This window comes from Euprymna scolopes, chromosome 29 (assembly GCF_053919585.1).
Source record: "Euprymna scolopes isolate OS-2025 chromosome 29, ASM5391958v1, whole genome shotgun sequence".
In the NCBI taxonomy this organism is placed as follows: Eukaryota; Metazoa; Mollusca; class Cephalopoda; order Sepiida; family Sepiolidae; genus Euprymna; species Euprymna scolopes.
Genome location: NC_136510.1, coordinates 13,239,757 through 13,311,845, shown reverse-complemented (window position 1 = coordinate 13,311,845; position 72,089 = coordinate 13,239,757). Strand labels below are relative to the sequence as shown.

At 33.0% G+C, this 72,089-nt stretch overlaps 3 protein-coding genes across 6 annotated transcripts in view; 1 reads left to right on the top strand and 2 right to left on the bottom strand.

Annotated features, from left to right (window-relative positions):
* Positions 1-20,537: 20,537 nt before the first annotated feature.
* Positions 20,538-22,782, top strand: LOC145252490 (elongation factor Tu-like). Its single transcript, XM_080111925.1, has one exon. The coding sequence runs from the start codon at positions 21,370-21,372 to the stop codon at positions 22,771-22,773; it is 1,404 nt and encodes a 467-aa protein (XP_079968051.1). The 5' UTR covers positions 20,538-21,369; the 3' UTR covers positions 22,774-22,782.
* An 11,360-nt stretch (positions 22,783-34,142) lies between these two features.
* On the bottom strand, positions 34,143-60,959 carry LOC145252491 (peroxisomal reductase activating PPAR-gamma-like). Of its 2 annotated transcripts, XM_080111927.1 has the most exons (7): positions 60,565-60,956; positions 56,633-56,736; positions 53,851-54,070; positions 51,297-51,389; positions 48,086-48,238; positions 46,235-46,448; positions 34,143-35,485 (listed from the first exon to the last, which is right to left on the bottom strand). In XM_080111927.1, exons 1-6 carry the CDS (start codon positions 60,728-60,730, stop codon positions 46,237-46,239), a joined length of 948 nt encoding a protein of 315 aa, XP_079968053.1. In that variant the 5' UTR covers positions 60,731-60,956; the 3' UTR covers positions 34,143-35,485; positions 46,235-46,236. The 2 variants fall into 2 exon arrangements, with proteins under 2 accessions (XP_079968053.1, XP_079968052.1); XM_080111926.1 differs by lacking the exon at positions 34,143-35,485 and having other exon boundaries at positions 40,918-46,448; positions 60,565-60,959.
* A 9,985-nt stretch (positions 60,960-70,944) lies between these two features.
* Positions 70,945-72,089, bottom strand: part of LOC145252489 (uncharacterized) — a 44,596-nt gene continuing 43,451 nt past the window's right edge. For all 3 annotated transcript variants that reach the window (XM_080111923.1, XM_080111922.1, XM_080111924.1), the window contains one exon: positions 70,945-72,089. This exon is cut by the window's right edge and continues 1,738 nt beyond it. In XM_080111923.1, the coding sequence (XP_079968049.1) occupies positions 71,087-72,089 (1,003 nt within the window). In that variant the 3' untranslated portion in view covers positions 70,945-71,086.

Here is a 72,089-nt window from a genome sequence, read left to right as displayed (position 1 = left end):
ATGCTTTTTATTTTAGATTTAAAATATTAACAACTCCATTTTATTTCAGTATTTAATTTGTGTATTTCTGTTTTATTAAATGCTAGCTTTTTTTCTAGTCCAATACCGGCTTCCATCTTATCTCGAAATTACTTATAACGGCACCAACTTACTTTCGGAAGACCCCCCCCCCATCAGCCTTTTCTTTTATATCGTAAGCTTCTTAAAACGTTACTAGCTTAAGTTCAGAATAAAATCACGATTTTCTATTAACGGCTATTTCAAAAAAAAAAAATGTTTTGAACACTACTAACTGAAGTTCTTTCAACACAGTTTGCAATTTGGAGACGGAATTGTTTTTGTTGAGATAAGTGATTTCAATCATGCTTTTTATTTTAGATTTAAAATATTAACAACTCCATTTTATTTCAGTATTTAATTTGTGTATTTCTGTTTTATTAAATGCTAGCTTTTTTTCTAGTCCAATACCGGCTTCCATCTTATCTCGAAATTACTTATAACGGCACCAACTTACTTTCGGTAAGACCCCCCCCCCATCAGCCTTTTCTTTTATATCGTAAGCTTCTTAAAACGTTACTAGCTTAAGTTCAGAATAAAATCACGATTTTCTATTAACGGCTATTTAAAAAAAAAAAAATGTTTTGAACGCTACTAACTGAAGTTCTTTCAACACAGTTTGCAATTTGGAGACGGAATTGTTTTTGTTGAGATAAGTGATTTCAATCATGCTTTTTATTTTAGATTTAAAATATTAACAACTCCATTTTATTTCAGTATTTAATTTGTGTATTTCTGTTTTATTAAATGCTAGCTTTTTTTCTAGTCCAATACCGGCTTCCATCTTATCTCGAAATTACTTATAACGGCACCAACTTACTTTCTGGAAGACCCCTCCCCCATCAGCCTTTTCTTTTATATCGTAAGCTTCTTAAAACGTTACTAGCTTAAGTTCAGAATAAAATCACGATTTTCTATTAACGGCTATTTAAAAAAAAAAAAATGTTTTGAACGCTACTAACTGAAGTTCTTTCAACACAGTTTGCAATTTGGAGACGGAATTGTTTTTGTTGAGATAAGTGATTTCAATCATGCTTTTTATTTTAGATTTAAAATATTAACAACTCCATTTTATTTCAGTATTTAATTTGTGTATTTCTGTTTTATTAAATGCTAGCTTTTTTTCTAGTCCAATACCGGCTTCCATCTTATCTCGAAATTACTTATAACGGCACCAACTTACTTTCGGAAGACCCCCCCCATCAGCCTTTTCTTTTATATCGTAAGCTTCTTAAAACGTTACTAGCTTAAGTTCAGAATAAAATCACGATTTTCTATTAACGGCTAATTTCAAAAAAAAAAAATGTTTTGAACACTACTAACTGAAGTTCTTTCAACACAGTTTGCAATTTGGAGACGGAATTGTTTTTGTTGAGATAAGTGATTTCAATCATGCTTTTTATTTTTAGATTTAAAATATTAACAACTCCATTTTATTTCAGTATTTAATTTGTGTATTTCTGTTTTATTAAATGCTAGCTTTTTTTCTAGTCCAATACCGGCTTCCATCTTATCTCGAAATTACTTATAACGGCACCAACTTACTTTCATCAGCCTTTTCTTTTATATCGTAAGCTTCTTAAAACGTTACTAGCTTAAGTTCAGAATAAAATCACGATTTTCTATTAACGGCTAATTTCAAAAAAAAAAATGTTTTGAACGCTACTAACTGAAGTTCTTTCAACACAGTTTGCAATTTGGAGACGGAATTGTTTTTGTTGAGATAAGTGATTTCAATCATGCTTTTTATTTTAGATTTAAAATATTAACAACTCCATTTTATTTCAGTATTTAATTTGTGTATTTCTGTTTTATTAAATGCTAGCTTTTTTTCTAGTCCAATACCGGCTTCCATCTTATCTCGAAATTACTTATAACGGCACCAACTTACTTTCGGAAGACCCCCCCCATCAGCCTTTTCTTTTATATCGTAAGCTTCTTAAAACGTTACTAGCTTAAGTTCAGAATAAAATCACGATTTTCTATTAACGGCTATTTAAAAAAAAAAAAATGTTTTGAACGCTACTAACTGAAGTTCTTTCAACACAGTTTGCAATTTGGAGACGGAATTGTTTTTGTTGAGATAAGTGATTTCAATCATGCTTTTTATTTTAGATTTAAAATATTAACAACTCCATTTTATTTCAGTATTTAATTTGTGTATTTCTGTTTTATTAAATGCTAGCTTTTTTTCTAGTCCAATACCGGCTTCCATCTTATCTCGAAATTACTTATAACGGCACCAACTTACTTTCGGAAGACCCCCCCATCAGCCTTTTCTTTTATATCGTAAGCTTCTTAAAACGTTACTAGCTTAAGTTCAGAATAAAATCACGATTTTCTATTAACGGCTAATTTAAAAAAAAAAATGTTTTGAACGCTACTAACTGAAGTTCTTTCAACACAGTTTGCAATTTGGAGACGGAATTGTTTTTGTTGAGATAAGTGATTTCAAATCATGCTTTTTATTTTAGATTTAAAATATTAACAACTCCATTTTATTTCAGTATTTAATTTGTGTATTTCTGTTTTATTAAATGCTAGCTTTTTTTCTAGTCCAATACCGGCTTCCATCTTATCTCGAAATTACTTATAACGGCACCAACTTACTTTCGGAAGACCCCCCCCCATCAGCCTTTTCTTTTATATCGTAAGCTTCTTAAAACGTTACTAGCTTAAGTTCAGAATAAAATCACGATTTTCTATTAACGGCTATTTCAAAAAAAAAATGTTTTGAACGCTACTAACTGAAGTTCTTTCAACACAGTTTGCAATTTGGAGACGGAATTGTTTTTGTTGAGATAAGTGATTTCAATCATGCTTTTTATTTTAGATTTAAAATATTAACAACTCCATTTTATTTCAGTATTTAATTTGTGTATTTCTGTTTTATTAAATGCTAGCTTTTTTTCTAGTCCAATACCGGCTTCCATCTTATCTCGAAATTACTTATAACGGCACCAACTTACTTTCGGAAGACCCCCCCCATCAGCCTTTTCTTTTATATCGTAAGCTTCTTAAAACGTTACTAGCTTAAGTTCAGAATAAAATCACGATTTTCTATTAACGGCTAATTTAAAAAAAAAAAATGTTTTGAACGCTACTAACTGAAGTTCTTTCAACACAGTTTGCAATTTGGAGACGGAATTGTTTTTGTTGAGATAAGTGATTTCAATCATGCTTTTTATTTTAGATTTAAAATATTAACAACTCCATTTTATTTCAGTATTTAATTTGTGTATTTCTGTTTTATTAAATGCTAGCTTTTTTTCTAGTCCAATACCGGCTTCCATCTTATCTCGAAATTACTTATAACGGCACCAACTTACTTTCGGAAGACCCCCCCCCATCAGCCTTTTCTTTTATATCGTAAGCTTCTTAAAACGTTACTAGCTTAAGTTCAGAATAAAATCACGATTTTCTATTAACGGCTATTTCAAAAAAAAAAAATGTTTTGAACGCTACTAACTGAAGTTCTTTCAACACAGTTTGCAATTTGGAGACGGAATTGTTTTTGTTGAGATAAGTGATTTCAATCATGCTTTTTATTTTAGATTTAAAATATTAACAACTCCATTTTATTTCAGTATTTAATTTGTGTATTTCTGTTTTATTAAATGCTAGCTTTTTTTCTAGTCCAATACCGGCTTCCATCTTATCTCGAAATTACTTATAACGGCACCAACTTACTTTCGGAAGACCCCCCCCCCCCATCAGCCTTTTCTTTTATATCGTAAGCTTCTTAAAACGTTACTAGCTTAAGTTCAGAATAAAATCACGATTTTCTATTAACGGCTAATTTCAAAAAAAAAAAATGTTTTGAACGCTACTAACTGAAGTTCTTTCAACACAGTTTGCAATTTGGAGACGGAATTGTTTTTGTTGAGATAAGTGATTTCAATCATGCTTTTTATTTTAGATTTAAAATATTAACAACTCCATTTTATTTCAGTATTTAATTTGTGTATTTCTGTTTTATTAAATGCTAGCTTTTTTTCTAGTCCAATACCGGCTTCCATCTTATCTCGAAATTACTTATAACGGCACCAACTTACTTTCGGAAGACCCCCCCCCCATCAGCCTTTTCTTTTATATCGTAAGCTTCTTAAAACGTTACTAGCTTAAGTTCAGAATAAAATCACGATTTTCTATTAACGGCTATTTAAAAAAAAAAAAATGTTTTGAACGCTACTAACTGAAGTTCTTTCAACACAGTTTGCAATTTGGAGACGGAATTGTTTTTGTTGAGATAAGTGATTTCAATCATGCTTTTTATTTTAGATTTAAAATATTAACAACTCCATTTTATTTCAGTATTTAATTTGTGTATTTCTGTTTTATTAAATGCTAGCTTTTTTTCTAGTCCAATACCGGCTTCCATCTTATCTCGAAATTACTTATAACGGCACCAACTTACTTTCGGAAGACCCCCCCCCATCAGCCTTTTCTTTTATATCGTAAGCTTCTTAAAACGTTACTAGCTTAAGTTCAGAATAAAATCACGATTTTCTATTAACGGCTATTTAAAAAAAAAAAAATGTTTTGAACGCTACTAACTGAAGTTCTTTCAACACAGTTTGCAATTTGGAGACGGAATTGTTTTTGTTGAGATAAGTGATTTCAATCATGCTTTTTATTTTAGATTTAAAATATTAACAACTCCATTTTATTTCAGTATTTAATTTGTGTATTTCTGTTTTATTAAATGCTAGCTTTTTTTCTAGTCCAATACCGGCTTCCATCTTATCTCGAAATTACTTATAACGGCACCAACTTACTTTCGGAAGACCCCCCCCCATCAGCCTTTTGTTTTATATCGTAAGCTTCTTAAAACGTTACTAGCTTAAGTTCAGAATAAAATCACGATTTTCTATTAACGGCTAATTTCAAAAAAAAAAATGTTTTGAACGCTACTAACTGAAGTTCTTTCAACACAGTTTGCAATTTGGAGACGGAATTGTTTTTGTTGAGATAAGTGATTTCAATCATGCTTTTTATTTTAGATTTAAAATATTAACAACTCCATTTTATTTCAGTATTTAATTTGTGTATTTCTGTTTTATTAAATGCTAGCTTTTTTTCTAGTCCAATACCGGCTTCCATCTTATCTCGAAATTACTTATAACGGCACCAACTTACTTTCGGAAGACCCCCCCATCAGCCTTTTCTTTTATATCGTAAGCTTCTTAAAACGTTACTAGCTTAAGTTCAGAATAAAATCACGATTTTCTATTAACGGCTAATTTAAAAAAAAAAAATGTTTTGAACGCTACTAACTGAAGTTCTTTCAACACAGTTTGCAATTTGGAGACGGAATTGTTTTTGTTGAGATAAGTGATTTCAATCATGCTTTTTATTTTAGATTTAAAATATTAACAACTCCATTTTATTTCAGTATTTAATTTGTGTATTTCTGTTTTATTAAATGCTAGCTTTTTTTCTAGTCCAATACCGGCTTCCATCTTATCTCGAAATTACTTATAACGGCACCAACTTACTTTCGGAAGACCCCCCCCCATCAGCCTTTTCTTTTATATCGTAAGCTTCTTAAAACGTTACTAGCTTAAGTTCAGAATAAAATCACGATTTTCTATTAACGGCTATTTAAAAAAAAAAAAATGTTTTGAACGCTACTAACTGAAGTTCTTTCAACACAGTTTGCAATTTGGAGACGGAATTGTTTTTGTTGAGATAAGTGATTTCAATCATGCTTTTTATTTTAGATTTAAAATATTAACAACTCCATTTTATTTCAGTATTTAATTTGTGTATTTCTGTTTTATTAAATGCTAGCTTTTTTTCTAGTCCAATACCGGCTTCCATCTTATCTCGAAATTACTTATAACGGCACCAACTTACTTTCGGAAGACCCCCCCCCATCAGCCTTTTCTTTTATATCGTAAGCTTCTTAAAACGTTACTAGCTTAAGTTCAGAATAAAATCACGATTTTCTATTAACGGCTATTTCAAAAAAAAAAAATGTTTTGAACACTACTAACTGAAGTTCTTTCAACACAGTTTGCAATTTGGAGACGGAATTGTTTTTGTTGAGATAAGTGATTTCAATCATGCTTTTTATTTTAGATTTAAAATATTAACAACTCCATTTTATTTCAGTATTTAATTTGTGTATTTCTGTTTTATTAAATGCTAGCTTTTTTTCTAGTCCAATACCGGCTTCCATCTTATCTCGAAATTACTTATAACGGCACCAACTTACTTTCGGAAGACCCCCCCCCCATCAGCCTTTTCTTTTATATCGTAAGCTTCTTAAAACGTTACTAGCTTAAGTTCAGAATAAAATCACGATTTTCTATTAACGGCTATTTAAAAAAAAAAAAATGTTTTGAACGCTACTAACTGAAGTTCTTTCAACACAGTTTGCAATTTGGAGACGGAATTGTTTTTGTTGAGATAAGTGATTTCAATCATGCTTTTTATTTTAGATTTAAAATATTAACAACTCCATTTTATTTCAGTATTTAATTTGTGTATTTCTGTTTTATTAAATGCTAGCTTTTTTTCTAGTCCAATACCGGCTTCCATCTTATCTCGAAATTACTTATAACGGCACCAACTTACTTTCGGAAGACCCCCCCCCCATCAGCCTTTTCTTTTATATCGTAAGCTTCTTAAAACGTTACTAGCTTAAGTTCAGAATAAAATCACGATTTTCTATTAACGGCTATTTCAAAAAAAAAAAATGTTTTGAACGCTACTAACTGAAGTTCTTTCAACACAGTTTGCAATTTGGAGACGGAATTGTTTTTGTTGAGATAAGTGATTTCAATCATGCTTTTTATTTTAGATTTAAAATATTAACAACTCCATTTTATTTCAGTATTTAATTTGTGTATTTCTGTTTTATTAAATGCTAGCTTTTTTTCTAGTCCAATACCGGCTTCCATCTTATCTCGAAATTACTTATAACGGCACCAACTTACTTTCGGAAGACCCCCCCCCCATCAGCCTTTTCTTTTATATCGTAAGCTTCTTAAAACGTTACTAGCTTAAGTTCAGAATAAAATCACGATTTTCTATTAACGGCTATTTCAAAAAAAAAAAATGTTTTGAACACTACTAACTGAAGTTCTTTCAACACAGTTTGCAATTTGGAGACGGAATTGTTTTTGTTGAGATAAGTGATTTCAATCATGCTTTTTATTTTAGATTTAAAATATTAACAACTCCATTTTATTTCAGTATTTAATTTGTGTATTTCTGTTTTATTAAATGCTAGCTTTTTTTCTAGTCCAATACCGGCTTCCATCTTATCTCGAAATTACTTATAACGGCACCAACTTACTTTCGGAAGACCCCCCCCCATCAGCCTTTTCTTTTATATCGTAAGCTTCTTAAAACGTTACTAGCTTAAGTTCAGAATAAAATCACGATTTTCTATTAACGGCTATTTAAAAAAAAAAAAATGTTTTGAACGCTACTAACTGAAGTTCTTTCAACACAGTTTGCAATTTGGAGACGGAATTGTTTTTGTTGAGATAAGTGATTTCAATCATGCTTTTTATTTTAGATTTAAAATATTAACAACTCCATTTTATTTCAGTATTTAATTTGTGTATTTCTGTTTTATTAAATGCTAGCTTTTTTTCTAGTCCAATACCGGCTTCCATCTTATCTCGAAATTACTTATAACGGCACCAACTTACTTTCGGAAGACCCCCCCCCATCAGCCTTTTGTTTTATATCGTAAGCTTCTTAAAACGTTACTAGCTTAAGTTCAGAATAAAATCACGATTTTCTATTAACGGCTAATTTCAAAAAAAAAAATGTTTTGAACGCTACTAACTGAAGTTCTTTCAACACAGTTTGCAATTTGGAGACGGAATTGTTTTTGTTGAGATAAGTGATTTCAATCATGCTTTTTATTTTAGATTTAAAATATTAACAACTCCATTTTATTTCAGTATTTAATTTGTGTATTTCTGTTTTATTAAATGCTAGCTTTTTTTCTAGTCCAATACCGGCTTCCATCTTATCTCGAAATTACTTATAACGGCACCAACTTACTTTCGGAAGACCCCCCCCCCCATCAGCCTTTTCTTTTATATCGTAAGCTTCTTAAAACGTTACTAGCTTAAGTTCAGAATAAAATCACGATTTTCTATTAACGGCTATTTAAAAAAAAAAAAATGTTTTGAACGCTACTAACTGAAGTTCTTTCAACACAGTTTGCAATTTGGAGACGGAATTGTTTTTGTTGAGATAAGTGATTTCAATCATGCTTTTTATTTTAGATTTAAAATATTAACAACTCCATTTTATTTCAGTATTTAATTTGTGTATTTCTGTTTTATTAAATGCTAGCTTTTTTTCTAGTCCAATACCGGCTTCCATCTTATCTCGAAATTACTTATAACGGCACCAACTTACTTTCGGAAGACCCCCCCCCATCAGCCTTTTCTTTTATATCGTAAGCTTCTTAAAACGTTACTAGCTTAAGTTCAGAATAAAATCACGATTTTCTATTAACGGCTATTTAAAAAAAAAAAAATGTTTTGAACGCTACTAACTGAAGTTCTTTCAACACAGTTTGCAATTTGGAGACGGAATTGTTTTTGTTGAGATAAGTGATTTCAATCATGCTTTTTATTTTAGATTTAAAATATTAACAACTCCATTTTATTTCAGTATTTAATTTGTGTATTTCTGTTTTATTAAATGCTAGCTTTTTTTCTAGTCCAATACCGGCTTCCATCTTATCTCGAAATTACTTATAACGGCACCAACTTACTTTCGGAAGACCCCCCCCCATCAGCCTTTTCTTTTATATCGTAAGCTTCTTAAAACGTTACTAGCTTAAGTTCAGAATAAAATCACGATTTTCTATTAACGGCTATTTCAAAAAAAAAAAATGTTTTGAACACTACTAACTGAAGTTCTTTCAACACAGTTTGCAATTTGGAGACGGAATTGTTTTTGTTGAGATAAGTGATTTCAATCATGCTTTTTATTTTAGATTTAAAATATTAACAACTCCATTTTATTTCAGTATTTAATTTGTGTATTTCTGTTTTATTAAATGCTAGCTTTTTTTCTAGTCCAATACCGGCTTCCATCTTATCTCGAAATTACTTATAACGGCACCAACTTACTTTCGGAAGACCCCCCCCCATCAGCCTTTTCTTTTATATCGTAAGCTTCTTAAAACGTTACTAGCTTAAGTTCAGAATAAAATCACGATTTTCTATTAACGGCTATTTAAAAAAAAAAAAATGTTTTGAACGCTACTAACTGAAGTTCTTTCAACACAGTTTGCAATTTGGAGACGGAATTGTTTTTGTTGAGATAAGTGATTTCAATCATGCTTTTTATTTTAGATTTAAAATATTAACAACTCCATTTTATTTCAGTATTTAATTTGTGTATTTCTGTTTTATTAAATGCTAGCTTTTTTTCTAGTCCAATACCGGCTTCCATCTTATCTCGAAATTACTTATAACGGCACCAACTTACTTTCGGAAGACCCCCCCCCATCAGCCTTTTCTTTTATATCGTAAGCTTCTTAAAACGTTACTAGCTTAAGTTCAGAATAAAATCACGATTTTCTATTAACGGCTATTTAAAAAAAAAAAAATGTTTTGAACGCTACTAACTGAAGTTCTTTCAACACAGTTTGCAATTTGGAGACGGAATTGTTTTTGTTGAGATAAGTGATTTCAATCATGCTTTTTATTTTAGATTTAAAATATTAACAACTCCATTTTATTTCAGTATTTAATTTGTGTATTTCTGTTTTATTAAATGCTAGCTTTTTTTCTAGTCCAATACCGGCTTCCATCTTATCTCGAAATTACTTATAACGGCACCAACTTACTTTCGGAAGACCCCCCCCCATCAGCCTTTTCTTTTATATCGTAAGCTTCTTAAAACGTTACTAGCTTAAGTTCAGAATAAAATCACGATTTTCTATTAACGGCTATTTCAAAAAAAAAAAATGTTTTGAACACTACTAACTGAAGTTCTTTCAACACAGTTTGCAATTTGGAGACGGAATTGTTTTTGTTGAGATAAGTGATTTCAATCATGCTTTTTATTTTAGATTTAAAATATTAACAACTCCATTTTATTTCAGTATTTAATTTGTGTATTTCTGTTTTATTAAATGCTAGCTTTTTTTCTAGTCCAATACCGGCTTCCATCTTATCTCGAAATTACTTATAACGGCACCAACTTACTTTCGGAAGACCCCCCCCCCATCAGCCTTTTCTTTTATATCGTAAGCTTCTTAAAACGTTACTAGCTTAAGTTCAGAATAAAATCACGATTTTCTATTAACGGCTATTTAAAAAAAAAAAAATGTTTTGAACGCTACTAACTGAAGTTCTTTCAACACAGTTTGCAATTTGGAGACGGAATTGTTTTTGTTGAGATAAGTGATTTCAATCATGCTTTTTATTTTAGATTTAAAATATTAACAACTCCATTTTATTTCAGTATTTAATTTGTGTATTTCTGTTTTATTAAATGCTAGCTTTTTTTCTAGTCCAATACCGGCTTCCATCTTATCTCGAAATTACTTATAACGGCACCAACTTACTTTCGGAAGACCCCCCCCCATCAGCCTTTTCTTTTATATCGTAAGCTTCTTAAAACGTTACTAGCTTAAGTTCAGAATAAAATCACGATTTTCTATTAACGGCTATTTCAAAAAAAAAAAATGTTTTGAACGCTACTAACTGAAGTTCTTTCAACACAGTTTGCAATTTGGAGACGGAATTGTTTTTGTTGAGATAAGTGATTTCAATCATGCTTTTTATTTTAGATTTAAAATATTAACAACTCCATTTTATTTCAGTATTTAATTTGTGTATTTCTGTTTTATTAAATGCTAGCTTTTTTTCTAGTCCAATACCGGCTTCCATCTTATCTCGAAATTACTTATAACGGCACCAACTTACTTTCGGAAGACCCCCCCCCCATCAGCCTTTTCTTTTATATCGTAAGCTTCTTAAAACGTTACTAGCTTAAGTTCAGAATAAAATCACGATTTTCTATTAACGGCTATTTCAAAAAAAAAAAATGTTTTGAACACTACTAACTGAAGTTCTTTCAACACAGTTTGCAATTTGGAGACGGAATTGTTTTTGTTGAGATAAGTGATTTCAATCATGCTTTTTATTTTAGATTTAAAATATTAACAACTCCATTTTATTTCAGTATTTAATTTGTGTATTTCTGTTTTATTAAATGCTAGCCTTTTTTTTTTTTTTTTTTTTTTTTTCCTCGTACATATGTTTATTTATCCACCGAGTTGATAGCAAAAATTACGAATTATACTCATTTTTAGTTCGTGTTAGGGGAATCTATCACCATACTTTCCCTTAAACACGTCCGTTGGACTTTTATTAAGTACAATACTTAATAGTTTTTTTTTTTTTTTTTTTTTTTTAATGGAGAGTAGAAAACGCATTGTGGATGCGTTATCGGCAGCTCCTGTTACTCTCGCTTCTTCTTATTTGTCCCTCAGTCCTCATTTTTTTAAATGAGTGATTTTTCGGACAAAGGGAGAAGAAAAAGCTGTTTTCTAGGTTGGCAGTATTTTTGCGAACAGTTGGCTGAGATGGCGGAAATTTTCTGTTTCTATGTCTATCCTTGTAGCCATGTCACTAGTAAGGGTGCTGGAGGTAAACGTTTTGTCTGGGCTGACGTTATCCGCCTGATAGTCAGGGACCCGAACCTTGGATTAACCACTAAGGAGGCTGTCCTATCAGCAGGTGCAAAGTACTGGGGCTGCTGTATTGCCATTTGGTGAATGGATTCTGGACCATGCAGTAGCTTCTGGTGGGGCCTCTCGATGCCATACTAGTGGGTAATTGTTACGGCTTTACCTTATCATTAACTACAAATAAAAAAAAAAAAAAAAAAATTCTTCGTTTCTTTTTCTCTCTTAATTTCCCCTCTCTGTCCTGCTCTAAGTAAATCTGTCGACCTAGTCCACAAATTCCAAAATTTCATCATGACAAGTTTCAAGAAAAAATACACGATTAAACCCGGTTCCCCAACTTCCAACGTAGACCCCTACTACCATGTCTCCTTCTCCAACATCAGGGGTCTTCGTTCTAACCTTCCAGAGGTTGAAACCCAATTACAGGAGACTAAACCAGACCTTTTATTTTTAAGTGAAACTGGCATTGGACAGGCTATTTCCCTAGATGAGTTTGCAATTTCAGGATACTCTAACTTAACTTCTAAATCTGACCCCCAAGATCGCCATGGGCATGGAATATGTGCCTATATTAAAGATAGCTTTCCATGTGGGAGGGACATCTCCAGGGAAGATCCTAACTTACCCTATATGTGCTTCCGGGTTGCTTTAGCTCACACTACTGCATTTATATTTACTCTCTATCGCCCCCACAACAGTGGAGTTACTATCTTTCAAAGCATATCTGAGAAAATTGACCAAGTCCTTTCTACTTATCCTTCAGCTAACATTCACGTATGTGGAGACTTCAATGTTCACAACGTTGAATGGTTGACCCACTCAAACAAGACCGATGATGAGGGGAGGTTCTGTCATGATTTCTCCATTGCCTATGACCTCACTCAGATTGTTCAGGAACCTACCCGTGTGCCCGATAATGATGGCCAGTATGCGAGCCTACTAGACCTTTTTCTCACAACTTGCCCTGAACTATGTTCAGTTTCTGTTCTGTCGCCTCTTGGATCTTCCGACCACTCTGTTGTATCAATTAAGATAAAAATGAAATGTAATAAGTCCCCAGATGTACCTCTTCATCGTACAGTATATCGATACACTAAGGCTGACTGGGATAGCTTCCGTACATTTATATCTGATCTACCTCTGCATTCCATGTTTAAAAAGGATGTGTCCTCTATAGTATTAGACCTAACTGAATGGTTAATTGTAGGTATTGACCATTTCATACCCTCTAAAAAGTTTCAGAAAAAACCTAACAGCCAGCCATGGTTCTCTCCAGAATGTGCTGCTGCTATTGCGCACAGAAATCACTTTTTCCACTGCTTCAAACGTAATAGATGTATGGAAACTAAAGCCGTTTTCAGGACTGCCAGCAACCATTGTAAGAAAGTAATAAGGAACGCAAGAGAGTTGTATGCTCAATCTGTTAAGTCCAAAGTAGCTGAGCAGCGGCTTGGTTCCCACCAGTTTTGGCAAATAGCAAACAGAATCCTGAACAGAAGCGTGTGCTCCATCCCAACTATTATCAATGGACCTGAGGTAATCTCGTCAGCATCAGACAAAGCCAAACTCTTTGTCAAGAACTTTGCAGCAAATTCTACCCTTTGCGACCAAGACCGCCAACCCCCAATATTTCCTCCTGTATCAGAAAACACGCTATGTGATATACGTATATCTGTACGTGATGTTGCGAAGCTAATCAAAAACCTTGATTCGAGTAAAGCAACTGGCCCTGATGGTATTCCAATTATAGTACTCAAAAAACTTCAACCTGAATTAGCGCCCATACTTACAAAACTGTTTAAATGTTGTCTTAAGGAGAATAGTTTCCCATCTCCCTGGAAAACCTCATCAGTATGCCCTGTATTTAAGAATTCAGGTGATCGCTCATCCCCCTCTCAGTACAGGCCAATAAGTCTCCTGTGCGTCATGAGTAAGTTGCTAGAATCTGTGTTAAATACAGAAGTAATCAAACATCTCAACAAAAATAACCTTCTTAGTGACACTCAATATGGTTTCCGTTCTGCTAGATCTACAGCAGATGTCATTACAGTTATATCGCATAGGATTAGCAAATCTCTCGACGGTGGCAATCTTTCTAGAGCAATTGCTCTTGACATATCTAAAGCCTTTGATAGGGTATGGCATAAAGGTTTACTTCATAAGATCGCTAGCTATGGTATAGCTGGAAAAGTCTTCTCAATTATTAAATCATTTCTTTCTGATAGGTTCATAAGAGTAGTAGTTGAGGGGCAAAAATCAGAAGCTCACAGTATTAATGCCGGTGTCCCTCAGGGATCAATCCTGGGCCCAACTCTTTTCCTGATCTACATTAATGATCTTCCAAATCATATCCTTACATCATTTGTAGACATTTATGCTGACGACACTACCATTTATGGTACCACATCTAAGACAGTAAACGAGCAAGTTCTCTCCAATTCTCTCTCCTCTGATCTTGAGCACGTAGTACAATGGGGAAAGGAGTGGCTGGTTACTTTTAATGCATCTAAAACCAAGCTTCTCTCTTTACATCATCAACATTCTAATCCACATTTGTCATCAATTGAAATGAATGGCTCTCGTCTTCAGGAGGCCTCAAGTTTTGACAAGCTTCTGGGCTTGACCATTACTCCTGATCTTAAATGGAACACGTATATCAAATCTGTTGCCAAGGCCGCTGGAAAAATGGTGGGATCTTTCTATCGATCCAGTAGATATCTCACTGCTGATGGTATTCTCTACCTATATAAGAGCCAGGTACGTCCAAGGATGGAATACTGTTGCCACATCTGGGCAGGAGCTGCTAGAAAGGACTTGTCCTGCCTTGATAGAGTTCAAAATAGACTTCGTAGCCTCGTAGGAGATGTCCTTTTCTCCTCCTTGCAACCTCTATCTCACAGAAGAGATGTTGCGAGTTTGTCTCTGATGTATCGTTATTTTCATGGAAAGTGTTCAACTGAGCTTCAATCTTTGGTCCCCCCTCGCCAAACTTTCACAAGAAACACTCGTCTAGCTGTAAACACTATCAATAATTTCCCCCACTCTTTATCTGTGGCTAAACCTAAACGTAGATTCCATGAACAAAGCTTCTTTCTTAGAACTGCACGCCTGTGGAATTGTCTTCCGTTTTCCTGCTTTCCGGCTGACTACAATATGGTTGTGTTCAAGTCTAAAGTAAATAAGTTCTTGATGAGCCGTTCCATATAAGTTATTAAATTTACCAAATTTTCATTACTAATGATTACTATATTGACCAATTTCTACTGTACACTCTTTAACCCTTATCCTTGAGTGGCCTCTGGGCCTTGATAATGTGGTGATGCCTTTGTAAAAAAAAAAAAAAAAAAAAAAAAAAAACCCATCCAATGCGGTCCATGCTTTTGAGATGCAAATTCCGATATCTCTCTCTGTGGAAACTATGTTGCTGTCCAGATACGTAAACTCAGCAACTTCTTTCAGTGTTGATCCAACCAAAGCTCTGATCACTCCCTTCACATTGAAAGTCATAAACTTTGTCTTATCCGCATTTATGTGGAGACCAATGTCATTTGCAGACTTTTCTAGCTTACATAACAGTGTTTGCGCATCAGCAGTGTTGTTCACGAACAAAGCAATATCGTCTGAGTAATCTGCATCATGTTAGAGATGGGAATAACATTCAAGATCACGTAAGAGGCATTGATGACGTTCTCTCATTACTGCTGTGAGGGACGTCAAAACAGTAACGAGAGAATGAGGTAATAAATGTTGTTGTACAATAATAAAAAAACAGGTTGAAGTTCTTTTCTATTTTTGTCTCCTTTTGAACTGAAAACTACAACGTGTTGGTTCCAGGACAACAGTACTTGCATACAAAATGTCTAGTGAAGCATATACACATCGTTCAACAAACGCTCAAGTACACTTTACAGATGCATACATTGAAGACGATCCGACTCATATTCAAACTTGTAAAAAAAATTTAATACCTATCTGTATTTGGACCTACAACATTATCTTCATTACTTAATAACATTGCGGAAATATACCTTATCAGTTGTTTCCAGATAAATTCGACGCTAAAGTAACTAACCTGAAAAAAAATAAAAGCATGGAATAAAAGGGGGGGGGAGAATAAAATATAAAGGTCTTGCTTTAAAACAAAGAAGAGATTTTATTCACAATAAAATTAGTTGCAAATTTTTCCCTTTGCGGGCATTAAATTTAAAAAATGCCAAAGTAACATATAATGAAAAAATAACTGGTTCTTATAATGAACGAATGCAATAATATGATGCATAATAGTAGTTCTCACACTCTCATATTTAGTAAATTTTAGGAGCGTACTCACAAATTGAAAGCCAGTCAGGCAAGTGCCTTTTTCTTTTTTTTTTTCGTTTAAAGTTCTTTTATAAATTTCTCTCTTTCCATATTTGCATGCAAACCGTAGACAAACAGATGGATTTCAGAAGCATGCCGCATCACATGTCCGGGGTATTCTTGCTGGGGTTTCTTCTTTGTAGGATGCTCCAAAATTCCTTGTCACGTAAAATAAGGTCTTTTTTAAAATAATTACACTCCTTCAAAAATATGTGCAAAACCGTAGCCACATAGATATTTTTCAGAAGCATGCCTCATCGCATGCCCGGGGTATTCTTGCCGGGTTTTCTTCTTTGAAGGAGGCTCATCAAAATTCCATTTTCAGCGCCGGCCAATGAAATGAACGTCCAATATTCTCGTCACCGGAATTTTAAAAGAGGGCGTATCTTGCGCTCGGCTCGTGACGTCATCACGGAGCTAGCATTTCCCTTTTCTCCAAATTAAAGGAAGTTTCGTACAAACCTAAAATGTACGAAACTAAGAATCAAAAAAGATACGAAATACAAAAAATCAAATACAAGAACCAGATAAAAAATAATAAATGTAAACGGGGGGGGGGATGCACCATTATTGGTACAAAAAAAAATTCCAACAGAACACTGCCAGACATATAAATTAGCTTTGTATGAAATTTGCAAGCAGAAATCAGGTAGTAATATTTGTTATTTTCATTCTGTTTTAATAAGAAATAATGGTGAGAATTTAAATGTGGTCATGCAGACAGAAATGATGATGCAGCAGTTGCCCTGAAAAGCATAAAAAAATCCAAAAGCTCACTACGAGGATCTTCCAAAAGTGAAATACTGATTGAAACCCATCTGATAAATCTTACCGTGACATTTATCGCATGGGTTTTTACCAGTATTTTTATTTTATTTTTTTTTAAACCATTATCAAGACTTCGAAAAATGTAAGAGTCACATCATGGCCATATTTTCTTGTTCTCACATACCGCTTGACACTACTTGTTTTTCAAAGCGAATAAACGTTTTAAAGTAAGTAAAAACACTAAAAACTCTTTTCAACTAGGTAGACGAGTAATTTATCTTGTCTTTGATAACATTTATTTGTTATATATTTGTTTTTGATGATATTTATTTGTTATATATTTGTTTTTGATAACATTTATTTGTTATATATTTGTTTTTGATAACATTTATTTATTATATATTTGTTTTTGATAACATTTATTTGTTATGTATTTGTCTTTGATAACATTTATTTATTATATATTTGTTTTTGATGATATTTATTTGTTATATATTTGTTTTGATGACATTTTTGTACGTCTATCTATTGTAAAACAGATCTGTTTTTATTTTAAAAGAGACAAGTGAAGACATTCACTGAATTTGTTGAAGTTTGTGAAACTTTTTGGTAAATCAAACATGAAGAAAAATGAATAAATTAAAGCAATAAAAAAATGAAACATTGATTACTAAAACATTTGTTGGATTAAAGGTGCTTCTTCAGAATAAGAATAAAAACGGAAATATTGAATTTCAATCCAACCCAATCGTATGTACTTAATTTTCATGTCGAAATTAGTAAAATATCCAAAAATCATGAAAGATGATAAAGTAGAAAATTAATTGTTAATGAAAATAGTTTTCAAAAAAAATTACAAGTTATACTTGAATAATAAACAAATTAAGTAGGTGATGCCACTATAATAAAGATCCTTAACCCATGGATTTTCAAAGATGGGTTAAGAATTTTTCTTTATAATTCCTTGTTACATTTCTTTAAAAAAATGATGGCAGATGAATGACTTGTGGAATCGTGAAAGTACATTTTTTTTTTATGTAATATAATGCAGTAATATGTGATCAATTTCGACATTACAAATGTTGTAAGTATTAGGGGTCTCATAGTTAACTGATTCACTGAAACTAAAAATGTTGTATAGTCAGGGATAAAACGTGTCATATGTTATATAGAGTGGATGAGATATTAAAACAGTCTTATTACATATTGAGAGTGGTGGGAGATATTTTTCTTATAACGGCACCAGATAAAAACGTATGTATTGTTTAGCCAGGGGATATGATATCGACATATAAACTGAGTCATGTTGTATCATAGTGTTATCACACGGGTATATATTACAGTTCATATTTACATAAGGTATCATTTTTTTATAAGAATAATAATGTATGCTTCATACCTTCTTTCTTCAAGAGTTCTTCTATCTTCACTTCTGAGCTCCGTGATGAAACATGAAATAAGCAACATCATAACCAATTGATACCTCTGTTCTTCCTTCTTTTGTGAAACCACAGAACAACATTTTATATTTTTAAAATATAAATTTATTTCAGTCGTCTCAAATAGTCTTCACAGAGTCTGCATTTCATCTACATGCTTATTCTATCCAGCCTCGCTTCCTGGTCGTCTGTTCACTCCCGTGACCAAGCTCCAACTCCCCCGTCTGTTCACTCTCGTGATCAAACTCCAACTCCCGACTGACTAAAACTCCTGACTTCTTGACCTCAGTTCTGGTGACATAACCAATTAAAAGACATGTCTTCTTAACGTGACCTCCTCATCACGTACGCCCTCAAGGTTATCTTGTTTATATTTAATCTAGCTAATTTAGGTAAACATCTTCAGCTAAAACCCACTGCTATACTTTGTTCTATAAACAATAAATAACTCTCAATATGAACTATTTTAAGAATATCATTGAATAGATAGATAAATAGTTAGACAGATCGATAATAACTAATTAACTTTGAACAATGCTAATTATCCAACAAAAATACTTAACAAACAAAAATACTTAATAAACGCATGTAGTTCACAAGTACATAAATACACATTTATTACAAATTGACAAATGTAAAGAATAAAGTAACATCACAATATAGAACAACAATAATTTGGTACTCACTTTAGAAGTGGTTAGAGCTCTACTCAGTCTCTCAAGTGGGCACAGTTCCCACGAGGAGTAAAAACATACCTTTCCTTGTCAAGGACGGGACTCACTATGTGTCAAGGGAAGTAACTCTTAATCGATGTTCTTTGTCCATATTCCCTCACACAATTAAGTATATAATATCGCTCTTAGGTGAAATTGACATGAAAATAAAGATAGAATTTGTTTTGGATGGAAATTCAATTTTCGATTTTCGTTCTGATCACAAAGAAGCACGAAATTGAATTAATATTTGGTGCTTATTCAGATACAATTGATAAATCGACTTAAAAAAAAAAATTCATTTTAAGCAAAAACAATATTACATACTTACGTCAAACTAGTAATATATTAAAACATTATGAAAATTCATTGAATTTGTAGCGACCTCCACATATGGCCGGAACAAATCTTCGGCAGAGACATTTTCAAAGCAATCACTGTTTCAACATCTATGTATATCAGAACGCACAGGCACACAGTGTCATAATTTACCTATCTGCACACATGCGATAAAGGAATTACATTGCACTCCACGTGCAGTGATACACCACACAGGCTAAAATATTCCAGAACACCTCTATATAAGGTTTTAACTGCCAAAATTCAAACAGTCCAGGATCAGTTCTACAAGTAAATATCACCACTGCCCGTCCTTAGCACATACGGCAGACTCTGTTTATTCAGACGTAAAACAGCTTTGGTGAGAATGCCACAAAATATTTACCTTAATTCTCATCATGGAAAGTTACCATATTGAACGAGAAATAATTCTTCTTAAACAAATGTTATTTTGAACTAGTTTTCTTATGTGACGAACGCGCACATGCTCGCATTTCGCTTACATGATTTAATGACTATTTTCTTCTCCTCAGAAAATAACCACATTCAAACCACGTGTGACACTCCATCCATAAAAATCAGTATTCTTAAGCTGCGTACCATTTTCACGAGACACTCATTTAGCTAAGACTGTCTAATGAACACTCATTGCAAGAAAAAACTAATGTTAGAATAATTTGAATTAATATTTCTCTAACACATAAATAAATTTTGTTATTTCATATTAATACAACGATTTTATTCATTTATTTGCGGACTATTATCCTCATCTTTTATAGCCGTTTAACAAAGTTTCGGCCAACTATTCCTCTGGCCTACATCGCGACAGGATAGGAATGTTGAAGCTTCAACTATATCTTCAGTAATTACTGCCTTCCATAGTTGTTGTCATCTCACCACGTTTTGGCCAACTAATCCTCTGGCTGGCTTTGGGTAGGATTGAAACCGCTATCTTCACACAATGCATACCTGGAACTATAGAGATTCAATGTTTCTATCCACTGCGTCATGGGCCCTGAAGGATGAGATTAATCGTCCGCAAATAATTAAATAAAAAATACTAATTACTCATCTCAAAAGAATTCCAATAATTAAATAATATATAATAATACAGCGATCTCGAGTTCTTTATCTAGTTATCAATTGTCGCTATTTTACGGAGTTATTTATGTTTTTATTTTATGCATGTGAGGATGTGATTTGGTGAAAACCTTGTGTTAGTCGGAGATCTTGTTAAATTTACCTTTAACGGTCCCACAGATACTCTACTACTTTCGACTTTTAGAGATTCCTGCAGTCCTACTCCTGCCCTGCACTTGCAACCGCAGTCTAAAAATTGGTAGATCCCGATTACGTACTGGTGGACGCCGACTCACAACCTTACAAGTTAGTGACTACTTCATCTAGTCCTACAAGTAGAATAACTATTGTGTTTTTAGTAAAGAAAAAAAAAAAAAAGAAAAAGTCTATCGCTACAAGGTTAAAATGTTGGTCGCCATGAACAAGTAATACGAATCTTAAATATTCGTTCGAGTTATCTCCCCTGTATATGAACTCTTCATCTACTTTATAACATCTAAGAAAAATACGATTTCCCACAAATTTTCCGATAAAATTTAATTTTAACTAAAAATAACTTTCTACTTGATAAATTTTCGTAATTTTTTAATATATTACTATTTTCGACATGGCAATTAAGTACGTAATATTGTTTTGCTTAAAACGACATATTGAAAAAACGATCTGTCGACTCTATCTTAACAAGCACTAATATTTAAAAAAAATGTTTTTTTTTTTATTTTAAAAACGAAAAGTTTCTTTTGTAAATTAAAATTCCAGAATAAATTAAAACGGTCATTATTTGAAAATGTGTGATTTTTTTAAATTTGACGTTTTATTTCTCCAGAATATTGTTTTATATCCCTTTTACCGATGAGAGTGACCGAACCTGAATCTGTTTCGTAAAAATTGATTGCCGCTAGGTGGCAGGTTTTCTGTATACGGCAACATGGCTGCTTTCTCTATTTTCTGCCGTAGAATAGGCCTTCCGATTTTTATCCGAACCTTAAATCCCTCGTCTCTGAAAATCCCCTGTCATCCACATATTCTCAAACAACCCTTCATATGTTTATCTAGCAGTCCAATAAAGAAACCGCACTGTAACGTTGGTACAATCGGCCATGTTGATCACGGTAAAACAACCCTGACCGCTGCCATCACCAAAGTCCTTTCTTTAGAGGGCAAAGCGAAATTTATTAGCTACAAAGAAATCGACCGAGCCCCGCAAGAGAAAAGTCGTGGTATAACCATCAACACTGCCTTGGTGGAGTACGAGAGCGACAGTCGTCACTATGCGCACACAGACTGCCCAGGCCATGTGGATTATATTAAAAACATGATTACTGGTGCCTCGCAGATGGATGGGGCGATTCTTGTCGTAGCAGCCACGGATGGTACGATGCCACAAACACGTGAACATCTCCTTCTTGTTAAACAAATCGGCGTTAAGAATATCGTCGTCTTCCTCAACAAGACCGATGTCGTAGATGATGAACTTATCGAGCTAGTGGAATTAGAAACCAGAGAACTGTTGGAAGAATATGGCTTTGACGGGAAAGCGACCCCCATTGTTCCTGGTTCTGCCCTTGGGGCTATGCAAGGAAACTCCGCGTCAGTTGAAGCCATAAAAAAGTTAATTAAAGCTGTCGACAATCACATTGTCATACCAGATCGCAACGTACAAGCCCCGTTTCTGCTTCCGATTGATTCGGTAGTTGCCATCAAAGGGAGGGGCACCGTCGCCGTAGGAACCGTGCAACAGGGCACGTTAAAGAAAGGTAATAACGTGGAACTGCTGGGACACGGATCCTGTTTCAAGTCCGTAGTTTCAGACATCCAAATCTTCAAAAACTCCGTGTCATCATGTGACGCTGGTGACAATGTCGGAGCTCTTTTGAGAGGTATGAAGGCGGAAGCTCTGGTCCGAGGCATGTTTGTATGTGAACCCGGTAATTTTAAGCAGTACGACGCATTCGATGCACAAATCTACATATTGACGCCAGAGGAGGGAGGACGAAGTAAACCGATAAGCCAGCGTTATATACAGCAATTATACAGTGCCACTTGGAACATAGCAAGTTGCGTTTATCTGCCCGAAAACGTGCCCATGCTTATGCCGGGTGACACTTTACGGACTAAGATCTTGCTTCGAAAACCAATGGTATTTATGACCGGACAACGATTTACGATCCGTGAGAATCAAATTACGGCCATTACTGGAATGGTCTTAGAACCTTTAGAAACAAAAACGGACGAAAAAATTCCAGGATTTAACTACGAACGCCCGAGATCTTATTTTATAGAAAGCGGTAATTATCTTGTAATGAGGAAAAGAAAGAAGAAAGTTAGTTAAAACCTCTGACAATTTCTCTTGTTGATTTTCTTTTTCGTTCTTTTCTAGAACAGTGTCTCTCCCACAAGAAATACTATTTTTGTTTAGTTTAAATTTAAGGTAATTATGCAGGGTAAAATCTGAAAATTCAGGGTACTTTTCTAGTTTATCACCGAAAATGGAGACGCCATTTTTTCGGGCACCTGACATTAGAATCAGAGGGAGAAATTAGTATTTTAAACTATGGCCGAAGTAGGAAAAAAAAAAAAAAATTAAACTAGATATTAATTACTTCTGGAAAGAACTATCACAAAAAGTAAATAAAAAAAGTGAAAGAGAACACATATCCGTAATTGTTTAATTGGAAATGTTTCGATTTAATTAATGAAAACGGGAAGGAGGAGGTTAAACTGTGGCGCTCGTTGGAGGTACCTAATGAAATGACATATTCATAATTGTTTAAATTTGGCGAGCACGAGCGCCATTTGAAAACCAAAATATTTATTGGATAAAAATGTATCAAAATATAATTTTAAAGACAGCTATTGAAAAGTCTGCATAAGAAAATATAATTTTAATAAAACAATTTTGTATTTTTTTTTATTTCCTACTTCGGTCATAGTTTAAAATACTGATTTCTCCCTCTGATTTAAACGACAGGTGCCCGAAAAAAAATGGCGTGCCCATTTTCGACGATAAACTGTAGAAGTACCAAATTCAGTATCCAAAGTTAAGATGCTGGAAGTGGACAAGGTTTAGCTACAATATGGAACGAAGCAAAAGTCATGAAACGAAATACGAAACGTATGGAAATAATTTATTTAAAAAAATTATTTTAGTTTTTAACACTTTTTCTTGCTATCATGGAACAATAAAAAAAAAAAAAAAAACTTTTACATTTCTATTAATATTTTTGGTAAATGTGACTACTGAAATACCCTGACTAAATCACTGTTAAAAAAATCGGTACTAGTCCACTTATTGATCCGTGCTGAAATAATATTTAGAAAGCCATTCTTAACATGGGAAGGGGAGGGTGTTTTGTACCTGTTTTGTACTTTACCTTATAATTTAATAAAAACAGATATCATAAAACTTAAATGAAACTTGAAAATAGGATTTAAAAAATAGCGCGGATCAATAAGTGTGCTAGCTCCAAAAAATCGTTTGCATACACCAAACTTAAAGACCGGACTGGAAACTTGAAAATGAAATAAAACGAAAATTATTTTGTTATTTTAATTTAAAATAACTTCTTTTAATAAGAACAAATTACTATTTCGGTCAAAGTGCACTGGTTGATGTTCAACCTGCTAAGGGTGTTTATTCCGAAAGACGTCCTTAATACTTAAAACTTGGGAATCTATACAGAGATTACATCGATCGATCGATGGTTTGGTTTAGTTGTTTTACAGCATATCAACTCTTTTCGGGTTATTTAATTCCAAATCCAGTTATTTTGGAAACAGTTTTTATGCTTCAATTTCTTCATATCTTCAAATATGTATTTGTAGAGTTTGGTTTGGTTTACAGCATATCAATCTTTTTCGGGTTGTTTAATTCCAAATCCAGTTATTTTGGAAATAGTATTCATTGTTGCATCCAGTTATTTTGTGTTTTTATCCTTCACGCTCTTTGTATCTTCAATCGCTAGTTTGTAGTGTTTGGTTTGGTTGTTTTATAGTGGATTTTATCGTTTTTGTTCTCTGTTCTGCAGAACATGAATGAGTTTTGCAATGGGAGAGGGAAAAGGGTTACAGTATTAGTGTTTGGTACATTTGAAGTTAGGAAAATGGGGGGGGGATAGAAAAGGAAATGGGAAGAAGGAAAAGGTGGGTTGTTTTTTGGTTTTGCAGAACATGATTAAGTTTTGCAAAAGGTAAAAAGAAAAACATCAATGTTAGATATGTTAGGTGCATTTTGTCTCGGGAAACCAATATCTTCAGACATCCTGATCTGGTAACACTAGTACATCGATCAAAACATAAAAATAAGTACCAAATCGAGAATAGTACTTTGAATAATACAAATTATCAATTATTGCCTAAAAATTTCCGAATCGTAAAAGAAATAGTGATACTTTTGCAGTTTATGGACCGTGCTGAAATAATAACGTTATTATTTAGAAACCTGTTCTTAACATTGGTAGGAATAAGCTTTTTTTTTTATTTATTTAGATTTTTTTTAATTTGATAAACAAGATACCATGAAAATTTAATTTAACTTGAAAATCTTATTGAAAAAATGCGGAGGAGGATGATTGAAAGATAGCACGGATTAAAAAGGATGAGGCTATGTCATTTGAGGTTACACGGGTTATATAATATCACGTAAACTAAATTTTCCGATGGCAGAAATTGATTTTTGAATGTAATAAATGTTTATTGGTATCAAGTATTATGGTTCATTTGTGCTCCTAAATCCAAGAAAATTATTTTTTTGTAAGAAACCTTATTCTTAAAAATAACTTTTTGTTACACAATAAATAAAAGATAACGTTTAAAAAATTTTTTTTTTTATTTCTGAAAAATACCAAAGTAAATTAGGCACTGGGCCATTCGAAGGTGTTGGGGAGAGGAAAGTCTATGGTCATCTTCATTCACCATAATGCTATATTCACTCCAGGGGTCATCCTACTTAAGATTCCCAAATCGATTTTTTTTTTTTTTAAATTAAGTATTAACATAAATAAATAGATCGTTTTTCTTAAAATTATTTCATTGGCATGGGGGTGGGGAAAAACAAAAAAATACAAACAGATGTTAGTAAGATCCTCCCAACTCTTTTGTTTGATCATTTGCTTTTTTTTTTTTTTTTTTTTTTAACAAAAACAGAAGATGCGACTGAATAAAAAGTTGGCGTGATGAAATGCATAAATAAAACCTAGCGAAAATGTTTTTATTAATTTTTAGAAGATTCTATTAAATCCATAATTCTCACATCGTAAACGAAAATCCTCCTGACCTTGACCTTTAAAGTTTACAAAACAATAAAATAGACTTCCAGGTCACCTTAACCTAGCAATAACATTCCCAACAGAGATCGAATCAATTTGTTTTGATTAAATGATAAAAATTGAAAAGTAAATTTTGATATTGTTGCATAATATGAACCAGATTTCTTGTAAATGTGCAGTAGAAGTGGACCTGAATCTTAAACAAACTGCCAGAATATGCCAAGCGCTGGTCAACCAATCAAAAAGCGATAACACATGGTTAGCCAATATGGAGTGAAGCAGACGATTTTTGATAAATTGGAAGAAAAAAAATTTAAGGTTTTTAAATTTTAATCAGTCATAACAATGGAGCGCTCAAGTATGAATTTAACCATTTATAAAATATTACAGCTGCCAGAGCATGTTCCTATACATATGAATCTTTCCCCAAAATCACGTTCCACAAATTGTTTTGTGATGTGGCATCCACGACATCACACCATGTCCACGACTGCTCTGTCTGTTTAATTTTTTTATGACACAACCTGCCTATGCTAATATAAAAAACAATGGGCTCTAATTCCTAATTCTATATATATTACACTCGCCACAACTGCCAGTCTGTCTACATTGGGCCCATTATATAGCACACATCTATTATATAAAAGGCAAGCGTCTCTATATGCGTGTGTATTTTTGTATGTCTGCTAAAAACTTTTGTCATCCATATCCAGCAGTGGTACCATTAGAAAGAGTGCTTTCTCGGACATATGATATCGAAAAATTGAAAAAAATCGTGTTATTTCTGTAAACAAATATAAAATAACATGATTTTTTTTATTTGTTTTGTGGATTTTAGAGTGCATTTTTTCTATATTTACAAAACTTTTTTCCCTACATTGAAAACAAGCAACAAGTATAAACAAACGTGATTTCTAAAATGCATAATTTTATATACAAATCTTTTTGTAACTTTTTTTTTTATAAATTTTTTTTGCTATTTGCCAGTCTCCCCACAAAGTTAAATAGAGTGTGTAATTTTTTTTATATATGTTTACAAAAACATTTTAATAAAACTATTCAAACCAAACTTTTTTATTTTTTAAATAAGGAAATCTTGCAATTCCAACCTACAGTGTTCCGTTTTGGAAGGAAAAAAGCTCCCCAAAATGAGGCACTCTGCACATATTTTTATTGGAATAGTGGGTTTTTCCTTATTTAAAAAATAAAATGCTAACCAAAAAAAAAAGTTTGGTTTAAATAGTTTTATTAGAAAGTTTTGAAAATATTTTAAACAAGTGAAGCATGCATGATTCCCCCGTGATTGCACGCAGTGAACGTGGCATAAAAAATGACTAAGTTCAGCATTTAACCCCCTCCCCCCCACCAGCGTGCCCATTTAATCCTAAAGGTCCACAGAGGACGTCAAATCCTGGTGAAAATGAACAAATGGTACAGTTTTAGGCCTTAACATATGTAAATTTGAGTTTTGCATCATCCAAAAAAAGAAATGACTAAGTTCATCAACCCCCCCCCCCCCATTTAGCCCCAAAAGTCCCCAAGGCCTTAATATATAACATATCATACATAGAAAATTTTGGACAAATATGGTAAAATAGTCCCAAACATTGAGTGTTTTTATTAGCCCTAAAAGAGCCCCTGGGGCAAACCCAAGAGTTATCGCAAAGTATAGACAAACAAAATTATATAGAAATCAGTTAGTTACAACTTTTCAGAAAGTTTTATAAAAATCCAAGGCATCAATTTTTTTTTATAAGCACAAAAGTGTCAATTTTAGTCATTTTTACCTGAAAGGCACCCCCCTGGGGAGGGGGGGGGATAACTGGAGTTTTCCTGGAAAATCCGTTGTTATTTTTTTACTCATATCATGTTTAATGTTTGTGCAAAATTTCCAAGGCGTAGTTATTGAGAAAAGTGCAGACAGATAAACGGACGAACAGACAAGGGTGAATTTACAGGTCACCTTCCCCCTTTTTTCGGGGGACCAAAAACTCACTTTACAAAAACATAAATCTTGGTCATAAAAATGTGTGAAACAATTGCAAAAATCGTTGGTTATTTTATATTTGTTTACAGAGGCCATGTGTGTGTACAAAAAAGTTAAGGTCAAACTGGTGTCAATCAAAATTTTGTTTTTCTTGAGGTCCTTAGTTTTGTTTGGATCTGATACTGATTCTGCAAATGAACATCATTTTACATTAAATTTGCACTCCAAACGAATCCTTTTTTTATATCCAACAAAGATTTTATAAGGTGCGTGATCCGACAAACTTCTGCAGCAAACATATATAAAATGGTCACTCATTAATTTTTTTTTTACATGGAGTTCATCACTTATCAAGGCCCAATGGTCACTCAGGGATAAGGGCTATTGTGTGTACAGTAATCAATGAGATAGTGTAGCAATAATATTGGAGAATTGATAAGGTGTCATTACTTAGGGGGGGGGGCGGTTCATCAGGAATTTGTTTGTGTTGAACTTGAAGACATCCAGGTTGAAGTCGCGAGGGAAACAGGCAAGCGGAACAGAGTTCCACAGGCATGCACTTCTAAGAAAGAAGCTTTGTTCATGGAATCTACGTTTTGATTTAGGCACAGATAAGGAGTGGGGAAAATTATTGACGGTGGTTTCAGCTAGTCGGGTGTTTTTTGAAAAAGATTGGCGAGAGGCGACCAGAGAACGGAGCTCAGACGAACACTTGCCATGGAAATAACGATAGAACAAAGACAGGCTCGCTACGTCTCTTCTGTGGGAAAGAGGTTGCAGGGAAGAGAAAAAGGCATAAGCCATCAAGCCACGAAGCAGATGTGGCAGCAGTACTCCATTTAACAAACAATTCTATTATGCTCTTGACCATAAATCAATAACAATATATAATAAATAAATACTAATGTTAGATGAAATGCAGAGAAAAAAAATGTGTATATCATTCAAACGCAGTAGTGTTTGAATATATGGTGAAGTGTTAGTTTCACTCATTTAGAACTGCTTTAAAGCTTCACCGCTCACTCATTTTGCAACTAAATTTCAAACTATTTTTACAGTTTATAGGTCACCTTCTCAGCTATATTTTGAAATAAAAATTTTCAATTTTCGTTCAGTAAAACAGAAGTTATAATAAAATTACTCGTGTTCAAATATCCTCAGAATTAGTAAGAAATATGAGTTTCTTCTGATTGTCTGTTGGTTACCATAACAACTTTTTCGTTGTCAACACCTACATAAATCATAGCAGGAATGTCGCTCACATGCCATCTTATTTGAGTTATATAGAGAGAGTTAACAAAAGTGATGCTCTTTGCTGTTCTAAGGCTGATAATATTTCGCTTACGACATCGCCTGTTAATTCTGTTTCTCTCTTTCTTTTGTCCCTTCTTTCTGTTCATTTACTTAATTACATCTTTTATTTGCTTTTTTATTTAGTCAATTTAAGAAGTTGAGAATAATTTTTTTTATTGATTGTTGACAATGCATATGATATTGAACACAAAAGTATTTCAAAGCAAAGCCTGGAAAAATCATGGATTACATAGAAAAATGCGAGCATGAAAAGTAATATAGTTAAGATTAAACTTAGAAAAGTAAAAGAGCGAGTTAAAACTGAAAAAGAAAAAGACAAAATATTCTAGTAAAAAATATAATAAATTAATAACTTAAAATATTGCAACATTAAGAATTTATATATAATGTTAAATTGAATTTAAAAAAAAAGGTTGTTGGAGAAAATGGTTATATAATTCTACCATTCCCAAATTTTAAATTCATGGTATTTGTTCATAGGAATATTTCAAAAGAAGTTATTTTTTTGTTCACAAAAATCTAATTTATAAACCTCACTATGTTTTTCTCTCTGTCTGTCTCCATATTTACAAACCCTATCTCCTCCGAAACTAAAAGCCACAGAGCAACGCTATGGACCTTAAATGATTGGATTTTTGTGGATCGTTCAGTTAAAATAGTTTTTAAGGGGTCAAAATTTAAAAAATTTTGTACATTCATCTTTAGTTTATTTTTGATCAGTTCATATGCGTGTCACGTTGGTAACGTCAGTAGCTTTGAATGCTACAGTTTTGCTTTCGGTTTCAATTCTAGCTGATGGCACCCAAATAATTTTTTTTTACTTTGGAAATCACGACTCCATAATAATATATATGAAATCTGGAAAAATAAACTATCATATTTAAACGTATTTTACGACCGGGCAAAGTCGGCCCCCCCCTCTAGTATTTCAAAAGAAATTATTTTTTTTGTTACCAGACGATTCTTCTTCCCTCGGATTGCTAGACTTTGTAATTCTCTCCGTTTCTTGCTTCCCTTACTGTACTAACCTGTGGAAGTTTAAATGCAATGTGAACAGACATCTCGCTGCTCAACTCCCCCACAGTCCTCTGTTAGACACGATTACAAATAGTAATCCCTATATACGGCCAAGTGGTAATACGCCTTGTTTGCGGTGAATATGAATAAAAAAAAGGAAGAAACAAAACAGACATCAGTGTAGTATTTATCCCTCACTGTCAAAAGACATCCAGTAAATCAAGGTTAAACGAACCAAAATAAAAGAAATGTTGCTTTTGTTTGATGAAGTGAAATGTGCTTCTTTTAGGTGAAACCTGTGGTGATTGTTTTTTTGCTACACAGATTCTTAATTTGGGGCCAAACTTAAGATAAACAGTTTTTATTCTCGGTTGGGTTAGGGTTAAATCTCTGAGTGTATGTTTTTTTTTTTTTTTTTACATAGGCATCACCACTTATCAAGGCCCATAAACCACTCGAGGATAAGGGTTAAGAGTGTACAGTAGTCAATTGGACAATATAGTAATCGTTAGTAATTAAAATTCGGTAAATTTGTTAACTTAAGTGGAACAGCTCATCAAGAACTTGTTTACGTTGGACTTGAAGACAATCAGATTGTAGTCAGCTGGAAAGCAGGAAAACGGGAGACAGTTCCAAAGGCGTGCACTTCTAAGAAAGGAGCTTTGTTCATGGGATCTATGTTTAGGTTTAGGCACAGATAAAGAGTGGGGAGAATTATTGATAGTGTTTTCAGCTAAACAAGTGTTTCTTGTGAAAGTTTGGTGAGGGGGGACCATAGATTGAAGCTCAGACGAACACTTGCCATGAAAATAACGATAAAGCAGAGACAAACTCGCAACATCTCTTCTGGGAGATAGAGGTTGCCGGGAAGAGAAAAGGACATCTCCTATGAGGCTACAAAGTTTATTTTAAACTCTATCAAGGCAGGGCAAGTCCTTTCTAGCAGCTCCTGCCCAGTACTCCATCCTTGGATGTTGATCTATATAATACGGCATGTATAATAATACACTCTTGAGAGACAGGGGAGTTCAGAGTCTATTTATTTAGACTTGTGTATTGTGTCATGTGACTGTTCTGAGGGGTTGACGTTCGAATGGTGTTCTATACACTCCGTAATATATATATATATATATATATGCATCGTTCTATATATACAGATTCCTGGACAGTTCTCATGTATATACATGCATTCTTATCACTCCAGCCACCACTAAATTCTCTAGGAGCCTATCTATCACATCTCTCTATATATATCTGGCCAGTGATCGTCTATTCTATATTATAGTTTATATATAATACAGCGTGTATGACAATACAATTTTGAGAGACGGGGGTGGGGGGTGAGGTCAGAGTCTAAACATAATATGTATGTAGTGCAGTTTTATTCTGACTCTACTGCCAAAAACTCCCCGACTAACTAAAAATGAACGTGCGTCCTCTATATTAAGGTGTATGTGTGGGGTGCTAACATCCTATTCGCACTCAAAACGCACCCGCTGACCTATGGCACTTGTTAATCTTTCAGTGCAATCGTTCACCGACTGTTTGATTTATGTCACCGGTAACCTTTTTTGACAATTTTGCAGTTAATTCGACTCAAGCAAGTTGGGTTCAATTCGTATTGCGTTAATCGCGCTATTGACACACAACAAGAGAAGACGATTTCTGTTTCTGAATTTTTGAGATAAGGCTTAATTATTACTATTACTCTTTCCCCCTACTTTAACCTTGGTCTTTTCAAAACTAAGGTCAATAAGCATTTCCAGTCTTTGTGATAATCCTCTTTCGTTCTTGTTAGTCGCTTACATTAAATGGCTTCACGCCTTGTCTCAAGCAATTTCCATTAAACAAAAAAATCTCCAACCTTCTTTAGGTGCATCTTGTTGAACTTGGGAATCTGCACGGAATTTCAAACAGAACCTTTTTTTTTTTAATCCATGGTAATTGCATGTTCTCGTTCTATCAGCCATGACTGAGTAGAACTAAGTAATTCGCAATTGTATTTTAGTATTGGCTGTACTAAGGAGTGAACATTCCACCTCCAGAAGAGTGTGACTCACAACCAAATTTTATCAAGTACTCTAAGCCAGGGTTTCCCAAAATTGGCTCCAAAGAGAGCCAAATGCTTTATATAGAAAAATTAAATGGCTGCAGACATTTCATAATTGATCTGTTATACTGGAAAGAGATAAGATACATGAATATCAGGATGATTCATGAAAAAAATAAAATAACAAAAAATGTAATAATTTTTAATTAATCAAAAACAAACAAAAAAATGATTGTAAACATGAAAATATAATAAAATCACAGGAACAACTAATGAACAAGTAAGGAACAACTAATGAACAAGTATAAGTTAAAATTTGAAATTAATGTTTTTCATATTTATTTTAGAAATTATCTTTTTAGTGCTCCATGGAAAACCTTTGCCCTGCTCAGGGGCTCCATGGTGTCTTAAAGTTTGGGAAACCCTGCTCTAGGTCACGGTTCTGCAAGGACTATTTCTGTCTTTGCTTTTGACAATTCTTAAGTATTAACTTATGGTCATAAAACCGTTAGCAATAGACAGATGCTACTAAGCTAATTAAGAAATGCATAAAACTTAGGAACATCATGATAGTTAACCAATATAGAATTCTGAAAATGTGACAGTAATACATGTCCATTCACACAATTCTGAGGCATCAGGTTCAGGAATGTAGAACACAATGTGAAAGGAGATCGCTGGCACATCTCTGAGCAAACACCAACATTAACAAAACGGTCTTCTCGTGACGACGAGCAGTTCTACGCATGCGCCAAATGACGTCATGACCTGATTTACTTTAAATAGTTGAAAAACTGAACAAATTTCATGTACGTCGCGTTAGCTCAGTCGATTAGCGCATTGGTTCATTATCTAAACGTTTTGGGTTCGAATCGTGGTGTGAAATGTCTTTTCTTTTTTTTTTTTGATTTTTTAAATTTAAATATTGAACCAGTGTTATTTAAGCCATTTTTCACATAACGTTCGTTTTTCTGTTTTTTTTTTTTACTTCACTTATCCACCCCCGACCACACACCCAAAAACACCCGGGTACCCACCGATTTTTTTAAATTTTAATATCGAAACAGGCTTATTTAAGCCATTTTTCACGTGTTCGTTTTTGTTTTCATCGTTCGTTTACCTTACGTTAGTTTTTTTTTGTGTTTTTTTCCCACTTAAGTTTTAATGTTTTCTTTTTTTACTTCGCTTATAACAAACAAACCTGGTCATTGATGTCGTCGTCGTAACGCTTGACGACTTCCGTGCGCACACATGTCAATTTGGTTCCTACTTAAATAAATTCAAACATCTTTCACTAACTCATTCTGGCTGGCCGATTTTATTTTCAAACTTCGCCTCAGGGCTTCAGGTTCGATCCTATCCCCCCTCCCTCCGTTAGTACACTATATATAGGAATGAATGAAGCATTAAAGTAATGGACCTTTGTATCCAATTGTAAACAAACAAATAAACAAACAGACAGGAATATGAATTTATATATATAGATATCTGATGGCACAACGCTGTAAGCACTCAAAAGAATCAGAGAACACCTTGTCACCTTTCATGGATCCTTGTGGTTCTAGAGACCCTCTGTTGCGAAGTGCTGATGCAGACAATATATAACAAAGTACTTCTGCAGTTTACGAATCATGTCGTTTTTTTAGATTGGATTATCAAGTTAAATTCATCTTTTATAGTATTTTTTGTTTATTACATTGTTAGATGAAAGTACAGAATAGTTAACAAAGCTCCCTCCCCTTACCATGTTAAGAATTGGTTTCTAAATAACATTATTTTAGCACGGTCTGTAAATGGCAGAAGTACCTGTAACAACTGTAGTTATCAAAGTGATGGGCATTGCTGATATATGTGTAGCTAATACAGTGATTATCAACGACATCGTAGTCCCATCCAATCCCATATGATCTGTATTTAAAAACCTTTGTCCGTATTTTCTGAAAACGCTCAAACAAGTAAACAAGTAATTTTACTTATTTTTATTTTGAAGTAACAAAACATTTAAATCACAAAAAAAAAAAAAAATTCAATAAAACTCATTAACTCATTTATAGCTTAAGAGCAGATGAACAAAAGAACATTTATTTTTAGACATTGTTTTTCTTTTTATTACAATACAAAAAATAAAAATAAAATAAACTTAGAATCGAGAAGAAATGATAGAACATGAAATAGTTTTGTTGTTTTTATTTGCATGGTAAATTTAAATTTTTTTTTTTTTTTGCAATATTTAATCAGAACAAACTGGATCACAGACATGCAATAGATATTATAGATTTTACACCATAATTATCAGGAAGTAAATCGCAAGAAAAACAAAATTTACAAAAATTGACAATAGTAAAAAAAAAAAAAATTTTTGGTTGCAATTTGTTGACAATTAGGAGAGATAGAGTTACCTCCCTTATGAAAAAAATAAGTGGCACTGATTTTAAATGTCGGCTAATATGATTTTCTTTTTTTTAGAAAGGAGAGAGTGCGAATAAAAAAACAAAAACAAAAAAAAGGTTCTTGTCTAAAATTCCCTCATATTAAAAAAAAAAAAAAAAAAATCTGTATATGATCGTACTAATCACAAAACGAAAATATCACATAAATTGATCCAATAGTTCTATTAAGTAAAATAAAAAAAAAATCAAATTTTATAAATATCTGAAGAGTGAATGTCTAGCAGTGTCAGAAATTTCGTGAAAACTATTGAATAATTCCACCAGCCATCTTCCGAAGCTTATAGCTCCTCGAAAAATGTCATTCAAGCCCTAATTTTTTTTCCAATTAAAGGAGCAAGGACCAAGGTTTCATTAAAAAAAAAAAACACACACACACAAAAACAAACAACGTGGGTTTTTTTTTTTAAAAAAAGGTTTTAAACTTTGGACTTTACAGGTAAATTTCTAAAAAACACTACTTTTTTTGTTTTTAAATTTGAATATATTATTTATTGATCTTTTATCTTCAATTTGTGATATATAAAACTTTGGTACATAAATTAATTATTTACTTTTTAACAGACATTTGAAAATGGGGGGGGGCGTGAATTAAAAAAAAAAAAACGTTTCTCTAAAATATTATATTCGGTTTATTGGAAAGAGCATAACATTTCACATTGACCCTGAAAATATCGTAAAAATAGAATCAATAGAAAAATTTTGATAGATTTTTAAAGTTTAAAAATTGAAAAATACTGAACTCGTAACATTCAATTAATTTCATTACTATTTTTTAAAAAATATTTCTATTACTTTTTATACAACTTTAATAGTTTATTTTGGAAGTATAATCCATAAAGAAAATAAACAACCCACCTTTAAAAGAGAAATTACGAGTTTTTCATGTTTTATTTGCAGTTTCGTGTTAGGGGTGTCAAAAATTCCTACAAAAATTCTGATACACCTAGTGACTGTCTCACCTGCCATTTTGAAAAAAAAAAAAAAAAATATCAGAAAACGAAGGGAAATAACTCAACAGTACAAATTAACTAGATTTATGTTGTAATGCTTTACAAATTCATGATTTTCTTTACAAAAAAATACTTGATCAATTTATGTGATTTTTAGAATATGATGTTTTCACTTTATCATGGGTACATGCATCACACAGATTTTTCTTTATTTTTGATTTTGACTTAAAGGGAAATTCTGGACAAGAACCAAAAGTCGTAGCCAATTTAATCAATCAGCAGAAAAGGGTTGGCACTCGTTTCTCATATATGGCACGAGAATTTATGTTACTGAATGAAAATGCATAAATCAAATTAACCTTTTTTTCTTTTTTTACAGAGAAAAAAAAATTTTTACTGGATGATTTCTTTTAATCATCCAATAATTCTTTTACTATTACTGGATGACTTATTTTTTTGATCATTCGTAGAAATAGCAAAAATAGGCAAACCACACAAACTTCAAAGCTTTATATTTCTCAACCATTTACATCTCCAAAAATATTTCAATAAAACATCAGTGTTTATCTGAGATTGAATCCTCTGTGAATCTAACGACTGCCAAAAAGACATTATAGCTTTACAGAGACATTACAGAAGTAAATAAGCATCCTTATAATCACATATATCGAAGATGATCCTTAGCTTAGGCGATATTGATTATTAGGTGATATTGATTATTTTCCTTTGCTGATGAATTGGACAATCACTAGGTTATGAAAAGTGGAATCCCGAGGTTTGCAGTGATTTGCCCCTGATTAAATATTGTTATGGCACAATCACATTGACACATCAGTTCTCATCAGAACACTGAAGTTAAGCAATGCTGAGCCTGGCCAATAACAGGTTAGTGATCAACTGGGACTACAAAGGCGATGGAAAGTTAGGTCAGTCCTCCTGCTTTCCAATGCATGTAATGGGGGGGGGGCAGACGCATTAATAGCCATATGAAAAGATTATGGAATTTACCGCTGCGGTCGCCAAATAATGATGAGGATCAAGTATATATATTTTCATATAATTGAGCAACATTCTTTCATTTGTACGGGTCTATTTGAATATCACAACTAAGTTCTACATATTCTTTTTTTTTGTCTATTTTTTTCTATATCATAGATATATATCATGTTTTCTTCAAGGGTGTAGAGAAATTTACCAAACGTACCAACGTTTTCACTCCACGTGAGTCATCTTCATGTACTGTGATATACTGATTGTTTATTGGTGAATTGACTGATCAGATGATGCGCCTATAAACATTTGAGTATGCTGCCCCCACCCCCATTCCGCCTCGAGGATGGGTAGACATAGGCAATATGAGATGGCAAGGATGGTCATGTTTTCTGTAAGGAGCCTACACATCCTTAAGGCATTGCTCATTCCAGCCAAAAAAACAAACATTAACCAGCAGACCAGACGGTATACTCAAATGTTTATAGGCACATCATCTGATCTGTCGATTCACCAATGAACATCCACTATACTACAGTACCTGAAGACGACCTATGTGGGTTGAAAATGTTAGTATTTTCGCAAATTTCTCTACTCTCTCATGGAAACAGGAGAAAGTTAGCCTGCCATATCGAAAAAAATGGACAAAAAGAATATGCAGAGCTTAGCATTGATATTCAACCAAACCTGTAATAAATATATATATATATATATATATATATATATATATATATATATTAGGTTGGTGCAAAAATAATGTTTTTTTATGTATATATATTTGATAAAAAACGACATTGTTTTTGCACAAACCTAACCTAACTATATATATATATATATATATATATATAAGGTTTGTGAAAATAGAAAATGTATGCTTTTTCATATAGTTTCTATTTTTAATCTATACCAATCTTTTTTTTTTTAAATCAGAAGCTCGATGTTTGTTAAGATATAACAACAGAGCATAAAAAAAGATGATATGACTAATGATTAAAAAAAAAAAACTCCCAGAACTGGGAATAGATTCGATGTGAGTTGTTTTGGTTCAGAAAAGAAATTAACCAAAGACAATTTGCTCAAAAGGTTCAACTACTCTCTGTGCTTTTCTAGTGAAAATCTGGCTGGTATTCTCCTTTCTCAGTCTTCCTATCCTCTTTGACCCTTCATGACCAATTTGTGCAGTATCAGCTGAGGCTAGTGTTGTCACATATATGTCAGTGTGTGTGTGTGTTTGGAGGTGTGTGCCAGTTTATGATATTTCTGACAGATATTGAGATCAAGTTGATTGCCAATGAGCACGAGAAAACCACTCCAGCAAATTCCAATAAAATAATATTTTCAGACGTCAATATTTATGACTATTCTTTTAAACACAGCAAAAGCACAAGACAATATGTTATGGAATTTTGGTGTTGCACTTGAAGTTTGTCCCAGATTATCATGCTGTGAATGCTCGTTTTCATGCACAATATCTGTAGCATGAACATGATGCCTTGAAAACCTGCTATCTAGCACTGGTCAATCGACTTCTCCACTTACCCTTGATCTTCACCTCATAATGCTGAGTGTTTAGTAAGAGCGAATCAAGTACAATTTTTTCAGTTTTTAGTATAACTCGACTGAGAATTGAAATCTGGTCTCTGAACTCAGCAAACATTCTAACCATTATGCCATATAGATCAGTATAGTTAGCATACTTTGAATGTTCATTTCTTTGTTCAACTAGCATTCCACCTGGCATTGTCTGGTCATAAAAATATGCTTAAATATGATACATTAATTTATGCAGATTTTGTATTTCTTAATATAGAGCCAATTCTCTATTGATTATTATATTGTACCTAATATATAGTAGTGATTTCAAAAGTTTAAAAAATATGACTTGGATTCGATCAGCTAAAAAAATCAAGTGTTCCAACATTACGATCCGAGCTAAAAAAAAAACTTTAAATAATAACATTGCTAAGGGTATAAATATATACTTGCACATTCATAGAAGTAACATGTTTAGTTGAATTATACTAAGTTGCAATTTTTTTCAATTTTGCCCATTTAGTAGCTTTTTTTACCAGCTAAAAAAGAAATCGAATTTGTTTCACAGGTCCAAACCCCTTAATACATCAAGTTTCAAGCCTGTAGACCAAAACTTGATAGAGTAGTTTTGTAGAAACAGTTCCACACACAGACAGATAGACAAGGTCACTTATATATATATATATATTTTTTTTTTATTAATTATTTGAGGGTAAACAGTTACATATGGTCGCTACAAATAGCCATCTGTTTCAGTCAATGAGGTTTCCTCAGGCGACCCGGAACCCCTTGACGCCACAAAGAAAATGGAAAATTTCTTTGTGGCGTCGAGGGGTTCCGAGTCGCCTGAGAAAGTCTTATTGACTGAAACAGATGGCTATTTGTAGCGACCATATGTAACTGTTTACCCTCACATAATTAATCAAAAAATATTTTGCTCATATTATCTGCTATGAATTGCAGTGGATAAAATACTTGGTGAAATTTAGTTGTAAAATTCCTGGAGATAGAAGGTTCAATCCTCAGTGCAGGTGACCTAAAAATACCATTGCAAATTACTTTTTTTTAATGGAAATCGCATCAGACAAGGCATGAAGCCACTTGATGTAAGGAGCTAAAAAAAATAGTACTTCATGGTTAAAAATTTGTCAACAAGAAGATTCTGACCTAGGACTTCTACCCAGTAGTAGCTGACAGAATAAGAGCATGCTATCTTCATGGATTAAATAAATTCCATGTATTCCTAAGTTCATCAGAAAGATTCCCCTGAATTCAACAAGACACACCTGAGAAAAGTTGGAGTTTACGTTCGCCAAAACATTGTGAAAATAACAGTGCAAGATGAGAACAATCCAAATAATATGACATCGAGTGTTGGCCGTTGATGTAGGAAACAGAAAGAAGACTATCGTTTATGGAGACAAATCTATGAATTATGTTTTGTGGAATGTCTATTTACTTGTCATGTCTGTGTATATTAACATGTACCGATTGTTGTCTTAGCATATGTCAAGCACAAATTGCAACACTCAAGTGTCCAGTAGCATCTTGAATATTAGTGGGTATGTTTGCTGGTATAAATATTACCTCAAATATATTTGCTCAGATAAATTTGGTGCTACGTTGTAAACCGGGGATGGGGAGGGGGCCAGTTAAGGGAATAATTCTGCAGAATCACAAGAACAGAAGCTAATGAAGCAAACAAATATTACATCACCTGTTTTTTTGTTTTTTTTTAAGATCCATCTTTGAGAGAAGACATATTGGAAATGGTCTGGTAATGCAATGATAATTAAGCCAAAAGTAATTGACCCCCCCCCCAACCAAACCCCTGACTTTACAGCTTACTGGAGATCATGGTGAACAAATCATTCATCCTCTAAGGTGATTGTTGTGAATTGATTGAATAATTTATATAAGAAGCATTTTAAATGAATTTTAATTGCAGATAACAAAATTATCTCAGCCCTTGGAGGAAAAACACACATGCATGGATGATAATGCCAGTGAAAAGACATGGTGTGATTTTCAGTTGATTAAAGTATTGGCAATTAAATTACTGCTTATAGTCAGCTATTATACTTCCTAATTTTTAGCATGTCTGCTGCCCGAAGTGGTGACAAGGCAAATCAGTTCCGTCACTTTTATTGCTCTTCAGCATTTCTAGTGTGAAGCGATTTATTGAAATAAAATATAAAAAGGACATTATTTAAAAGTATAAAAATAAAAATGAACAAAATTATAAAAAGATAAAAATAATACAATTAGTTTTTATTTGCACTTTTAATAACAAAATTAAAAAAAAAAAAAAAAGAGTTTTTATTTTATTTGAAATTTTATAAAAAAATATATTTATGAAATCATTAAAATAAGTTTTTTTTTTTTTAATTTCAATAATTCTTAATTAAAATAAGGCCGGAAAAAAAACTTTTCAATGATTATTAAATAAAAAAGAAAGATTGGAAAAACGTAATTTAAAAAAAAAAAGGAGTACATGCATAGAGGAGCTGTACACGTGAGAAAAAAAAATGGAGGAAAGGATTTGCCTTGTCATCACTTCTATTAGCGCTACGCTGGAAATTAGGAAGTACGTTAGCTACCTATAAACAAATTACTTTTTGGAAAGGAAATGATTAAATCAGTTCAACTTGGTGATGACATTGGGCGATGTAACAATTGTAAATATATTGAAAAAGCATCGTTTTCACACATTAATTAAATAATAATCTATATCCTAATACGGTAAGGCATTTCATGTTCGTACACACATTACCACCTTTCATACATTCTTGGTGATTAATTTGATGTCACTAAGGTAAACAATTCTGACTTTACCCATTTTAAAATGAATTGTTCCAAAGTCAAACTGCATCATCCCATCAACTAAAAAGAGTACAATTTTGAATGAAAACATCTGAAAAAGTGACATCCGTTTTATTGATTTAAAAAATATCTGACAAATATTTTTAATTGAATAAATTGAAGAATATTTATTGCTTTAAAAAGAAATCGTTTCAATTTTAAAGAAATAAAAGAAAGTAAAGATATATTCATGTTATTTATTGACAGAATATTTACCTGATGATGATGATGGTTATTTTTTTTAGAAAAAGAAAAAGTCGTTATTTGTTTTGGTTCTCCTGCATTATATTAGAAAACATTTTAAGTAAAACACTAGTACGTACTTATATGTGATGTCGAAATTAGTAAAAAAATTTTTAAATCACAAAAAAAATGATAAAGTAAAAAGTAATTACAAAAAAATAAATAAAATTTATCAAATAATACAGTTTTAGTTTTTTAAGATAAAAAAAAAATTTTATTGTGGGAAATAAATCAGTTTGTGAAACGGAATTCCGTATGACAAACTAACTTATAAAAGATGTTTTTAAAGGCTTAACTATGCAGAAAACAGGACAATTATTGAATCCAGGATAGGTATGTCTTAAAGTCCAACATAAACAAATTCCTGACGACACTTTATCAAAAGTAATGACACTTTATCAAATCTCCAATACTAACGAATACTGCAACACTATCCCATTGATTACTGTACACAAAAATAACCCTTATCCCCGAGTGGCTTCTGGGCCTTGATAAATGGTGACCTTCATGTAAAAAAAAAAAAAAAAGAAAAAAAAAAGAAGGTAAATTAATAATTGATGTTGATGGTATAAGGGTCCCTAGCTATATCCAGTTGTTGTCAATGGTATCAAATTCCCGAATTTTCGGAGTTATACTTCCTTGTCAAGGAAAAAGAAAGAAAATAGATCCAACTCTCAGAACTGCTGTTTTAATACAGCCATTCACACTGGTAAATATTTTAATTGAAAATTATTGAATTTGTCAATATTATCAATTATTAAATTTATCTATCCTGTATTCAATAATTGTCCTGTTTTCTGCATTGTTAAGCCTTCAAACACATCTTTTAACCAACATAGAATGCTTCAAGCAAACAACAACATCCTTCTCAAACTAATTTATCTCCTTTGTTTTTTGCAATTTCAAATTAGAAAATGGCGGATTGATAATATACGATATTTTATGTTTACTTGTAATTATTTATCTGCTGGATCATTTTCCATAATTTTTGGAATTATTTATCTGCTGGATCATTTTCCATAATTTTTGGAATTTTTAGTAATTTCAACATGCCACTAAAGTACATAATGGTGTTTTTACTTAAAATGCATTAATTTGATTTTTTTTTTTAGATATAATGCACAAGCGTATTTTTTTGTTCTTTTTTATTATTGTAGCAAAATTTGAGAATTGAGATATTGAATTTCAAGTGAAACCAATGGCATCTACTAAATTGTCATGTCGCAGTAATGAACATATCCAAAAGTTACAAAAAAACAAAATTGAGTTATGCAAAAAAAAAAAAAAAAAAAAGAAAAAAACCCCAGAAAGTTGAAAGGTTTTATTTGAAATTCAATATTTCAATTCTCGAATTTTGCTACAATAATGAAGAAGAACCCCTTTTTTTTATAGTGCTAACTGACAGACATTCATTATTTCAAAAGATATATTATATGTAACAATATTAATAGATAGATGTAGAAAGCACCATAGAATTTCCACAGGTCCCACTAGTAAAAAATTAATAGGTTCTCAATCTTCCACGCCTTAGAATAACTTCCAATATGGGGATGCCAAGATCAGCCATACGCCTTTTGTCCATAATTTTTGAAGAGCAAATCCATCTGCCCATGGCGTTGTCATTTCTCACAAGCCTGCTTCTATCATCAAAAGTGGCAGCCAAGTTTCGGTGGCATGAAGAATGTATCCTCGAACACCACCAACAACGGTTCAGTAATCTGACAAACGGCAACGTTACACCAATTTAAACAAACTCCATTTTTATCATTTTTCCGTAAATCATAAGCAAAACGTCATCGATCCCAACACCAGAGCACATGTACAAGGAATTGAAAGATCATTGTTTGATGACGAAGACCATATATTGATACTTTTGAATGCTTACAGAAAGAACTTGAATACCTACTAGACACTATCCTTAAGGTTTGTCAGGATAATCTGGCATGAGGACATTTTCCCCTATGAGTAAATCCTGACTAAATATTCAAAATAACTAAGTATTCAGAGCGATATGCCTGCCATACACTGGCTTATACAACGATTGGTGTAACTTCATTAACTGATGTTGCCTGTGATAACAACCCTTAGATTCTCCACCAGACTAGATGAATTCTAATTTAATAATTCAACGTTTGAGAGATAAAGTAAAACATTAATGGAGTATTTGAATATCTATGCATCTCATATGGAGATCAAGTGTTAATCCCAGGATGTATTTTTGAGAAAATCCAATAAAATAAAATAAAACAAAAAGCTACTTCGACCAATTATTCAACGAGAAGTTGCTGAAGGCTCAGTAATTTATTTTGACAAACGGAGAGCTTACGCCCAATTTAAAAAAAAAAAAAAAAAAAAACTTAAATTTTTGTCATTTCTGTAATTCATTAAATTTTTGCCCATCCCAACATCAGAGCACATACCCAAAGAATTTAAAGATTATGGCTTGATGTACAGATTTGTATATTGGAAAAAAAAAAAAAATAAATAACAGAAGCATATGATGTAGATATATTTTTCCTTGTAGATATCAAGCCAAAGTATCACCTAATTAATAATACTAAGAGTAAAAAAGATTGATGCTTATTCAGAATAATAATGAAAATAAAATTCAATTTCAACTGAAAGCAATGTTATCTACTTAATTGTCAAGTCGAAATTAATAACATAAAAACGTTTACTATCCCAATCCATCGATCCGACATTATTGCAGTTACTTCCCCATCACTTAATGCAGTTACCTCCCCTGCTATGAGAAGACCCATTTATTTAGGTAAAACTTGTAATTTATTTAAAAAATAATACTTTAAAGAGTATTATTTTTTAAATAAATTCCATAATAATTATTAAATAATTTAAATAAATTGCATAATAATTAATTTTCGATTTTATCATTTTTTCGTAATTTTGGGGTATATTATTAATTTCAACATTAGAATTAAGTAAATAACATCAGTTTTTTTTTTTTAATTTATATTTAATTTGTTCGATATTATCCCAAACAAAAACAAAAATGTGTACTATGGGTTTATGTTGAAACATAAATCATCAAAATCCTTATCTCTTTTGTTTTTCTTATGCTCAAGACTTTTCTTGCACTCTTGTATATAAATATTAGTGCGAACACTGGCTAAGCATAATTATTTGCACATTAAGTAACTAAAAAAAAAAAAGGGTACGATTTTATGTGATGAATTTAGTTAACCGTGAAATAGATTTGTTGGATGTGGAGACATGGCGATGCACATTTAAAATCAGAGGTATGCACACATGCACATTCCGGATGGATTTTGATCTACATTTTTGTGTCCCATAAAAATGACTGGAATTGTAATTATCATAAAAACAAAGAACTGTTTACATTCCAAGGTCAGAAGTTATGAATTGTGCAATACAAAATACCAGAGAATGTAATATCTTAATATTTACATTTCCAGGAATGTCGATTGATGTCTATATAAGAGATAATATAGACAAAAGAAAAGAGCAGACACAGTGGTGAGTGTGATTAACATCTTGACATCTCTCCATCGTCGAACCATAAACCAACCAACCAACCAACCAACCAACCAACCAACCAAGCTCATGCAATTAATGTCTCTCTCTATCTCTCTCTCTTTACCAATGGACAAAAAGCCTAATTGTAAATAAACTCATACGTTGATAAATTCATCTGTGTTGAGTTTGAGAATAACAACAAAGGAATTGTCAGGTGAATATATGATTTTAGCAAGCATTTGAAAAGTGCAAGCTAGAAAATTATATATACATTCAACAACGCAACAGATTGGCACATGGGGTACGAAAAGTTGGTTTAAGATATCAAGTTTATCTGGGTTTTTTTTGTCCTCCAACCAGGGATTTTTCCCTCGGATCCAAAAGTAACATTTAAAAATTATGAAAAATGATAAAATGAAAAATTAATTATTAATGTATTTTAATTTCAAAGTAAATTGCAAGTTTTACTTAAATAAGAAACAGAACAGGTCTTCTGATAGCAGGGGAGGTAACTGCCCGGTTGTAAGATACGCTTAAATATGATAGTATAATTCATGTATTCATTATTATAGAGACAATTCTCTATTGATTATTATATTGTACCTAATATATGGCAGTGAGATCAAAACTAAAAGAAGTACATATGCGACTTGAGTGCCATCAGCTCGAAACAAAACCAAAACATACAACTCTCCACCTTTATTACTTAGCCTCTGAGCCATGCCCATATATATATATATATATATATATATATATATATTAATTCACCTGTCATCCCTTTTTTAAAAGATAGAATCGGCTAATCATTGAAAATGCAAGAACGCAAGCAAGGTCCACAGAGTTTACCGTAATGTTACATCCCTGTGTCTATTTTAAAATATTTTAATGGAATGTGTTCTGATGAACTCATTGCACTTGTGTTCCCTTGATGTACATATCCCTGACAAACCCTCTTAGCAACAAAATCACACCCCTTCACTGTTGAGGTCTCTTAATGCCAGAAAGCTTTCTACTTTAATAGTTTCTTTCCTCAAACAGCTAAACCTTGGAATTCATTTCCTGCTGCTTGCTTCCCTGACCGTACTGATATGCAGAAGTTTAAATGTAATGTAAACCAACATCTTGTTAATCTTTACTAGGCATGGTCCCAAATAGTAGCCTCTTACGTTCAAGTGGCGATATGCCTTATTAGGGGTGAACGTGAGTAAAAAAAAAAAAAATTGGACTTCTGATAGCTGGGGAGGTAACATGAAGTCAGGGGAAGTAACTGCAATGATGGCAGAATGCTGAATTATGAAAGTAAATGTTTTATGTAATAGTGTATTAATATGTTACGAATTTCAACATGGCAATTAAATAGATAACATTGCTTTTAGTGGAAATTCAATTTTTCGATTTTTGTTCACATTCTAAATAAGCACCAAATAATTACTGCTAAATTTTTTTTTTTTTGTACTTTTTAAATAATTTCACTTGGATTTTAACGTAACATGTCTGATAAATGTTAGTTGAAAAAAATGATTTTCTCAGGGGAGACAATTTTACATGCACCCCTGCATTTTTTTTTTTAATTAACTATTTGCCAAAGAAGAAAAAAAAAAAATGATATTTGAGATCGAAGATTTTGATGCAAACCCTTAGTTAGTCTTGCAATATTCTGACCGCTGCTTTAAAGCCCTCGATGCCATCAGCTTGAAAAACAGGTTTGGGAAAACTGCACGTAAGATGACTGCAATTCTGTGATGCAACGGAGTGAGGCAAACATCTTGATGCTTGTATAAAACAATATCTAAAATCTTATTTGCAACAAACTCGGGAGACATTCCTTGTTCGGTGGTTTTATCCATCACTGAAAAAAAACAAAAAATACAAAAAAAAAAAAAAAAATCAGCATAAAAATAATGACACTTCAGATCAGAATTATTTTTAGATGAGAATGGTATAATTCAATCAACGCCCCCCCCCCCCCAGGTGTTAGGATTTGGTTGTTTTTGTTTTACGGCATATCAACCCTTTTTGGGTTATTTAATGCCGAATCCAAAGATTTTGAAGAAAATTTTTTTAAATAGAATATATTTGTTGTTTTCAAGTCGGTTTCTATTTAACCCATAGTTGGGACCCTAACAGGTACTACCATTCCGGGTCAGAGTGGACCTTGGAGCAATGGTAATTAAAGGGTGGCTCCACACTCCCCAAAGTCCACAAGCTGGGGCCTCACCACTGGATATAGTTTAAGCTCATATCCAGGACCCCCATTGAGGGACTTTTACCCTCTGCAGGGGGGCAGTCGGCGTATTCTATTGCCCCACCGACAGGGCCAAGGTGTTAGGAAGTAAGAAAAAAAAAAATAACAAAATAAAAGAGGAAATATGTTTATCAACAGAATAATGCAGAGGAAGTTATTCACCAAGATACATAAAAGGAAGCTGAATAGGATTGTTATTCAAGGTGTGGCGGACAAAAGACCAGACTTCGGTCAATATATTTTAGAATTAGTTTTAGGAGTGATGGTGGGTCTTGCGACACTTGCCGATAGTTTGCGGACAGTATTTTAGATTTAAATATTAGGTTTCAGAATTTTTTTTGATGAGAATGGTGTAATACTGTCAACGTCCCTGCCACTAGTGTAAGGAAGTTAAAAAAAAAGAAAAGAAAAAATATGTATAAAAAAAAAGAGTAAATATGTTTATCAATAGAATAATGCAGAGGAAGTTATTAACCAAGGTTTACAAAAGGAAACTGAATAGGTGTGGCAAACAAAAGGCCGGACATCGGTCAATATATTTTAGAGTTAGTTTTAGGAATGACGGTGAGTTTTGCAGCAGTTTGCGACAGTAGAGGATGGTTTGGGGACAGTCTAGGGTCTGTGACAGTTGCCAATTTGACAAAGTTGAAGGCACATCATGTCTTGGTCCAGATTAAGAGAGCTTAAACATTGTGAAAAAAAAACTCTAGAGTACAGAAAGTCACTCATTTTAATGATACCGCTCTAGTTCTTGTAGCTCTTTCACTTTGTGATTAAAAAAATAGGAGGCTTTACTTTCAGAACAACCCTTGTATGACAAAGGATGCTCCGGACAGCTGTCATTTATCATTAGCAAAATTACATTGAGAATGGTGGTGACTATGTAAAAAAATTAACTCTGGAGCACAAAAGGGTGCTCGTTTTAATGGTTCCACTTCTGTCTTTGTAACTCTTTAGCTTTTTGAGTTTAAAAAAAAAGCTTTAGTTTTGGAACAACCCTCATATAAGCAGTATGGGATTGGTAATAAAAAAGGAATGTTGGTAGATGGATTAATTGATGTTATTCGTGCACGTGATTGAATCCAATTGATGAAGTTGAGAAAATAAACCACAATAATAGATTTTACAGAATTCGAATGTGGCATAGTTGATTCCATAGTTTGCAATGGTATCCATTAGGCCAATTACATACTTACCATCCCACTGAAAAAAAAAATAGAAGGAAACAGAACATTGGTTACCATTGTATTGTGATCCGTCTGCCTGTAAAGCATTCAACGAAAGGTTCGTTTTAATGTAACCGGGACTTAAAACGCTGACGGTGATGTTTTTGTCACACATTTCGGCTCGAAGACAATCAAAAAATGCCTGGAATGCATGTTTGGAAGCTGAATCTGAAAAACACAAGAGAAATGAAAAGTCATCAAAAGAAAAAAAAAATCCTGGAAGAAGCAGACGGCAAAACAATCTCACGAACAACCCAATAAAAGCACGCAAGACATCAAACCTAGTGTTGTATGGTCAGCCATTATATAAACAGCATCTATTTAGCTGATGTCTCTTTAACGTTGTGATATATACAGTGTGTGACGTCTAGTGATTGAACTGTTTTTCTATTGTTGTGTGGGTCTGTTACGTTACACAGACTGGACATTTAATTGTCTATTTGTCTGTATAATATTTGTCTGTATAATATTTGTCTGTGCATTACACAGACTGGATATTAATGAACCATTTTATTATATGTGAAACACATATAATAAAAGGGTTCACACATAATAAAATGGTCCACATATAATAAAAGGGTTCACACATAATAAAATGGTTCACACAGAATAAAATGGTTCACATATAATAAAATGGTTCACATATAATAAAATGGTTCACATATAATAAAACGATTCACATATAATAAAATGGTTCACATATAATAAAACGATTCACATATAATAAAACGATTCACATATAATAAAACGATTCACATATAATAAAATGGTTCACACAGAATAAAATGGTTCACACATAATAAAATGGTTCACATATAATAAAACGATTCACATATAATAAAATGGTTCACACAGAATAAAATGGGTCACATATAAAAAAATGGTTCACATATAATAAAAGGGTTCACATATAATAAAATGGTTCACACAGAATAAAACGGTTCATTAATATCCAGTCTGTGTAATGTACAGACAAATAACATACCTCTTTCTGTTGTGTTTTTGTCTCTTCCCATTATTCAAGTTCATCTTCCTCCGAAGGAAACCAAACAACAATAGGTTATATATATTTGATGTAACTTTATTCTTGACTTTCCATCGGAGCTGAAAGATGCTGTGATTTTCTACATTATGCCAAACTTACATTTTTCTCAGCTTCCAAAATGTGGAGACGATATCTTTCATGTTAACTTGTCTAACTTTTCCAGTCTGATCCTAAGCTCTAACTAACTCATTACAATTATTACTAATCTATCTTGTTACATCCTATCCACGTGACCAACACACAAATCGGATGATCTACCTCAGTCACGTGTTTTGTTTTTGTCCTAACATTCTTTCTCACCAAGTTAACATTTTTGGGAACTATTTTAACATAAGTAATTTTATCAGTAAATATTTATTCTGCTTTGATAACATTATTTCTGACATTCTACTTTTACAAATATTAATAACAATCATAATGATAATTGTTCCGATTACTTAGCATCCCCTGGCATATATATATATATATATATATATATATATATATATATATATATATATATATATATAAGAGCAAGTAGTTAATAAAACATGTTAAAAAACACTTTGAAAAAGAGTTAAAAACATATTTAATTTGAAAAGTGGATAGTTCTTAATCCGCAGAGTTTTGAAGAAATACTTTCCTTCTCATCAGAGGGTAGGAATTAGCAAAACTAACTTTCTTGGATTTACATTTTTGGATTTTACCGTCATTGGATATTTTACCTTCCACCAGACTATCCATTCACGTGAAATCACTTTTTTCTTCACCATATTCCCTCTGCTTCACTTTTTGTTATCAAGTAAGATCTTTGACTTACTTGTAGTTTCATCAAATACTTTTGCAAGCATACTTTTGTATGCATAATCGGATCCCGCATTTTGCTAATTCCTACCCTCTGATGAGAAGGAAAGTATTTCTTCGAAACTCCGAGGATTAAGGACTATCCACTTATTTCGTGTTTCCTTTTCAAATTAAATATGTTTTTAACTCTTTTTCAAAGTGTTTTTTAACATGTTTTATTAACTATTTGCTCTTATTATAAGCTGTATCTCCTATTTGGTTTTATTGAGATTTTACATCTGGTTGAGATTATTATAAATATTAATTCTTTAATATTTATAATATACTTTAGTTTTACCATCTTGGATCATTTTGGTAAATTTAATTGTAATTCTTATTTTATTTTATATATATATATATATATATATATATATATATATGTATGTATATATAAGAGCAAATGATTAATAAAACATGTTAAAAAACACTTTGGAAAAGAGTTAAAAACATATTTAATCTGAAAAGGAAACACTAAATAAGTGGATAGTCCTTAATCTGCGGAGTTTCGAAGAAATACTTTCCTTCTCATCAGAGAGTAGGAATTAGCAAAATGCGGGATCGGATTTTGCATACAAAAGTATTTGATGAAACTACAAGTAAGTCAAAGATCTTACTTGATAACAAAAAGTGAAGCAGAGGGAATGTGGTGAAGAAAAAGGTGATTTCATGTGAATGGATAGTCTGGTGAAGAATAAAGTATCCAATGACGGTAAAATCCAAAAGTGCAGAATCCAAGAAAGTTAAATTTCCATTCGCACAAGTAAAATCCAAGGGAATCGTGTAATTGGAATATATATATATATATATATATATATATATATATATATATATATATAACATTAGCTTAGTTTGGTGGTTTTGTTTTACGGCATATCAACCCATTTCGGGTTATTTAATGCTGAATCCAGTTATTTTGGAAATAGCATTCATGTTGTATTCATTTATTTGTAAAAGGCTTTTTAGTCTTCAAGCTCTTTGTATCTTCAATCGCTAGTTCGTAGCGTTTAGTTGTTTTACTTTTCATATAAAATATCAACTTTTTTGTTTTGTTTTAATGAAAAGGTTTTTATTAAAAAAAAAAAAATGATACTTTTATTTAAGTGGTGGAGGTAAGAAAATTAGAAAAAAAAAAGAAAGAAAGCAGACACACCCGGTGAAGAAAAAGATAAAGCAAATATCATGAACATAAAAAATAAAAAAACAATTAAAAATAATTTCAAAGGATTATGCCAACCAATTTTTAATGGCATGATTTTCATGGTATAAAACAGAAACATGTTTTATTTAAAAGGCAAATATTTGTTTCTCAATTTAATTGCATGAAAAAAGTTTTTAAAACATTTGGAATAATAAACTTACAAGCTGAACGATACGGAATGGATATTTTTCCTTGGATGCTACTAACACCAATAATGTGTCCTCCACCTTCCCTTAGCATGTATGGAAGCACAGCTGAAACAAAATATATGAAAAAGAAAAAAGTAAAAGTCATACATGTACCAACATTTTTTTGACTAAATATTCAGCAATTTATTTTTAAATTAAATTACATATGAAAGCAATTACAGTTTTCCTGTGCACGAGAAGCACTCCAAAAGTAATGCCTCCTATTTTTTCATTCCGTCTGAATGGATCAGAGGGGATCGTAAATTGCATTGTTATGATGACTGGACTTGTGCATTCATGACCTGAAAGTTTCATCTGTGTGTTGCAGATATTGACGGTCATAAACTCTAAGAAAGCAACCCCTGCCATGAATGTGCATTGGAAGCAGAGATGCGTCATTGAATTCCTGATAAAAGTGCATTTGGAATGGTGATGACAATGTAGAAAAGTAAATTCTGGAGCACAAAAGGCTGCTTGTTTTAATGGTACCACTTCTGTCTTCATAGCTCTTCAACTTTTTGAGTTAAAAATAAAGGAGGATTTACTTTTGAAATGACCCTCGTATGACAAAGCCCATTCTGGACACCCATATGCAGCCATTTCATCACTGGTAAAAGTGCAGTGAGAATGATGGTGACTATGTAGAAAAAATAAATTCGGGGCATAAAAGGTTGCTCATTATAATGGTACAACTCACATCTTCGTAGCTCTCCAACTTTTTGAACTAAAAAAAATAGGAAACTTTACTTTTGGAACAACACTCAAAAAAAGACCAAAAAAAGTGTGTGTGTGTGGGGGGGGGTTACATTTTCACAAATGGCAGATAATTTACATGACACATCAAACATGCGGCTGAATAACAGATATAGTATTTTGTTGTTGAACACCCAAAATTGCAGTTTTTATAATTTTAGTTTGATAAACATGTGCCATTCACTGAAGAAACAGCTTTTATTTATTCACATTTTTAAAATAAAAATCACTCCAGACGAGGCACGAAGCCACTTTATGAGCTTCACTCTATGGTTCCCCACCCCTCACCAAACTTTCACAAAAACACTCGTCTAGCTGAAACTACTATCAATAATTTCTCTTACCAGTATCTATCAGTACCTAAACCTAAACATAGAACTGCACGCCTGGTGAACTCTCTTCTGTTTGCCTTCTTTCCAGCTGACTACAATTTGGTTGTCTTCAAGTCCAATGTAAACAAATTCTTGCATAATCCAATTTACCAAATTTCCACTACTAAAGATTACTACGATATTGTCTCATTGACTACTGTATACTCTAGTGTTGGGACGATTAATCAGAATTGGAAAAATCGGAGCTTTCTGGGCTATCGGAATCGGTATTGGAAAAATTTGAGCCTATTTTCCGATACCAAAACCGATTCCTTAAATTATCTTTTTTATTTGATTTTGGTTTAAGAAAACATGTTCCATTGTTTGTAGTAATAATAAAATAATAAATATTTATTGATTTAAACTTCCAGTAAGACTAAAATCTTTAGATCACCCCCCCCCCCTCACAAATGTGGCTTTTACGTTTGAGAAAATATAAGGACATTTACCATGTGTATTTTATGGTAATCAGAATAAAATAACACTTTTATGGTTAAATATTTAGAGATTTATAAAGAACCGGAATCGGAAATTGTATCAGAATCGGGGAAAAATATTGGAATCGTCCCATTGCTAGTATACTCATTAACTCTTATCCTCAAGTGGCCTTGATAAGTGGTGACGCCTATATAAAAAAAAAAGGTGTTAACAAGAATAAAAGATGATTATCGCAGCGAATCAGTTGATGCCTGTTGACCTTAGTCTTGAAAATACCAAGCCTATAGATAGGAGGAAAATAGTCAGCAGAAAAGAGAGCTCCGCAAGCTTGCAGTTCTTGGAAACAAGCAGCTGGAATAGTAAGCTGTATTACAATGAGGTATTAAAATAGCAAAATCACACGAGCTGGAACAAAGGAAGCAGGAAATAAATCAGAAGAACACATGACATTATAGTATTTATAGAAAAGACTGAGACTAGTGCGGTGTCGTATTTCTGATATTTTTTATTAAATATAAACTAAAAATAAAAATGTATCCATATATAAATGGAAGGCAGTAATTGCTGAGGATGCAGTTAGGAGTTTCGGAGTTCCTATCCCGCCGCGGTTACCACTTGACAAAGGCCAGAAAAATAGCTGGCCGAAACGTCGTGAAAACAACAACTAAAAAAAAAAAAAAAAAAATGAGGATAATAGTCCACAATAAACAAATTAATAAATTAAGGTCACTTTTCCACATAGATTAAATGACTTTAATTAGTCATAACAACGCAATGGGCCCCCATGACAATCTGAGAACTTCAAATTTCATGAGCCTGGTATGCATTATTATAGAAATGACCCTGAAATTTTATTATGTAGTGAAAGGGTTCTAAAGAAAAGAAGAAAAAAGAAAAAAAGAAAGAAAGAAAAAAAAGGAAAAAGAAAAAAAAGAAAAGGATAATAAAAATAGAAGTGGTCTTACCTTTTGTGATCGCCACATGTCCGAGATAGTTGACTGTCATAAGTCTGATGTCAACATCCAAAGAGGTGTCCTCCACCCGGCCTCGGTAACTCTGGCCGGCATTATTAATCAGAACATCGATCTGTCCATAGAAACTTATTGCTTGAGCCACCTTCTCTGGAATTGATGCCAGATTAGACAAATCTAACTGCAAAATGGCTGGAGGAGAGGGAATACCGCCCTAAAAATAAAAATAAATAAATAAATAAGAAAAGGAAGAAAAGAAAACTAGATGATCTGTAAATTGTATAGTTATTATTTGTTATGTGTATATATTATCAAAGTGAACTTGTCTGTATGTGTATGAAGAACAGTCTCTACCAAACTACTCTATCAACTTTTTGGTCTACAGGTGCGAAACTTGATATACGAGATATTTAGATCTGTGGAACAAATTCGATTAGGTTGTCAGCTGGAAAAAAGAGCTGCAAAGGGGTGGAAATTGGAACTTGGCAGGTATAAGTAAACTTAATGAACATACTCTACACATGCGCAAATATACATTTATACATTGACCTGCATTAATTTTTAAAGTCTTTATATACATGTGCTTTTAGGATCGATGGTAGTGGATAACACAAGAGAGCTAAATGTTTTGGTTTTGATTCTAACTGATGACATCCAAGTAATATCTTTTTTTTTAACTTTTGAAATCACTACTACATATTGGGTACAATATAATAACCAATAGAAAATTAGCTCTATGACAATAAATATGAAATCTGCACGAATAAAATGAATGAATAAAATATTATATTTAAACATATTTTACAATTGGGCAACGCTGGGCAGCCTTTTTTTTATGTTCACCCCTAACATGTCATACTGCCACTATTTAGGACCATGTCTAAGAAAGATTAACAGGATGTTGGTTTACGTTGCAGTTAAATTTTTGCATATCAGTACAGTCAGGGAAGCAAATAGCAGGAAGGGAATTCCAAAAGCTGTTCGAGGGAAGAAACTATTAGCGTAGAAAGCTTACTGGCATTTAGGGACCTCATAAGAGATTAGCCTATTAGTATTATATTAAATCTAGTTTACCAATGTTTATTTCTTTCAACGCTTCTTCTTTATAGATGAAGCAAAATTTGAAATTGATTTTTAAGCCTTTAAACTGTTATTTTCTAGAGTGGTCCCTCCGAGAAATACTGTTTTCCGGCACTTGAACAGTTTAGTCAAGACATTCAAAAATGAAAATATCGAAAAAGGGTTACATTGTACGTATCCGTTTTGGACTGAAGATCTCCGAAAAAAAATTTCATTTAATTTGATCGAGTAGTTTTTTTTTTTTACAGCGGAAAAGCACGTTCTTATGAGAGCGCGTTGAAGTCAGCCATTGTAAAATTTGCTGAAGCTGAACAACATGCAATGGGGAGATAACTTAATGTAAAGTGCCGACACTCCCTCCCCATCTTTAATTCGAGCTTTTCTTCCTAAAAATCGAACCTTTTGCTCGGTATCATAACAAACTGTTTTTTCGCTGTAAAAAAAAACCCAAAACTACTTGATAAAATTAAGTGAAATTTTTTTTCGGAGAACTTTGTTTCATAACGGATACGTGAAATATAACCTTTTTTTCAATATTTTCATTTTTGCATGTCTTGACTAAACTGTACAAGTACCTGTTTTCCTTTTGGGAACACAAAAATATCACCTTACTAAACTTTGGCTTATAAAATTTAATTCTAGCTAGAAATGACGTTTAAAACCGCAGTTTAAAGGTTTCAAAATCACTTTCAAATTTGGGAGGTCCGAAATGAATTACTAAAAATTTATATTTTTCTATAAAAGTTTTATTATTATTAGTTATTTATATTGTATTAACTATAATATTAATTATACCATTGAATTAGGTATAATATTGTATCAAATTGAATATTACATTAACTATAATATTGAATATTGAATTAACTATAATATTAATTATACTCTTGAATTAGGCATAATATTGCATTAAATTGAATATTACATCAACTATAATATTGAATATTGTATTAACTATAATATTAATTATACTATTGAATTAGGCATAATATTGTATTGAACATTACATTAACTATAATATTGAATATTGTATTAACTATAATATTAATTATACTATTTAATTAGGCATAATATTGTATATAATATTACATTAACTATAATATTAATTATCCTATTGAATTAGGTATAATATTGTATCAAATTGAATATTACATTAACTATAATATTGAATTAACTATAATATTAATTATACTATTGAATTAGGCATAATATTGCATTAAATTGAATATTACATCAACTATAATATTGAATATTGTATTAACTATAATATTAATTATACTATTTAATTAGGCATAATATTGTATATAATATTACATTAACTATAATATTAATTATCCTATTGAATTAGGTATAATATTGTATCAAATTGAATATTACATTAACTATAATATTGAATTAACTATAATATTAATTATACTATTGATATAGGCATAATATTGTATTAAATTGAATATTACATTAACTATAATATTGAATATTGTATTAACTATAATATTAATTATACTATTGAATTAGGCATAATATTGTATTGGCTATACTATTTATTACAGTAATGAATTGGGTATAATATTGTAATGATTATAATATTGCATTATCATATTGACTATTGCAATAAGATAAAATTTGCATATAAGAAAAAGTATGAAAATCATATTCTCATTTTTATTTTACTTGAGAAAACTCTTTTAGAGTCATTTACCTTTTTCTTGTTGTAAAATTCTTGTTGAATTTTTTTCAGTTGCTCCAAATTTCTAGCGGCAAGAATCACTCGACATCCGGACATGTAAAACAATTCGGCACACGCTGGAAAGAAGAAAGAAAATAAGAAAGAAAAGTCATCAATGGAGTTTTCGCTTTATATATGAATTCTCCGAATTTGGCGACTTTCACTTTAGACCCTCACCAAATGTGCGCGTGCAATGAGTTGCTATAAACGTGTTAGGAGAGAAGGAGCAACAACAAATAAGCAAATGAGGTCAGGGTTAGGGTTAGGGTTAGGGTTAGATAAGAAACTTGAAAATCAAGTTGGTTTTGAATAGCAACGAAAGAATTAAACCGAAAACTACCAACTTGTATGGTAAATTTTTGAAATGTATTTAGAACCTTCTTAGTGACACTCAATATGGTTTCCGTTCTGCTAGATCTACAGCAGATGTCCTTACAGTTATATCGCATAGGATTAGCAAATCTCTCGACGGTGGCAATCTTTCTAGGGCAATTGCTCTTGACATATCTAAAGCCTTTGATAGGGTATGGCATAAAGGTTTACTTCATAAGATCGCTAGCTATGGTATAGCTGGAAAAGTCTTCTCAATTATTAAATCATTTCTTTCTGATAGATTCATAAGAGTAGTAGTTGAGGGGCAAAAATCAGAAGCTCACAATATTAATGCCGGTGTCCCTCAGGGATCCATCCTGGGCCCAACTCTTTTCCTGATCTACATTAATGATCTTCCAAATCATATCCTTACATCATTTGTAGACATTTATGCTGACGACACTACCATTTATGGTACCACATCTAAGACAGTAAACGAGCAAGTTCTCTCCAATTCTCTCTCCTCTGATCTTGAGCACGTAGTACAATGGGGAAAGGAGTGGCTGGTTACTTTTAATGCATCTAAAACCAAGCTTCTCTCTTTACATCATCAACATTCTAATCCACATTTGTCATCAATTGAAATGAATGGCTCTCGTCTTCAGGAGGCCTCAAGTTTTGACAAGCTTCTGGGCTTGACCATTACTCCTGATCTTAAATGGAACACGTATATCAAATCTGTTGCCAAGGCCGCTGGAAAAATGGTGGGATCTTTCTATCGATCCAGTAGATATCTCACTGCTGATGCTATTCTCTATCTATATAAGAGCCAGGTACGTCCAAGGATGGAATACTGTTGCCACATCTGGGCAGGAGCTGCTAGAAAGAACTTGTCCTGCCTTGATAGAGTTCAAAATAGACTTCGTAGCCTCGTAGGAGATGTCCTTTTCTCCTCCTTGCAACCTCTATCTCACAGAAGAGATGTTGCGAGTTTGTCTCTGATGTATCGTTATTTTCATGGAAAGTGTTCAACTGAGCTTCAATCTATGGTCCCCCCTCGCCAAACTTTCACAAGAAACACTCGTCTAGCTGTAAACACTATCAATAATTTCCCCCACTCTTTATCTGTGCCTAAACCTAAACGTAGATTCCATGAACAAAGCTTCTTTCTTAGAACTGCACGCCTGTGGAATTGTCTTCCGTTTTCCTGCTTTCCGGCTGACTACAATATGGTTTTGTTCAAGTCTAAAGTAAATAAGTTCTTGATGAGCCGTTCCATATAAGTTATTAAATTTACCAAATTTTCATTACTAATGATTACTATATTGACCAACTTCTACTGTACACTCTTTAACCCTTATCCTTGAGTGGCCTCTGGGCCTTGATAATGTGGTGATGCCTTTGTAAAAAAAAAAAAAAAAAAAAAAAAAAGTTAGTACAGGGTGTAACGATAAAATTGTCGCCCTAGAAAAGACAATATGATTCCATTTCCGTTTGATGAAAACTAGTTTTCTTTTTTTGCTGCAGACCATCTACTAGTTGGCCAGTTGTGTACAAATCCCAAGAGCAGTAGGAGTTTTCTATCATGTCTGAAAGTGACACAATGTTCAACGAGCGAGATCGGAGATGCACCGCTGTACAACTCATGCTTTTTACAGATTCAAGTTATGACAACAGGACCATTGCCAGTACCCTCAAAATGCATCGCTTGATCGTCACAAATAACAGGGACGTGCCCAGGGTGATGAAAACAAGTTTCCAGCTACGGTTATGATCTTTGGTGTGGTTTCAAGTGAGGGCCACATCATGCCACCTCACATCTTCGAAATCGGCTTGAAAGTCAATACCAAAGTGTACCTGGATGTTCTGAAGGGTGTGGTGATCTCCTGGTGCAATCAGGTGGCTGCTGGCAGACCCCGGGTGTGGCAGCAGACCTTGGCACCGGCCCACAAGTCCACAGAGACTCAGGGTGTGCTTCAGAAGGAATGCTACAACCTTGTACCCTTTTCTCATTGCCCCCCCCCCCCACTTTGAACCCGCTGGACTACTTTGTTTGGTCATACGTCAAGAATATCACCAACATGAACTCCCACAACACCAAAGTCAGCCTGATTGCCGCTATCTGCCGAGTATTTACCGAGGCCCTGCCAGCATTTGTAGAAAAAGCATGCTCCCAGTTCTGGACCCGTATCGAGGGGGTGATTGAGGCTGAAGACTATTTTTTTATTTTTCCGAATCAAGTATTTTATTTTACTTACAAGAAGTGAAATGTTTAAAAAACAAAAAAATAACAAAAAAAAAACAAACAAAACAACACTTGCATGCACATGTCTCAGTTTCTTTCTTTTTTTACTTTATTTTTTTAAAGGGAATTTAACATTATGTTTAATAACTAGGGCCACATCAGTTGTTAATGCTGCATCTATCTGTTAAATGTTTCCCTGTTCTGTTGGTAAGGTGTATAGAATTTTTTCCAAAGTAGCATTAGCAACGGGAATGGCCAAAAAGTGGGTGTTCACTGTAGTAGATAAGTGATAATAATCGCTTGAAAAAATTGCAAAGCAGTGAAAAATAAATAAAATTAAAAGATAGGGGCAGCATTGTTCAGGTTCACCAATTCTTTTCTTTTTTTTTTTTTTTTTAATTATTTTGAAATCTGAATGTTATGTGTGTTTTAAAAGTTCTAAAAGGGTACATTTCGCGAATTTAGTATTTTTAGCACTTTTTGAAGGGCAAACTGCTTTTAAAAAGGCTAAATTCGCGAAATTTAGCCGAAAAAAGTCGATGCTTACCAAAATGGGGGGGGGGGTCGATTTACTAGAACGTTGTATTAGAAACGAAGCATTCCTTAAAAATGTTAAATATTGAATATATATATATATTTTTTTTTTTTGATAATCTGGTAGATTAGTGACCATTCGATAATAATCCACTGAAAAAAAAAAAAAAAAAAAAAAATGAAAAAAGAAAGACGAAAATAAAAAAAAAAAATACAGAAGGGGTCGCTTCTTCTTCTTGGCTCGGCTGCGCTCGCTTCCATACGTGCACAAAATAGTTTTTTGGTATTATTATACAAACACCGTGACAGCGTTAGGGTTAGGGTTAGGGTTAGGGTTAATTCGCTGTCACGGTGTTTGTATAAATTTACCAGTTTTTTTAATGAATGGTTCATTTCATGTTTAATTTTATTCAAATTTTTCAGATATTTACTATTACCTTATTTTTGATAAAAATATTTGGTCAGTGTGCACTGGTTGTCCAAGAGGTTTATTTCGAAAGCTGTTCTTAACATAGGTTGAAAATAAAAACATTCCTTTCGGAATAAGCACCCCCAACCTCCCATGTCAAGAACGGCTTTCGGAATAAACAGGTTGCACAACTAGTGCACATCGACCACATATTTAAACTAAAATAATAATAACAACAACATAAATAATAATAATAATAATAATAATAATAATAATAATGATAAAGATGCTTTTTTTTTATTAAGTCAGTGTGAAAGTGTAGCAGCAGTTGTTTCGATTTTAACTTTGCGCGGATTATTTTATTTTTACGGTCTTTGACGGAGACAAATAAACAAATGCATTTACCCTTTCCAACGCCCGATGTGGCACCAGTGATGAGGATGACCTTCGTCCGGAAAGAGGGCCGGGGTTTTCTCCGCCAGAGTCGCAAAATAAGCAGCAACAACCCGAAAACACCGCAGGTACCCAAAATACCGGCTCCATTATTGATGGACACGGAAAACGAGACCATTTCTTTAATCTTGCGCGGCGACAAACGACAGATCTCTCTAAAATAGTTTCGAATTCGGACCTTCTTCGGACATATTTATGGATAATCGGGGACGTTTGAAGACCTTAGGTTATTTTGCACTTGACAATTTAGTTTACATTCTTTTAAGTCGTAAGTTAACGAGTTGACAGACGGTGAGAATGAGAATAATTTGTCCTTTTTTTTTAAGACGGTGAGGATAAAGGGAAATAACTCGTGTGTACAATTTTACGTTTGACGAAAATAATTTTATTTCATTTCAATTTGAACTTTTATTTTCTTTAATTTAAAAGAAGGAAAAAAAAAACGCAACAGGGAAGATTTAGTTGAACATTTGTAGATTAATATCATCTTCATCCCATAATGAGATAATACTTTTTTTAGGCGATTACCTATGAACACCCTGAAAAAAATAAAAAATAAGCAATTATTTTAGAATTTAGAATGGGGATCAGTAACGTAAAATTCCCAGACCATTCTAGCGTTTTAATTTTTAAGAACATTTTTTTTTTCTTACAATTCCTCGAAATTACGTTTTCTAAATCAAATTATAAAAAAAAAAAAAATGTAGTCGAAAAAACAAACAAACAAACAAAAAAAACAGACAAACAATTTTTCCAAATTACCTTGGTTTTTGCATTCTAAATCCTCGTATGAAAAAAAGGAACGAATCTCTTAGTCAAATGAAGTTATCTCTCACAAACTAATGACCAATTGTACAAAAGACCTTTTTTACCACTAACCCTAAGTCCGAGTGGCTTTCGTGTTAAATTAGGATTAGTATTAGGTTAAAAGACAGTTAAGAATGATTTAAAGATTATTGTGAATTGTCGAAAATAAACACCAAATAATAAAAAAGGTCTGAAAAAAAACAAAAAAAAAAAAAAATACTTAATAAACTAATAAATATTACCAAAAGCAATAAAAGTTAATTTTCTACAAACTTATCTGCCTATTTATTTATTTGTGTGTGTGTGTGTGTGTGTGTGTGTGTGTGTGTGTGTTTTAAAACATTTAAAGCGTTTTTATTTCAATTAAAAAGTTTGATCGAATATAATACATTAGACTGAAAAATAAATTGGCTAACAATCGTTTTTTTTGTATTTTTTTTGTTCTTTTTTCCTTTCAATTAGGCAGAAAAGTAAATCATCAGCCACTGGCCTCTTCTCTTGGATAGGGTAAAAAAAAAAAAAAAGAGTTTACAATCTAATAAGTCCCACTTTGTCAACTAAACTCCAACCCCTGTCCCATCCCCGCAATGTTGCATCTCTGCCTGTTTTACAAATATTTTAATGGAATGTGCGCTGATGAACTCGTTGCACTTGTGCCCCCTTAATGTACATATCCCTGACAAACCTGCTTAACAACAAAATCACACCCCTTCACTGCTGAGGTCCCTAAATGGCAAAAAGATTTCTACTCTAATAGTTTCTTCCCTTGAACAGCTAAACTTTGGAATTCCCTTTCTGCTACCTGCTTCCCTGACTGTACTGATATGCAGAAGTTTAAATGTAATGTAAACCAACATCTTATTAATCTTTCGTAGACATGGTTCAAAATAGTAGCCTTTTACGTTCAAGTGGCGATATGCCTTGTTAGAGGTGAACGGGAGTAAAAGAAAAAACAAATCCTAAGGTGTTTTCAATGGTTGTTGAATATTTGCTTGTTTTTTTTCACACACCCCAAATGAAAAACTCATAAAGTAACCTCTGCGAATGTCTTATTATGTCATTTTAGCAAATGTATGATGAATCTATTTTGTTTGTATGTGGTGCATGTAATATCTTGCATTTATCTTGGGTTGTGGTTAGGCTTAACACATGCGCAGTAAACGAACAAGTTCTCTCTGATTCTCTCTCCTCTGATCTTGAGCACATGGTACAATGGGAAAGAGGTGGATGTTTACTTTTAATTCATCTAAGACCAAGCTTTTATCTTTACATCATCAACGCTCTGATCCCCATCTGGCATCAATTGAAATGAATGGCTCTTGTCTTGGGGAAGCTCCAGGTTTTGAAAGGCTTCTGGGATTGACCTTTACTCCTGATCTGAAATTGAACATGTACATCAAATCTGTTGTCAAGATTACTGTAAAAATGCTGGGATCATTCTATCGATCCAGTAGATATGCAATTCTCTACCTATATAAAAGACAGGTACGTCCAAGGATGAAGTACTGTTATCATATATGGGCCGGAGCTGCTAGAAAGGGCTTATCCTGCCTTGATAAAGTTCAAAATAGAATTCGTAGTCTAGTAGGGGATGCCCTTTTTGTCTTTCCTGCAACCTCTTTCTCACGGAAGAGATGTTGCGAGTCTGCTTTATCGTTATTTTCATGGCAAGCGCTCGTCTGAGCTCCAATCTATGGTCCCCCTCACCAAACTCGTCTAGTTGAAAACACTATCAATAATTTACCCCACTCTTTATCTGTACCTAAACCTAGATTCCATGAACAAAGTTTCTTTCTTAGAACTGCACACCTGTGGAACTTTCTTCCAGCTGACTACAATATGGTTGTCTAAGTTTTTTTTTTTTTTTTTTTTTTTTTTTTTTTTTACATGAAGGTCACCACTTATCAAGCCCTGGAAGCCACTCGGGGATAAGGGTTATTGCATGTACAGTAATCAATGGGATAGTAACGTAGTAATCGTTAGTATTGGAGATTTGATAAAGTGTCTTACTTAAGGGGGCGGTTCATTAGAAATTTGTTTATGTTGGACTTGAAGACATTCAAGTTGTAGTCAGGCGGGAAACAGGCAAACGGAAGAGAGTTCTACAGGCATGCAGTTCTAAGAAAGAAGCTTTGTTCATGGAATCTACGTTTTTATTTAGGCACAGATAAAGAGTGGGGAAAATTATTGACAGTGGTTTCAGCTAGATGGGTGTTTATCGTGAAAGATTGGCGAGGGAGGACCAAAGATTGGAGCTCAGACGAGCACCTGCCATGGAAGTAACGATAAAACAAAGATAGGCTCGCAACGTCTCTTCTGTAGGAAAGAGGTTGCAGGGAAAAGAAAAGGGCATCCCCCACTAAGCCACAAAGTCTATTTTGTACTCTGTCAAGGCAGGATAGGCTGTTTTTAGCAGCTCCTGCCTAGATGTGGTAGCAGTACTCCATCCTTGGACATACTTAGCTTTTATACAAATAGAGAATTGCATCAGTAGTGAAATATCTTCTGGAGCGGTAGAAGGATCCCACCATTTTCCCAGCGACCTTGGCAACAGACTTGATGTACGTGTTCCATTTCAGATCAGGAGTAAAGGTCAAACTCAAAAGCCTGTCAAAACATGGAGCCTCCCCTAGACGAGAGCCATTCATTTCAATTGATACCAGATGGGGATCAGAGTGTTGATGATGTAAAGATAGGAGCTTGGTTATAGATGCATTAAAAGTAACCAGCCACCTCTTCCCCCACTATACCACGCGCTCAAGATCAGAGAGAACTTTGTCATTTACAGCCTTTGATGTGTCCAACGTAAACAAGTTCTTGATGAGCCGTTTCACTTAACAAATTTGCCGAATTTCTATTACTAATGATTGCTATATTGTCCAATTGACTACTGTACACTCTTTAACCCTTATCCTCAAGTGGCCTCTGGGCCTTGATAAGTGGTGATGCCTATGTAAAAAAAAAAAAAAAATTTTTTAAATAATGTCTGGACTTATATAACTGTGTAGGCGTGAGGATACCTTTGCACAGATTATTTCTGATATTCTTTATTATTTCTAATATTCGTAAATGACTTACCTGATAAAATTGTCTCTGAGATGGGTATATTTGCCGACGACACCACAATCTATAGCAGGCACGGGGGGGGGGGAACTAATGAGCACATCTAAGGTAATGGCTGAAACCCTAGGGGAAGACCTTCAGTCTGTAGTGGAATAGGGTCAAAAATGGAGGGTAACGTTCAACGCTACCAAGACAAAGCTCGTTTCCTTTAATAATTACATGAAACCTTACCAACCACCAATAGCTATGGCTAGAGATACTTTACCTGAAAGCACTTTGTTCAAGCTCCTTGGTTTAACGTTCACAGGAAACAGGAGTTAGAATAAATACATCAAGATCATTGCCAAGGCTGCTGCAAAGAAGGTGGGCTCTCTATACCATGCTAGAAAGTTACTTATACCTGAAAGTATCCTGTACCTCTACCATTCGCCCATGTATGGAGTATTGCTGTCATATTTGGGCTGGTGCATCTGCTACTAGTCTCTCTCTCCTGGACAGGGTCCAAAAGAGAGTCACCAACCTAATAGGTCTAACTGTCATCTAAGCTTCAACCACTTTCCCATTGACAAAATATTGCATCCCTCTGCCTGTTTTACAAGTATTTCAATGGTGGATGTTCCAACGAACTACAAGACCTTGTACCCCCTCGACGAAAATATCCCCAACAAACAGCAAAGTCCCACCCCTTCACAGTCGAGATCCCTCGATGTAAGAAAGCTTTCTACTCTAATAGCTTCTTCCCCAGAACTGTAGGATTTTGGAATTCTCTTCCAATTTCCTGCTTCCCCAACTGTACTGACATGCAGAAGTTCAAGTGTAATGTGAACAGACATCTTGCTGCTAAACTCCCTACATAGTACTCCTGCAACTTAGGTTCCTGATAGTAGCCCCCTACATAAAAGTGGTAATGTGCCTTGTTTGGGGTGAAAATGTAATAATAAAAAAATAAATAAATAAAAAAATAAACAGATTAAACTCCAATACCCACTCAAAGAGTTGATGCCAAAAGATGATTCAGTATGTGAACAAGTTTCCTATACGGTTCTCATCCTTCACCAGATGTGGCTAGACAAGATAGAACTCCAAAATACCACATTCTGTTGCTGACAGAAACCAACCTATCAACCAACTCTTTATATTTCTATGTTTCCTTTAAATAAAGTTGATTTATCCTTTAGTGAAGATATTCGTGTATTTTCCATGGAAGATGTTTACCGTTTTCTTATTCAATAATCAATTCCAGTTAGATGTTTCCAGACATGATTAATGCTATCAAGTTGCTTTCTTCATCCTAACATTCTTCCAGACCAATCAAAATTATTCCTATTAAGCCATTGTAGAAGCCATGATTACAGAAGACACTAGCAACAGTTCGCAGCTTACTAGTTTGAATGAGGGGGAAATTGCTTTGCCAAGGTTCATAGTATTTATGCTAGATATTGTCAGGGCAACGCCGAAGGTGTGCTATGATTATTATTCAAGTCAAAAAGTGTTGTCAGCTAAAATGTGTTTTAGAATCAAAATATTTACTTTAATTTAGGAATGTAACTTAAAAATGTTTAAACAATTTAGTTGACAATTTAAAAATAATGATGTAAAAAAAAAAAAAAAAAAAAAAAAAAAAATCAGGTGATTATCTTAGTAACATGTACTAATGACGTCATTTAGATGGTCTTCTTGAGATACATGGAAATTAGTTGAATCATTCAGAGTTGAGAGAGACGTATGATGGCTCAGAATAGAACCAGAGTTCTTGAGAGACGCGTGATGGCTCAGAATAGAATGGGGGAGGGGTCCCGAAATGGCGATAGTCAGAATCAGCGTTGCAACTTTTCAAAAGGAAAAAAAAAACCACTCTGGAATAAAGAAGTTGCCAGGAATTAAAACGCAAGGCTCTAGTCAAACAAAACCAAAGATGGACCAGATATGTTCCCGACTGACCAGATATTGAAACTCCAAATAGTTGTTATTCGTCCTTTGTGTTGTGAAGGTATTTATATATATTCTTGTCTTGTCATGAACCGTATTTAAATGTACATACACACACAACAAACTCTTGATTAGATGATCACAACGTTAGCTAGTCATAGGCAAACACACACATATACACGTCATAGATGACAGTGACACGTATATATACTCATACAATCTAACCACTCAGACAGACACACACAATATATATATATATATATATATATATAAATAATGATTGCTACACAACATTTATATTCATATGAATAACAGCTCTATCAAATAATGCATGGAATGAAGCAAAGTAGATATATTCCGATCTGAACCTAAACATGAAATTGTCTTAAATATTAAAAAAAAAAAAAAAGTCCTGCAATATTTTTTAAAACTTTTAATATGCATAATCATTTTTTAAATAATTCAATATGCATAGATCAAGGTTTCATCAGATGCTCTGCTAGTTTGGAAGGTTGAGAGTAACCTTGTAAATTCATTTTTTTTTCAGTTTAAAACTATATTTATGTATACATTTCTAGCCAACATGTAACTTTGATAAATACACATTGAATTATAATTTATTACTATCGAATATTTATTAAAATCAAAAATAAAATATAAGATAAAAAAAAAAAAAAAATTCAGAATACAGTCTAAGTCTTCCAACCAAACTAATGTTGGGTAAGTATTGCTACTGAATATATAAATTATTACTAGTTAATAAAGATTCCTTGAATTGGAGTTAGATCATTTTAAAATGAGTTGGAGTCCAGTGTTTAAACTACAGATGCCACAGTTCTGGATGTAATTAGGAAGTTTCATAATTGATTCTTTTGTATGTCTGCAGCAACAAGCGAATCATTTCTTTCAATTTGAATTGTGTCAGTAATCTTTATCCAAATTTGAAAATTAATCACATTGCATAAACGGATGCAAATATAAACCGAAGCACAGACTTTTCTTTTTAGATGGTTTTAATGCAGACAATACATACTTTGTTTAATAGCAACAGAAAACTGTGCACCTGTTGAGCCAGAGTTGTCTCTTCTATAGAAATCTGGTTTTACTGCTAAATCTTGTACTTTTTTGTCTCCCCCTCTAACCTTATGAGGTGAAAAATTAATGGTACTACATCTGAGTCTTTTAAACTCTAATGGCCTTGCTCATGAGGTTATTTTTCTGATAGAGTTAACCGACTCTCGAGAAACAATGTTGTATATTATTCTCGGCATACGGTGTTAGTACAATTTAGATGCCTACAAGTAAAATTACATATTTTGTGCATTTGCAACCCCCACCTCTAACAAGGTGTACTTTTGTATTCATATCAAACAATTGCAATTCTTGTCTCGGAGTCATTTCTGTAAATTATTACCACTGCATATGTTCACATATCACGTCTTGAACTCTCTTTTAAGATTTGTCGCTGATAAACTGCAATTGAACTAAATGTTATTGTTAAATAACTATTTCCCCACTATCTTTTCTTTCCAAACTGGTGTCATATTTGTTCAATAAAATAGTAAAGTTGAACATCAAATATTTTAATTTCATATCACGTAACAACCTGAACTTTATCTTTGCTGATGGACATTGTATTTCTTTAGACATGACCCCCCCTTTTTTTAAGACTATCGTGAGAACATTTTATTTCTCACTTGATAACTCGATATTTGATTCTATTAGTCAAATATTTATGGAACTTTTCATTTTTTTTTTCTTAATATTAAAAAAAGAGAAGAAAAACGCCTTTTCTACTTATTCATTCTGGAGGAGGAATTTGATTTTTTTTTTCAATTTCATTGTCACAGATGTGCATATACAAATGCTGAGCCGTGTACAAAGAAAACGACTATAAAAAGAGCGTGTACAGACCGATGATCATGTACAGCATGTTTGAAACGAGAGAAGGAGCACAGTCATGGTTTAAAATAAGTGCCGTGCTACACGTAAAAGGGAGTTGGAGTTATTCTTTGTCTTGGTCTCCTTTGCAAAGTAGACTGCATATGTGTGTACAACATTATAACTGTAACATGTTTTATCACAAATGGCTAACACTAGAACCAGTTTATTCACAAAAAAATTTAATCAATAAAAAATAAAGTCAGATATTTCTTTTTATAGAAAGACTAACAGATAGAGAAATATGTTGAAAGACAAGTAGATAACTATTCTTCACTCTATAATAAGGACACACATATATTACATGTTCTGGACCGTTCTTGACAAACTATAAACTGTGTATGTGTAATGTAAATAAAGTATCAAATTAAAAATTTACCATTCTAAGACTTAATCTTGGAGTTCTGTGATGAAAATACGAATCAACAGGTTACCCGATGTTCCTATGTTTTGCCTTCCCACAAGTTTTTATTGCGGGGAAAATCCAGACCCCCCCCCCTCTCCACCCAAGGGCCCTTAGGATTGCAACAAAAATTAAAATTATCTCCATTTAGAAGGATTTCTCTTTCACTAATATCATCAGAACAGATACTACACTTTTGCTCCTAGTCCAGATCGATTAACTAATGTTTTTCTTGGATTTTTTTAGATGATTAACTTAAAAAAAACTTTGAATATTGTTTTCTCTTGATCTTCTTTTGCAGGACATTTTTTTCTGCTTAATATTTTAAGTTAAAAAAAAAAAAAAAAAAAAAAAAAAAAAGGGGGGCTGATCATCATCCAGGTGTTCCATTTTTCTGTAATCATCTCTATTTATCTCCAAATGTGTTATTTGTTCATTTTTGGGTTTTTTTTTTTTGGAGTAAACAGATTGAATTACCAGTAACACCTCTAGAAACGTGCATATAAAAAAAAAAATTGTTATTGAATTGCAGAATTCTTAATTTAACATTTTATTCAAAGTTCCATTCTAAGTATTGTAAACATTACGTTTTAGTTTTGCATCTGAAAACGTGTTTCTATTCAAATTGATCTGAACTATATAAAATTTGCTGTTTATATTATTGAATCCTACAAATATATGAACTCATATCTCATCACAAAAAAGTTCTGGATGAAACCATTTCAAGTGGGGACATGAATTGGGAAAACTATTAACAAGTTAGATAACCACCTCAGACTTACCCTGCCGTTCCAAATGAATTTGGAACAAAAATTCACTTGAAAGTAAAAAGTAAATGGCAGATTTTTTTGTCGTTTTTTTCTTCAAGCAATTAGAAATTAAATTACAGATGCAATTCCATGATTTTCTGAATACTTTAGCAATATATATCAAGATAATAATGGCAAAGCATAAGAGGGCGTACACTAGTTATTAGAATTAAAAAAAAAATTGATTGGAAGAATATATAATTGTTTAAAATTTTTTTTTAGTACTTGTAGGTGGATATATGCAAGTGAAATATTGAGAAAAATTTTAAATTAAAAAAAATAAATTTTATATTTCTCCGATTCTTCATTGGTGCAAATTGCATTGGTTCTTGTTATTTTGTAGTGAATTTCGAAACATGAAATACTGAATTTCAAGTGAAACCAATGCTATCTACTTAATTGTCATGTCGCAGTAATGAATATATCCAAAAATTATGAAAAGCGATTCAGTAGAAAATTATTAATGAAAACAATTTTCAAAGATGATTAGCGAAAATCAAGTTTTGCTAAACTGGCCAAAGATTTTCAGTTTTCAGAAAATATTTAGCCCCCTTTTATTATAATTAGAACTCTCGTTTTTTGGGTTTTTTTTTTTCTTTAGAAAACTCACTTTTTGCTAATTGTCTTTGAAAAGTATTTTTATTAATAATTTTCTACTTTATCGTTTTTCATAATTTTCGGAAATTTTCATTACAGTGTCACAACAATTACGACAATTCAGTAGATACCATTGGTTTCATTTGAAATTCAATATTTCATTTTCTGAATTTCGCTACAATAATGAGGAACCAATACATCGAATCACTTATCTCCCCCTTTTTTTTTAAAACGTAAAACGCGTTCAATGGAACAGATTCATATTTTTAATTAAAATACTCAATCTTCCATAATTTTTGGTGTAGATATCTACTTTTATCTGATATACAAAAGTTATATAATATATATGTAACTTCTTCATTTACTCACATAAAATTTATACGAAAGTATAAATTTATGCGTAAACTTTAAGTATTTACTTCAAAAGTGCTCAATACGTAGGTAGAGCTAGTTATTAAGTCATAAAATATATATGGCGATTAAGCTACACTGAATATTCCACGTTTCATCCATTCTAGGATTCTTCAGGCTTATGCGCATAAGCCTGAAAAAGTCTTAGAGTGGATGAAACGCGGAATATTCAGTGTAGCTTAATCGCTACATATATATTTTATAAATTACTAATATACATACATATATATATATATATATATATATAAAAAAAACATATAAAAGTTTTCCTGTTAATTTATTTTGAATTGTCATACTTCACCTGCGTGCGTTTACCTACAAGCTCCAAATATTTTTTTAACTGAAACAGAATATAAACGTTTTAAGTAAATCTTTTTGATAATAATTGTTTTGTTTTTAATTTATTACATAAAAGAAATAAATGTACCAGAACATGTTTAAAAAAAAAAAAAAAGTGTAAAAGAAATGAAATTAAAAAAAAAAAAAAACAAACCCCCCAAAAAAACCCGAGCATCTAATCCATATCAACTGTCCAACTTGCATCAGTCTCTTCCGAATCATATTCCTCTAATAATTGAAAAAAAGATTTCGGCATCAACACTTCAGGACTGCTGTCAGACTCTTGTCCATCTGTGTCGGAATAACTATCAGAGGGTTCATAGCTAGCATCATCAGAATCAGCTTGTCCCACGGTATATTCAGGTTGATGAGAATGTCGTCTATCTCGGAATGTTTGGCCACCACCAACTGTATTCTCCATAGCGCTACCACCGGAAAGAGCAGTTCTTTCCTCGACAACACGGATATCATTAGCATCTGACTGGATGCTGGCTTGCCATTCACGAATCGATCTCCTCCGACTTTGTCGGGTTCTGCCACCTGACGGCAGAGATTGACGACCAGAGTTTACCATTAACCGGGGACTGTAAGTGCAAGCTGTGGTGGAGACTGGTAGGCTGTTGGTGGTTATCGGCGGAGTCATGATAGCGGAGGGGGACATGGCAGGAGTTGTGACAGTCGGTGGGAAACGACTGCAACGATGACACTTTGGTACAAGTTGACATGGCGATTCGCGAATGTTTATCACAGATAAGTCCACTCGGTTGCATACGGTTTCCATGGGAACAGCTTGCGATGCAGAATTGTAATTGGAATAGTCACGTGTCCGACGGCGTTTCACAAGAGGTCGAGTCTCTGTGGACGAAGAGTTGGAACGTTTTGCACACCAGTTGGTGTTCGTGTTATTGAAGGTTTGCTGTGCGGATGAGGTGTAGCGATTTGAAATATTCATCAGTCGTTCATTGAGAATCTTTGCTTCGTCGTTGCCTGTAGAGTTGACTTGCTGGCAAGCTGGACCGACTCTAGAATTATAGGAGGTTCTGGTGGACATTAAAGTTTTTTGAACGGTCGCAAGGTTTGAAGAGGAGATTATATGCTCAACCTCCTCATCTGGCTCAATCTTAATAGATACAGGAATATCAGTTTCAGCGATGGCAACTGAATCCTGCTGAGAGAAA

Coding starts and splice junctions, on each gene's coding strand:
- LOC145252490 (XM_080111925.1), top strand. CDS start 21,370: ATGGCTGCTTTCTCTATTTTCTGCCGTAGAATAGGCCTTCCGATTTTT.
- LOC145252491 (XM_080111926.1), bottom strand. CDS start 60,730: ATGGTCTCGTTTTCCGTGTCCATCAATAATGGAGCCGGTATTTTGGGT. Junction 51,390..53,850: donor ACATGTGGCGATCACAAAAG/GTAAGACCACTT, acceptor ATTTTGTTTCAG/CTGTGCTTCCATACATGCTA. Junction 48,239..51,296: donor CATTCCGTATCGTTCAGCTT/GTAAGTTTATTA, acceptor TGTGTTTTTCAG/ATTCAGCTTCCAAACATGCA.